The 65,167-nt window shown below is 42.1% G+C and overlaps 2 protein-coding genes across 4 annotated transcripts in view; both read right to left on the bottom strand.

Annotated features, from left to right (window-relative positions):
* PRPH (peripherin) overlaps window positions 1–2,882 on the bottom strand; it is a 3,893-nt gene extending 1,011 nt beyond the window's left edge. Inside the window, exons 1-6 of one of the 2 annotated variants that reach the window (XM_079140584.1) lie at window positions 1,856–2,882; window positions 1,432–1,492; window positions 1,155–1,250; window positions 602–769; window positions 355–480; window positions 42–262 (exon numbers count right to left, since the gene is read on the bottom strand). In XM_079140584.1, the coding sequence (XP_078996710.1) occupies window positions 42–262; window positions 355–480; window positions 602–769; window positions 1,155–1,250; window positions 1,432–1,492; window positions 1,856–2,391 (1,208 nt within the window). In that variant the 5' untranslated portion in view covers window positions 2,392–2,882. The remainder of the gene's footprint in view (window positions 1–41; window positions 263–354; window positions 481–601; window positions 770–1,154; window positions 1,251–1,431; window positions 1,493–1,855) is intronic. The other variant, XM_079140583.1, reaches the window with a different exon arrangement.
* Window positions 2,883–15,328: 12,446 nt separating this feature from the next.
* On the bottom strand, window positions 15,329–48,171 carry LOC306660898 (tubulin alpha-1C chain). Of its 2 annotated transcripts, none has more exons than XM_079139621.1 (4): window positions 48,032–48,171; window positions 18,973–19,195; window positions 18,711–18,859; window positions 15,329–16,404 (listed from the first exon to the last, which is right to left on the bottom strand). In XM_079139621.1, exons 2-4 carry the CDS (start codon window positions 19,091–19,093, stop codon window positions 15,430–15,432), a joined length of 1,245 nt encoding a protein of 414 aa, XP_078995747.1. In that variant the 5' UTR covers window positions 19,094–19,195; window positions 48,032–48,171; the 3' UTR covers window positions 15,329–15,429. The 2 variants fall into 2 exon arrangements, with proteins under 2 accessions (XP_078995747.1, XP_078995746.1); XM_079139620.1 differs by lacking the exon at window positions 48,032–48,171 and adding an exon at window positions 22,798–22,935.
* Between the last annotated feature and the right edge of the window lie 16,996 nt (window positions 48,172–65,167).

Below are 65,167 nucleotides of genomic sequence, written 5' to 3'. Positions count from 1 at the left end.
TCTACCAGCCAAGTGGACCACTCCTTTGCCCCACCCCTCACCGGCTTTCTTCGCCCTCCAGCAACTTTCGGTAGGTTGCTATCTCGATGTCCAGGGCCATCTTGACGTTCAGAAGCTCCTGGTACTCACGCAGATGCCGGGCCATCTCTTCCTTTAACTGTCTCAGCTCCTCCTCGAGCCTCGCGGCCCCGGCCTGATATCCACCTGCCTCCAGGGCAAACTGCTCCTCCAGCTCCCGCAGCTGTCTGAGCAGCGCCTCATTCTGGAGTAGTGGAGGAGAAAGGGGCAGCCAGGGAACCCTTCATCCTCTGTTCCCTGCTCCCCTTTGGCCTGGGAGTGCAGCTTTGTTCTCACCGTTCCACGCAGCCCGTCCACTTCGCATGTCAGACTCTGGATCTGGCGTCGAGACTCGTTCATCTCCTGCTTGGCCTGGCGCAGGGCCTCGTGGTTCCGGTTGGCAGCGTCCGACAGGTCTGCATACTGCGGGGTGAGAGGGTAACCCGGGTTGGAGTGGGCCGGGACAAGTAATATTCCCCAGCATCTCCCCTCCCTAGGCCGTTTCCTCCCCCTTCCCCACTTCACATTCCTGGGGCTCTCCCACCTTGGATTTGTACCACTCCTCAGCTTCCTGCAGATTCTTCGCTGCGATGTTCTCATACTGTGCGCGGATGTCCCTCAGCGCCGCAGTCAGCTCTGGCTTCACCGTGGCCTCCACCTCCACCTGCTGCACTTGCTGACTCTCCATGCTCACCTGCAGGTCTCGCAGTTCCTATCGCCCAGGGTTGACAAAGAATGAGCCTACAGCGCAAATCCCAGCGGGACCGCGCAGTTCGCACCTAAATAAGAGAGGAAACACTTGAACAAACGGAATGGAGCGCCAGGAAGTGCAGCGCGCACAGGACTGCGCAACCTGAGCCCAGGCTGGGGCTAAACCTGCTGTCAAGTTCTGGGTGCAGTTCCAATACCTGCCAACAGGTGGCGCAGGGGTGGGAATCCAAACCACCTGTAGAGCGAGTGAAGAGTGGCGGCATCCACCAGCAAATCTCACTTCTAATCTCCAGGGCGATTCCTTAATCCCACCCGCTAGTCTCTATAGCTCCGTTTCCGCAGCTCCAACAAAGCCACGCCCAAACCTCCCCTGGCACCCAGGTCACCTCCTCGTGCAGCTTCTTGAGGAACTCAATTTCATCCATCAGGGACTCAATCTTGCGCTCCAGTTCCAGGCGGGACAGGGTGGCATCGTCCACATCCTTTGTGGGGTGGGAATGGGGGTTCAAGAGAAGGGAGGGACTGCTCAGGACAAGGAAGGGCCGGGCCTTCCCTGTCTCCGGAGGCCGCTGGTTGCCTTCTCACGCCCACCGATGCTACCCTCGACAAACAAGACAGCGACAGGAGTAGGGAAGGGGAACTCGACGTGAAGCCGAGGCTCACCTTGCGGAAGAAAACGAGGTTGTGCTCCGCTTCCTCTCTTTTTCGCGTCTCCTCCTCCAACCTGAGGTGTAGATTGGTTAGAGCCTGAGCTGCAGGCACTTAGCCCAGTCCTCTCCCCAGACCGCGCCCTACAGGATCCCTGTTATTACTGCCCAGGAATTATAGGAAAGAGCTTCAGGCTGCCTGGTAGAATTGCCCCGACTTTATCTTAAAAGCTCTGGGAGCTGAGAAGGGGCCCCCTTAACTCGCAAGGAAGGCATAGATGTCCCCCCCACCACCCAGACCCTTAGAACAGCGGCGAGGTTGCTGCCCGCACACACTTGGGTTGACCCAGGGAGCCACGCCCTTGGGCTGCTGAAGAAGGGAAAGAAGTACAGCCGCCTCGACGGCCGTCGGTCGCGTAGCTCCAACCTTGCCCCCTGACCTCTGCTTGAGTGCCGCCAGGTCCTCTGCAAGCCCGTCTCGTTCCACCTGCACCCGGTCGCGCTCACGGCCCAGCAGCTCTAGCTCGCGCCGCAGCTCCCGCAGCTCCTGCTGGCACAGCTGGTCCGCGCGCGCCGGCTCCTGGCCCCGGGCCTGGCTCAGCTCGCCTCGCAGGGCCGCGTTCTGCTGCTCCAGAAAACGCACCTTCTCAATGAAGTTCGCGAAGCGGTCATTAAGCTCCTGTAGCTCTTGTTTCTCGTTGCTGCGAGTGGCCAGGAACTCCTGGTTGAGGGCCTCCGCCATGGAGAAGTCGAGGCGCTCTGAGGGCAGGCGCAGGGCTCCCGCCCGAGGGGCACGGAAGCTGCCCAGACGCACGGAGGAACTCGGGGACGCCGAGCCCAGCAGGCGGCTGCTTGAGAAGCGAGAGCTGGACGAGTAGGAGAAGGCCCCGGGGGACAGTGAGGGTGGTGGCCCGAAGGTGCGGCGGTATGAGGTGGAGCTGATGCTGGCCCGGAGGCCCGACGGATGGTGGCTCATGACTGCTGGTGATCACCGCTCTCAGAGTTAGGACCGGGCGGGAAGGAGCCGCAGACCGCTGCGGGGCGGCTTTATAGCCCTGTGGTCTCCGGGAGGGGGCACGAGCAGCTCCTCCCACTGGCCTGACGGCCCGCTACAGCTGGGCTGTGTGGGGAGGGGGATGCCCCACCCTGCGGAACTTACAGTGGCGCCGCTCCCTCCCTCGCCTGGGTGCTGGCGCCCAGTCTACTTGATCCCCCTGTTGCTGGAGTTGAAGCGGGGATGTGACTACAGACAGGGGTGGTGGGAATGGGGAAGAGTGAGGGTCAGCGCCTTCCATCAAGCATTCAAGCTGGAGCCTAGGATGGGAAGTCTTGACTTGAGTTGGGGTCCCAAGAGCTGATGAAAATTATGGAATAGGAGGACCTGAGGTTAAAGGGCAAGCCTCTGGCTCTTCATGAATAGTGAGGTTAGGTGGAGGGAGAGCTGGCCTGGCTTAGGCCCCAGAGCGTGTGCTTCCACTTGTCCTGAGGAGACGGAGGCCATCCTTTCACCTGCTGTCTGCTGCTGCCTCCTTCACCATACCCAGAAGAAATAGGGGACAGGAGGGCAGAAGCAGAGGGGGCTGGGGAAGGGCTGATCTCTCCCTAATCCCCAGGGCCCTGTGGAGGGCTAGTGATTGGCGCCAGCTCTGCCGCTAATGGACTGACCAACTCCCCTCCCCCTCCCCTTATCCTTGCAGAGGTTGCCTACTGCTGTTTCCACCTTAAAGACACAGCCCCAAAACCTGAACCTAACCCAGGCTGCAACAGGGCTGGTACTTCACAGGAGGCTAAGGAGGGCTAGGCCCAGCTCTGGATCCCACTCGGAGGATGTGTGCCAGTCAAAGCCTGAGCTATGTAGGCCTATGATATGCTGTCTGCCTTTACTGGATTCTCCCTCTCCCCCTCCCTACCAACTGATGCTCAGTCACTGGCTTTACGGGAACCAGGGCAATTCCTAAGGTAGCAAGGGGAGGGGGCTGAGGGGCAGCAGCTACTGCCAAGTCTGGACAGACTGGCAGGAACCGGTTTCCAGTATTGAGGAGTTACAGGTACCTAGGGGTGGGCTGAGCTGGTGGGGATGGAGGAGACCCCCACCCCCTGCCCCCCACCATCTTAAAGAGGAGATAAAAGGCCCTGGACAGATCCATAAACAGATACATATGCATAGCCCTTATACATGTATACACACATATTATACACATAAACATGCAGCCATACATCCTTTCACACACACACACACACACACACCCCAAGTTGTGGGAGGCTTATGTCTGGCCTTTGCAAGTCACACAGCTTCCAGAATGCAGGAACAGGCTGCCCGAAAGTGGCCAGAGGCAGCTCCGATGGGATGGTCTGCTCTGCGGGAGTCTGGGTGCTGAGGCCTGCTGGCTTGCCAGGAGCCAAGGGACGGCTGCTGCTGGGGACTCCCAGGCTTTCCAGCAGAACAGGTCCACCTCAGATTGGCCCTGAAGATGAGAGTTGGGTGTCTTGGGAAGCAGGTTTGGGGTTCTAGGCTGCATCCCTGTCTGCCCAGCTCCTCCATACTGCAGGACAGAGAACTCTCCACTCCCTTTGTGTCTTCTGAGATGGGCCAGAGCCAACGCCCTGCTTACTAGCTCACATCCCTACAGCCTCCCTCTGCTCTCCAGGCCCCTCCTTCCTTCCGGGCTATTAGTCTCTCCCTGCACAGCTGCCAGGTCTTTCTCCTTGATCTGGTTTGGTTGCCAGGGGAATGGGAAGAAGGAGGATGGGAGAAAGGGGACAGATGGATAAACCATCCTAACTCCTAACTCAGGGTTATCCCTGTGGTCTCAGGGGAAGTCCTAACTCCTGGGAGTGAGGGGGAGCCTGGCAGGTATGAGGAGGAGGCTGGGAAAACTTTGGTGCTTTCTGCCGCAGCCCTGGGCTCTGAGCCCCAGCTGCCATTGGTGAGAAGCCTCATCCACCCCATATTGAGCCCCACCCTCCAGGAACAAACTGGGAGCCAGCACTGCACCCTGCACTGAAGGGCAGGCAAGGTCTGAGGAAGACCAGCTCAAGCCCTGTCTTTATAGGGAGCTGGTGGTAGACCTGGGTCTCTGAGAGTAGAGGGGGCTCAGGTAGGGGAGTCCCAGATGAGTTCCTGTCCTCTTTCTTGCTCAAGCTCCACCACCCTCAGATGCCTCAGAGGAGAGGAGGCCAGAGGGCCCTTCAGCAGGGTTCTGCCAGTTATGAAATCAGGAAGACCAGACCTGATGTGGAAACTGCAAGGCTGAGGTCGTTCCTCTGATTACTGGAAAGGAGCCAGGCCTGGGAGATCTTGGGGCAGGAAGACAGGTGGGAAGAGTCATAGGTAAGAACCAATCCAACTGCCACACTTCCCCAGGTCCCCCTATTCTCTATTTTATGAATGTTGCTATGTCCCTCACATCTTTTTGTACTGGGGATTGAACTCAGGGGTGCTTAACTACTGAGCTATATTCCCAGTCCTTTTTAAAATTTTATTTATTTATATGTGGTGCTGAGAATTGAACCAGTGCCTCATGCATGCTAGGCAAGTGCTGTACCACTGAGCCCACAAAGTTTCTGAGGCTGGCTTTGAACACTCTATTTCTTTGCCTCGGTCTCCCAAGCCGCTTGGACTATAGGCATGCACCACCACTTTCAACTTGTTCCTCCATCTCAACAAAATACAGATAACCATAGTTTCTATCCCTTAGTGTTGGGAGGATTAAATGAATAAATATATGGATATGCTTAGGACACACATCATAAAGGCTGCAAAAATAAGTTAGTTTTTTTTATTATTTTATTATTATTAATCTCCCAAGTGATACTGTCAGCCCCTAAGTGCAGTGAGGTTCTGGGCTTCTGTTGGATTGTCTTGGCTAGTGTCCAAAAGCAGTGCTGAACCTGAGATGGAAGGAGCCTAGTGATGCCTGGCTGATGGCTGGAGGACAGGGGTGGCCTCATCCTTCCTCAGTGTCCCAGAACTCTGAACATGGCTGCCCAATTTGAGGAGTTGTGTGCTTTGGGCTTTCCTGAGTAGTTTAACCTCTATTCATCCCATTTTCTTTGTCCATAAATGGAGATAATAATAGTAGTACAAACATCATAGAGCTGGGAGGATTCCATGAGTAATAATATGTGAAGTTCTTCGTACTTGGCCCACAGTGTGTGCTGTATAAGCGTCAGCCAGTATTATTACTACCTCTCCTTCTCCTGCCTTTGTTGGCTGCTCTGTTGAAGGCTCAGAGAGAAATAACCATTGAATGCGCACAGATTTTCAAGAAAGATGAACAAGAAAGTTTAGGTTACTGTCAAGAGTACTACTAAATGATAGACCATGAACCCAAAGCTAAGTAGGAGAGCAGTATGGTAGGGGAGGTGGGAGGCTAAGTAAGCATAGTCACCAGCTGGACTCCCTTGCAAGGCCAAAACAATTGAAGGAGCCGGGTGAGAGGGGAGGATGTTGTATTCCAACAGTAGAATGCATGGATTTATGATTTTGGAGCAGGAGTATATATGGATAAGGCTTCCAGGGTGTTTCTAAGGTTGTGGACTACTGAGGCTCAGATGGAATGCAGGGAAAGGTCCTGGGACAAGAGATCAGGTCACTAGTCTGGGTACTTTCCAGCTGTGTGACCCTGAGTGGGTTACTTTTCCTCTCTGGGGCTATATTTTTTTTTTTTTTTTTTGGGTGCTGGGGATCGAACCCAGGGCCTTGTGCTTATAAGCAAGCACTCTACCAACTGAGCTATCTCCCCAACCCCCTCCTTTTTTTAATATATATATTTAGAATAATGCCCTCCTAGCAGTATGCTCCCATAAGTCTCATAGTAGGTGATCAACAATGTTGATTGCCTTCTTCCCCTCCCATGTGACAGAAAGAAAACAGACACAGAGGAGTAATGACATATCCCTAATTGCTTATAACTGAGTGTCAGCTGGGGTCTTGCTCCTTAGGTCGAGGATTGGCTCACACCTCCACTCCACATCCCAGGGAAATGTTCTCCCCAAGACTCCTTTGCCAGCCAGGCCCTGTGTTACATACCTGTAGTCCCTGCTACTCTGAAGGCTAGAGCAGGAGGATCACAAGCTCAAGGCCGTCTGGGCAATTTAGCAAGAACCTGTCTCAACATAAAAAATAAAAAGTGCTGGGGTTGTGGCTCAGTGGTAGCATGCCATTGGGTACAATCCTTGGCAGTGTGTGTGTGTGTGTGTGTGTGTGTGTGTGTGTGTGTGTATGTCCCAGATGAGGATTTCAGCCCTGTCCCTTGATTCCCATGGTCACTTTTCCCCACCACTTAGGTAGGACCTGAGGCTCAGAGGAATGAAGGCGCTTATCTGGAGTTGCACAGTGTTCATTTCTAGGAGATCAAGCTCTGGACAGCCCTGCCGGGCCCTGGGAGCCAAGTGGAACCTCGGCCGGAAAGGATCCAGCTCCCCACTTTTCAGCATGGATCCTCCAGCCTAGTCAGGTGCAGGGTCCACACTGACAGAGTAGCTTCACCCAAGTGGAATCCTTTCCATTTTGGGGCATTACCCCTCCCAGTTAGGGAGCACCCTGGGCACTTTTTCCATTTCATCCCTTCTCTTATTGAATAATTTAGTAACAACTAAGCTTCCTAGATGCCAAATACCATGATAAGCATTTAACACATTTATTACTTCCAATCCTCACAATACCTCTATCATATAGATACTATTGCTAGTCCCATTTTACAGAATAAAATGGGAAGAAACTGAGGCACAGGAAGGTTAAGTAACTTGCTCAAAATCACACAACTAGTGAACTAGTTATTGATTTATACGTCTGACTTCCCATTCCATAACAATATGATCTCTGAGGGCAGCGACCAGGTCTTACTTGCTTCTTGTGTTGCGGTGCAAATGTGAACCGCTTGAAATCTCTCTTGGTGGTGGTGAGCAAGATAAAGAGATGTGTTGCTGCCACCTGCTGGTCAGAAGCCAGAACAACGTGTCTGTCATCTGAACGCATCTATCCTAGTGGAGTGCAAGACTAAAGGATGCTAGAACGTTTTTAATTTGGGGATTGCCTTACAGTTATTTATTGCATTACCCTTTTTACAGATGAGAAATATCCAAGGAGGCATAAAAAGGAGTCATAGCAGTACTAGTATTAGAGGTTCGGAAGTGTAATTGCATTCTTCCCCTGGGCTCTAGGAGCCTCCTGTGTTCCCTCAGAAGGCAAAGTCAGGGCAGGAGGGCAAAAACTGTCCTGGACCTCAGCCCCTCATCTGCTATGCCCACAACTTCCAGTCCTGTCCTTAACATGAAACCACATCTCCACTGCCTGCCTGACCTTTCTAGCCAGAGACTCCTCTGCTGGAGAAGAGAAGGGACTACATTCCACTGCAGAATGCTAAGCAACCGTTCTTTAAGAATGGCGTGGGACCTGACTCAGAATCCCTGGGAACTGTTAAAAATCAGGTTCCAGATCTTCTGAATCTCTATAATGTGCATTTCAAAAAAGCCCTTTGATTTCTAATGCTGACGATTTGAGTATTTCTGGATTATAATTTTTATTTAAATTTTCATGAAACCCAGAGAAAAGTTGAAGGAATACTGCCACAAACCCCAATAAGCCCTTCTCTCAGATTTGCCAATTGTCAAATTTTGCCCCAATTCCTTTGAAAATGTCAGACAGCATGACATAATCACAATATTATTAGCCCATTTAAGATATTTAACATCAATGTAAGTGTCAGCTAATAAATAGGCCACATTCAAATTCCTCCAATTGTCCCAATAACAGTTTTCACAGCTATTTTCTCCAATCTAGGATTCAAAGATCACAAATTGTATTGGTTATCACCTGGGCAAAGAGATGAATCAAGAGCACAGGATGAGGCTGGGCTGTGCTTGGCAAGTCTAGGAAGTAGAGGAATGTCAGCGAGACCTGAGAGGGTGATGGCAGACAGTGGGCAAGGTTGGAGGGGTGGGGTGGGAAGGAGTTAGGGGTCAGAGCTTGAAGCCTTGATGAATCAAGGTAATGACTTTTTTTTTTTTTTTTTTTTTTTTCAGGGACAGGATATCATTATGTTACTCATGCTGGCCCTAAACTCCTAAGCTTAAGGGATACTCCTGCCCCAACCTCTGGAGCCTTTGGGATTACCAGTGTGTGCCACTGTGCTAGGTGGTTTCCTGGCATTGTCATAACAAATTACCACAAATATGGTGACTTAAAACTGCCAGCTGGGTGCAGTGGTACACACCTGTAATCCCAGTGGCTTGAGAGGCTGAGGCAGGAGGATGACAAGTTCAAAGCCAGCCTCAGCAACCTGGTAAGGCCCTCAGCAACTTAGAGAGACCCTATCTAAAAAAAAAAAAAAAAAAAAAAAAAAAAAAAAAAAAAAAAAAAAAAAAAAAAAGGGCTGGGAATGTGGTTTAGTGGTTAAGTACCCTTGGGTTCAATCCCAGGTACCAAAACAAAACAAAAAACAGACAATTTTATTTTATCACAGTTGTGAAATCCAGAAGTCCAAAATCAAGGTATGGCAGAGCCATGGTCCTGAAAGCTACAAGGGAGAAGAATCTGTCCTTGCCTCTCTCAGTTACTGGGAGCTCATGGCATTCCTTGGCTTGTGGCCCACTCTGATCTCTGCCTCTGACTTCATGTGGTCTTCTGCTTCTATGTCTTCTCTTTTGCCTCTTATAAAGACAAGGATCATGGATTTAGGGCCTACCCAGGTAATCCAGGATGACTTCACCTCAAGATCTTTAACCTGTTTATGTCACTGCCCTTTGTCTACAAGGGCAGCTCAATAATCCTTAGTCTAAAATAATGTGGGAGTTGCCAGAAGATGTGGGAGGCCCTAGGGTCAGACTCACTTTTGGAGTCAGGCTTTGGAGTGGGGGTGATGATTCTGAGCCAGTCTCCTTGCTCTTCTATACCTCCATGAATAAACCAAGCCCCCATTCATAGTTTTCTATAAAAAGGAAGACAGTGGCATATATTTTGCAAATCTTCTTTTGATTTCTGGTTTAAATTTGACCAGAACTCCTGGAAAGACTAAAAGGAAGACAGTTAAAATGGAATCTTTACTCTTTCAAGGCAATGTTTGCTCTGGAAAAGGAGTTACACACATTTTAAGGAGCCTTAAATCTAAGTACGGTGGCTCACAACTGTAATTGCAGCTACTGGGGAGGCTGAGGCAGGAGGATTCAAGTTTAAGGCCAGCCTCAGCAACTTAACAATACCCTATTCAAAATAAAATTAAAAAGGAGGGGAACTGTAGCTCAGTGGTGAGTGCTCATCCAGCATGCAGGAGGCCCTTGGTTCAATCTCCAGTACTATGAAAAAAAATTATTTAAATTAAATTAAAGGGCCATCAGCCAGGTGCCTGGTGCACAGCCCTATCCCAGGGAGTCTGAGGTGAAAGGATCCCTTTGAGCCCAAAGATTTGAGAGACCAGCCTGGCTAAAGTAAAACCTTATTTCAAAGTAAAAGGAATTTAGTCTTTTTATTATTATTTTACTAAAATTTCCTATGAACGATTGCATAAAACCTTTATGTTAGTTAGAATATTTTTGGCAGTAAACAATAGAAGAGCCAACTCAAGTGCTAGAGATGTAGCTCAGAGCACTTGCCTAGCATACACAAATCCCTGAGTACCTCTAGTACCAAAAAGAACAAAAGAAAAAAGGGGTTGGGGGAAGGCCAACTCACTCACAGATTTCTAATCTCCTAAAAAAAAAAAAAAAAAATCCAGAGTCAAAGCAATCTCAGGACTATTTAATTCAAGGACTCAGCACCCTATCATGGACCCAGGTTCATCTTTCTGCTGTGCCATGCTCAAGTTGTTAGCTTTTGTTCTCATATTTGTTCCCTTGTAGTTACAAGATGGCTGCACTGCAGCAACTTGATGCATCCTGTACCAGCATCATATACTCCCACAATAATGTAAAGATGGTTGCAAGAGAGAAAAGCCTTTCTCTGCATTCCTTTTTAAGAGCAAGGAAAATTTTCCAAGAATACCTTCCTTCTAGTCCTCAACCAGCAGACATTACCTCACCTTTCATTTCCATAATTACATCACTCATCACTTGCTGGTTCCTTAACCAATCCCTGGCGGGAGGCTTAGAATTGCGTTGGTTAGTTTGGACATAGATTCACTCTGGTGGTGGGGAGGCCAAGCCCCCTCTGATTCACTGAGTGCCTAACACCTGAAGAGAACCCAGTCATTTTGGCAGGTGCAACAATGAGCCTGAAGGAATGGTTTTGGGGTAGCTATGCAATAGTGGTTGCTGCATGTGACAGTCTCTTCTGTGACATGTGGCATATATTGTCTTGAATTAGGTTTGTGCATGTGTAATCTGTGCAATCTAAGGGGGACAAAAAGATTGACTTGCACCAAATAAGTGCTTCAACAACATTGAATGAATGAATGAATGAATGAATGAATGTAAGAACTGGAAATGATTGTTAGAATGGTAAAATTTGACATTTGTGAGCCCAATGAGATATTTGATAAGAACAGATGAGCATAGGGAGGGGGGCCCAGGGTGACAGCAGTGAGATTATATTTGTACCCACTCCCCCTCCATGACTCAAATTGATTTGTGAATGTAGACAAAGCTTTTGTGTAATTAGGAAACCTTTATATTCTCTTCATGGTCTGTCCTTAATTTATTTATTTACTATTATTACTTGATATGGGGATTGAACCCAGGGTACTTTACTATTGAGACATATCTCCAGCCCTTTTAATTTTGAGACAGGGTCTCACTAAGTTGCTGAGGTTAGCCTGGGACTTATAATCCTCTTGTCTTAGCCTCTCGAGTTACTGGGATTATAGGCATGGGCCACAGTGTCTGGCCTGTCCTAATTTTAAAAAGAGAAAAAGAAGCCATTGAGGTGGCACATGCCTGTAATCCCAGTGGCTCTGGAGGCTGAGGCAGGAGGATCTTAAGTTCAAAGCCAGCTTCAGCAACCTAGTGAGAGTTTGTCTGTCTCTAAATAAAATACAAAATAGGGTTGGGGAGTGTGACTCAGTGGTTGAGTGCCCCTGAGTTCAATCCCCAGTACCCCCACCAAAAAAAGAAAAAAGGAAATCTTTTGGGGCTGTGGGTGTGGCTCAGTAGTAGTGCTCTTGCCTACCATGTGTGAGGACTTAAGTTGGATCTCAGCAGCAAAATACCACCACAACGAAAAATTTCTGGTGAGACAAATATTTAAAAAATGCATATTCTCTATTATGACAGACATGTCCAATTCTGTTTGTTGATTCTGAATATTTCCTTTTGGCTGCAGACTTAGGAAGTGTTAGAGGAAGACATTTTCTCAAAACCTGCATAGGGTTGATAAACTCAGAGACACTAGGCTCTTAGAATGAATGGGGGCAGTAACAGGATAATAAGATGTCAATAAAAGAGAACTTCTCAGGCTGGGGTTGTGGCTCAGTGGTAGAGCGCTTACCTAGCATGTGTGAGGCACTGGGTTCGATCCTCAGCACCACATAAAAATAAATGAATAAAATAAAGGTCTATCAACATCTAAAAAATAAAAATTAAATTAAAAAAGAGAACTTCTCCAGGGGTTGAAAGCCAATTTCCACTCCCACCACCCTGACACATAGGGTTGTCTTCCCTTCAGCTTCTGCTGCCATGTCCCCTGGACAGCTACCCAGGAGACCTCTGCCTGGGTCATCTTTGCCAGCTTCATATTGTGGCCTCAAATGACAGGTACTGGTCATCCTGGCCCCAGGGCTTCAGGGAGCAACACTGCAGGTGTGAGCTGTCTTGCTGCTTGTTGCCTGGAATCTTGTCAGCAGGAGTCCAGGTAAGTGGCAGCAGCTAGGACATGGTATCACCCATGATCTGAGAATTGATGCACAGAGAATTAGGAAACCTGAACAAAATGGCTTCACGAGGGAAGCTTTAGGCTGGACAGTGGGAACCAGCTGGCTTTGCCACTTTGATCTGCCTGCTGCCATCTAGGACTCCTGGGAGGTGTCCTGACAATAATAACATAATGAGATCTCCTTTTGGTGTGTGACTCCATCCAGTGCTCCAGGTGGGGGCTTGGCCTCTGTGGGCCTCATGCCCACGGCCTGGAAAGGCTGCCAAATGTGGAGATGACTTCCCCTGCTGCTACCCAGAGTCTGATTTGGAGTCAGAATTCTGTGGTCAAATTCTACTCACTCTGTAGCCTTAGGTTAGATATTTAATCTGTCTGAGCTTTGGCAAAAGGTATAATAACATCACCTCCCTGGGTGAAGAGCACTGTGATTATAAAACACTAAAGTTGGCCAGGGACAGTGGTGCACACCTGAAATCCCAGAGATTTAGGAGGGTGAGTCAGGAGGATCTGAGGCAGCCTCGGCAATTCAGCAAGGCCCTGTCTCAAAATAAATAAAAAGGGTTGGGGATGTAGCTCAACTGGGTTCAATCCCCAGTACTGCAAAAACAAAAACATTGAAGCTATAAATGTACCCCTCCTCCCCACAACCCCACTCAGGTCAGCCACACAACCTTCTAGAAGTTGGAGGACTAAAGACAGAACTCTCTTCCAGCTAAATTTTAACTTTCTTTTTTGCAGTACTGAGGATTGAATCCAGAGCTTCACTCATGTCAGGCAAATGCTCTACCACTGAGCTAAATTCCCAGCCCTTTAGTTTGAGGGTCTTAGTCACTGAGGTTACCTTGAACTTGGGATCCTCTTGCCTCAGCTTCCCAAGTCACTGGGACTACAGATGTGTGCCACTACAGGCTGCACTTTTAACTCTACTGCACCAAAGCAGTTCTCTGGCCTGAAGGCTTTTGCTGGTGCACAGGCATTTGCCACCTGTGTTTGCTTCTCAAACACTGCAGACCATAGGCAGGCATTCCAGTCCCTCGAAGTCATTCTGTTCCTCCCCAGCCTAGGGCAGAGCAACTCCACCCAGGTCCACTTGCCCCTCAAGTGACTGGCAGCTGCCATGTGGTGGAAGCAACTCGCTCCTCTGGTAGGTCAGGTAAGGGCAGTCTACGCCCTCTGTCTGGATAGCCAGAATCTGGGGCCACAGCCAACCTCAAGAGCCTGTACCCTCTTAGGCTGTGTCCATTTATTCCCATCAGGCATCAGCATCGCTGCAGTTTTGAGTCCAGACTTTCATTTGTGCTCAAGGGCAGACCAGATGATTGTCAGCCACAAAGCAGTGACCTAGACCTTGGGGTATATCTGTTCTTGCTGCAGGCTAACTTCTATTCACTCTTCCACCCACACAGGAAAGGCGAAATCATCATTACAAGGACAGATCCCTCCCCAACCATGGCACTTTGCTCTTCCAATTCCCCAGGCTCTGTTCTGTAACATTTTTTTCTCATCTAAACTCTTCTCTCACCTTCTTTCACCTTATGCTGCTGTGGCTGTTGAAAGCTTTCCAACTCTTCACATCTTGGCACATGTATAAAACAATTCACCTATAAGGCTTACTGAGGTAATCAGAGGGGGTTGCTCCTGGTCAGAGGGCTCCTAGCACTCCAGGCTCCATCATGTCATTCTGAAGGCTGAAGGGATCATATGTAGGCACCCCTTAATTCCATCCTCAGGGCACACTGCTTGGGAAACACTGGTTCAGAGAATGGATCTCTGAGATATGGTGGGGTGTCATGCTGGTTGAAGCAATTTATCTGCTCCTTTTCTTATGTAGGTGCCACTTCCTACAGTGCTGTAGCACCCAGATATGCTGGGCTGGGAGGTCTCTGGAACCCCGCTGGCCCGCCTTGCCAAGGTTTATTTTCATTCTAGCTCCTCTCTGCTCAGGCTGCAGAAGGAAATGTGGCCCATCTGATAAGTAGCAATAGGTCAATTTGTGCTTAGGAATGGGGCATAAACCCATAAATGCTCTTAAGAATGTTCTAAAACTTTCCTCAGCACACAGATTATTTGGGGCTGAAGGTGTATCATGCTATGCTCACTAGTATCACACTCATTTTTTTACTTTTTTGTACTGGAGAAATTGAATCCAGGGGCACTTAACCACTGAGCCACATCCCTGGTCGTTTTTATTATTAGGACAGGGTCTTACTAAGCTCCTGAGGCTGTCCTCAAACTCCCAAGCCACTGGGATTACAGGCATGCACCACCACACCCGGCTGATGCACAACTTTCAGACGTGCTCCTCAGAAGTGGGCTTAAGTGAGCAGTGGCTAAGGGGTACAAAACACCAGTGGTAAAGAGTTGGAAACTAGGTACCATCATAACAGGGGAAGTTATGGAGCAAAGGTGACAATGTCTGCAACTTTGTACGCTCCCATCTTCAGCCACTATTTTTAGGTATTTCCGCTCAGGAAGCACTCAAGCATTAAACTTGGCTTCTTCTGCACAAGGCCTGGCTTTTCAGTCACTGTCAGTTCAAAATTTGCAGATCATGGACTACATGAATGCCCATCTCCAAGCTCCCCAGTCACCCACATTAATGTGCTTTTACCCCCCTGACCTCAAATACCACACTGCTTCCAAAAGGTGCTTGGTAGAGGGTCCAAATTAAGGAACCCTCTTTCCTCTTCAATCTTTTCTGAGATCAGAGCCACATCAACCATCAACTTGTGACAATTGTAATTTTGTCTCAGATCTTCTTACACCAACAAATAACTCCTTTAATTCAATATGTGCTACTGCAGGTTTTGGTTAAGTATAAAACAAATTAACATGGCAAGTCCTCATAACTAATATAGTATTCTCAAGCCCCAACTCAATTCTACAGAATTTGAGTCTGTATTTTAATATCTATAGGTGATTCAAAGTCACGTTACATTCTAGTTTAAGAGGCACCAACACAATATAAAATTTTATCACCCCTCGTCAATTCAGATCTAAATTGTATACAGTAGGTACCTGCAATATTGGTCAACTCATCAGGTAAGCTTATCTGCCAGCCTCAATTGGCCTTAAGTGGGTCAAATATTCACTGAGATTCAGAGGCCAGTTTGACATTTAAAATGGAAATGCTTTTATTGATAGTTCAGGGCTAAAACACAGAAATAAGACAAATCCAAAATAACGGAGTGTGAAATTGCAGCAGCAAGGTTAATACTCTTCACCCTCATCCTCTCCCTCAGCACTATCTGCTCCAACCTCCTCATAATCTTTCTCTAGGGCAGCCATGTCCTCACGGGCCTCAGAAAACTCTCCTTCCTCCATCCCCTCACCCACGTACCAGTGAACAAAGGCACGCTTGGCATACATCAGGTCAAATTTGTGATCCAGGCGAGCCCAGGCCTCAGCAACGGCTGTGGTGTTACTCAACATGCATACAGCACGCTGAACCTTGGCCAGGTCTCCACCAGGCACCACAGTGGGAGGCTGGTAGTTAATGCCAACCTTGAAGCCAGTGGGGCACCAATCCACAAACTGGATAGTACGCTTGGTCTTGATGGTGGCAATGGCAGCATTGACATCTTTGGGGACCACATCGCCACGGTACAACAGGCAGCAAGCCATGTATTTGCCATGGCGGGGATCACATTTTACCATCTGGTTGGCTGGCTCAAAGCAAGCATTGGTGATCTCTGCTACAGTAAGCTGTTCATGGTAGGCTTTCTCAGCAGAGATGACAGGGGCATATGTGGCCAGAGGGAAGTGGATACGGGGATAGGGCACCAGGTTGGTCTGGAATTCTGTCAGGTCAACATTCAGGGCTCCATCAAATCTGAGGGAAGCAGTGATAGAAGACACAATCTGGCTAATAAGGCGGTTAAGGTTAGTGTAGGTTGGGCGCTCGATGTCAAGGTTTCTGCGACAGATGTCATAGATGGCCTCATTGTCTACCATGAAGGCACAATCAGAGTGCTCCAGGGTAGTGTGGGTGGTGAGGATGGAGTTGTAGGGCTCAACTACAGCTGTGGAAACCTGGGGGGCTGGGTAAATGGAGAACTCCAGCTTGGACTTCTTGCCATAATCAACAGAGAGCCGTTCCATCAGCAGGGAGGTGAACCCAGAACCAGTTCCCCCACCAAAGCTGTGGAAAACCAAGAAGCCCTGAAGACCTGTGCACTGGTCAGCCTGCAAAAGGAAAAACAAAGAGTTAATGTTATCATCAATAGACATCTGAACTTCTATCTTCTATGACTCTATGATTAGGCTAACAGATTTTGTTACTTTTTTGGTACTGGGGATTGAACCCTAGGGCCAACCACTTGGCCACATCCCTAGCCCTTTTTATGTTTTGAGACAGGGTCTCACTAAATTACCTAGGGCCCAAGTTGCTGAGGCTGGCTTTGAACTTGTGATCCTCTTGCCTCAGCCTCCTGAGCCATAGGATTACAGGTATGTACCATCACACCCAGCTTACTAACAAGAATTTTAAAACTGAGGGGAAAATCTGCTTAAAAGGCAGGCGGATCTCAAGTTTAAGGTCAGCCTCAGCAACTTAGCTGAGACCCTGTCTCAAAATAAAGAACTGGGATTGGGGGAATAATGCAATTTCATTTCCTAAGGAGGAATCACAAGCTTTGGAATGAACACAGGTCCAAGTGTTAGTACCAGGAGGGCAGCTCTTATGGCCACAGAGCATGGGTAACTTTTAAATTGGAGAGTCATCACAGGCCTGGGACTACCAGCCAAACATGATGATCTCTCAAAGACCTGGCAGTTGCTTTCTGAGTTGAAATACAACTGAATAGTCAAGTTCCAATGCTTTGGTGCTAGAATCAGGCTGAGTGTGGACCTGGCTTCACCAGTTCCTCACTGTGTGACCACGACCAAATTCACTGAGATCTCAGATCATTGGTGTTTTCCCACTTGTATGGGATATCCTGACTAGCAAACTGCTAATGAAAGGACAATTTTGACCTTTCAAACATATCTTTGAGCACCTTTAAGAAAGATTGTCAAAGATATGTTAACATTATTTACTGATCCCTCAGTTCACTTATCTTGTGGATCCATACTCTTGAGTAACCACATGAAATCAATGTATGGGGGGGAGATCTTAGTCTACTGATTATATCCATTAAGCATCCTATAGACATAGAATAACAAAGGACGAATGCAATTGTTCTGAAAGTAAACATCACCTCAGAACCCTAAATGGCTTTTACTAGATTTATTTGTCCCTTAAGGCAGATCATTCCTGATTTGCAGACCATGCTTATAACTGAAGCTTGACTTGCAAGCATAGGAACCATTAACCCAATTTTGCTGAGAAGCCTATGATAAACATCTGAGAAAAGTATGAAGCCATAAATGGTATAAATGGTGGTGCAAGGCCATTCTTTTTAGAGCAGAGCAGTTGTGGCTGAGTTTAATATAATGTGATTTTCCTGATAAGCTACTCTACCCAAGCTTTCAATGCTTGATTTTTGGTTAATTACTTACAAGCTGCCCATGTGCCTAAGGAGTAAGGAGTCATCTGATTGCCAGGCTCTTAATTGAAATCACCTAAACAACACACTTAACAACTTTCCTAATACAAATAAAGTGGCTTAAGACTTTCCTGCCACAGAACCAGCCGAGATCTAGGAGAAAAGCCAGGGTATTACTTTTCTGTGTTCACATCTTAAAACTTCAAAGTTTCAATGACTGATTCTTGCTTCTGTTATAAGGAAGCTCCCAACTCCACTTTTAGCTTTCTTTTGGGAGGTTTCCCTTGCTGTTTCTAGACAATGCTACACTGGCTTCTTCTATTCTGAGTTCACCAGCCTCACCCCATACCATGCCAGTGCTGAGGATTGAACCCAGACTCGCTTGCATGCCAGGAAATTGTTCTACCACTGAACTACACCCTCAATTCCTGAACTTTCATTAATATAGGGACAAGCCCAGATTTTTTTTTTGGGGGGGGGTGGGGGGGCGTGGGGTACTGGGTGGGAATTAAACTCAGGGGTGCTCTACTACTGATCTACATCCCCAGCCCTTATTAATTTTGGGACAGGGCTTAAGTTGCCAAGGCTGGCTATAAATTTGCAATCCTTCAGTCTCCCAAGTAGCTGGGATTGCAGGAACAATCAATTCATTATATGTAGGAGTCAGCCACCTACACATTGTGACTAAGATGATCTAAAAATGGGTATGTCTCAGCTTGAAGCAAGGAAGCTTAATTGTTTTGTTAGTGAAAATGTTAAGGCTCCCTGGTTCTCACCCTGACACCAGGTAAATTGTCCTTACTGCATGATCACCAACTGCCACAAATCTGCTTCATAAAACACATAGAATCTAGAGGCAAAAGATTATTTGCTCCTGCCTCCCATGACCCAGGACTATACAGTTAAGAAGCCCAGTTAACTTAGTAAGCAGACCAAATCTCATTTCAGTTGCAAAGAAACTGCAAAAGAAAACTGCCATCCATCCCACTTTAAAGCTCTATTTACCAGCTTGCGAATTCGGTCCAAGACAAGGTCAATGATCTCCTTGCCAATGGTGTAGTGGCCTCGGGCATAGTTATTGGCAGCATCTTCTTTGCCTGTAATGAGCTGCTCAGGGTGGAAGAGCTGACGGTAGGTCCCAGTGCGAACTTCATCTGGAAAAGGAAAGGAAACCAACCACCCATCATTAATAATCTGCATAAGTCTGCTAAACTCTGGTGGGAGAGAAAATGTATATGTGACCCCAAGACAGACCCAGTCAACTCACCAATGACCGTCGGTTCCAGGTCTACAAACACTGCCCTGGGCACATGCTTGCCAGCGCCTGTCTCACTGAAGAAGGTGTTGAAGGAGTCATCTCCTCCCCCAATGGTCTTGTCACTTGGCATCTGGCCATCAGGCTGGATGCCATGTTCCAGGCAGTAGAGCTCCCAGCAGGCGTTGCCTATCTGGACACCAGCCTGGCCAACGTGGATGGAGATGCACTCACGCTGTGGGAGGATGAAAGGAAAATGTCAGAATATGACACATCAGATGAGAAACTTGGGAATGGTTCACACCTAAATGACTAAATAACCTTCAAAGACATTATGGAGGCTACTCCTGCTCAGGGACGATTTCACAAGCAAAATCTTTACTGAAGATGTAATTCAGAGAAAACACATTGGAAGACCAGATAATAAACTAGATGAAACTGGACCCTTGCTTTATAGTCACTATAGATCAAGATCAGATTTAATTTTAAAATGACAGATTGCTTAATTAGCAATACAATTTTCCCCAGCTCCTGAGAAATATGTCTGATTCCTTAGAGCAATGCAAAATTCCCCCTTCCAGGGCTAATATATTCTTCGTGTGATTTAAACACAGGAGCTCATCTTAGTCCCTGTTAATCCTATTCTTTAAAAGTCAAGAACTTGTGCTGGGGAAGTAGTAGCTCAGTGGCAGAGTGCTTGCATAGCATGCGTGACGCCAAGTTCCATCCTCAGCACTGCAAAAAATAAAAGGCAAAAACTTCTGGTTAGGTCTTGTGGTACAATCCATAATCCCTGCAACCAGAGAAGCTGAGATAGGATCGCAAACTCAAGGCCAGGCCCGGCAACTTAGTGAGACCCTGTCTCAAAACAAAACAAAAAAATAAAATAAAAAGAATTGAGGATATATAGTTCAGTGGTAGAATACCCCTGGGTTAATCTTCAGTGCAAACAAAACAAAACAACAAAAAATTTTTTTTTTTCTCCTTTAAAACCAGCAAACTCCAGCCATGACTCATGGAGAAAAATGCTAGATAAGCAGCAGCTAGCTGTATTTAAAATATGTGGTCAGAGGATGCCTTTCTACCCTTTGGAAGAATCTAACTTTTAGAAAGAAAATTTTTCCTTCACCATCAGCCCATCTTGGAGAGGTGGGAGTGTTAATAAAGTCAAAAAAGGTTACAAAGACTTTTAGTGCAATGCTTTAAGAAACTGACAGTTTCCTAGCAGAATGTACATATATCTCTGGCACTGAAAAATCTGGTTTCAAGAATAGCGAGGAACCATTTGTTTTCCTTTTCTGATGAAAATGGGATATTTAGAAGTCACTAAATTCATTCCTGCTTGGTAAAATAAGGCAACGAATATAGAATCTGTACCCATAGACTTAAGAGGAAAACAAAAAAGGTGTTCATTTTACATACATATATATATTCCTCCCCCCCCCCTTCCCACCGCCCCATGGTGCTGGGGCTTGAACCCAGGGCCTTATGCTTGACAGGCAAGCACTCTACAAACTGAACTATATCCCCAGCCCTGTTCATTATATTTTCTCACAAGTCAGATTAGCTTAATTTGGATACCATCAGAGAACTTTCAAAATTTTGACACTAAATAATCTCCCATTATTTTCCATGAATAGTAAAAATCAAGTTTTTAAAAGCTGTAACTAGTAAACTAAAAAATAAAAACTCAACACCAGCCGTGTTCTCAAAGGGCCTAGTTTCATAACCCAATAAAAAAACCATTACTCACAACCCTTGATTTATCATCTACTTTCCCATAAAACAATGAAGCTCTCCTGACCACATCAGCAAGCTCTATATTACTTGTATCTACCTGCCTAGTTCTAGGAGCTATAGGGAGAATTGGGAGTTGTTTGTTCTAAAGAGATCCTGACTATTTGCTATTGCATCATGTTTATCTTCACCTGGACTTTGGAAACTCCCTAGCCCCCCAAAGCTGGAGAAAACCAGAATATCTGTCCATGATGATTCCCAAACAGAATCAAAGAAATACAGTATCTAAGAATATCCACTCATTCTAACAAAGCACTTAATTAAAACCCTGGCTCCCAATTTTTCTTTCATTGATCACCAGTTTAAGCTGCCTTTTTTTTTTTTTTTTTTTTGGTACCAGGGATTAAACCCACAGCCCAGGTACTCAACCACTGAGTCACATCCCCAGCCCTTTTGATATTTATTGAGGCAGTGTCTAAGTTGCTCACAAACCTCCTGTCTAGGCCCCCTGTATGGCTGGGATTATGGGCGTGGGCCACTGCTCCTGGTTTAAATTGCTTTCTTGAAGCTTAGCAGGCAAAGTCGGTGGCCACTGCTTGCTTTCCACTATTTCTGGGCTACTGGGGAGACTGAAGTAAGGCTGCAAGTGACCCACTTAGTTTAGCATTAACTGGGTAAACAGCCACCATCACTTGTAGAAACCATTTGTATTAATCAGTTTGCCTAAACAGGTGTGCTGTTCTGCTCTCCAGCCCTTTAAACAATTTCAATGGTTTCTGAATCACTTTTACCTGTATCTTTGTGGTCTCTCTCGGTGAAAAGCATACAAAGCAAGTTTACAGTTAGATACACTTTTGACAACCGTGGTTAGTCTCTGAAGATTCTTTGGTCAGCTACTCACTATATCCCCCCCCTCCTGCTTTTTAAAGGATACTGTTTCCAAGCATTGAATACATGGATACTTTGAATGGAACTCAAGGGCGATTTACCACCCAGCCACTCCCCAGTCCTTAGCAATTTAGTGAGCTATCAAAAAAAAAAAAAAAAAAAAAAAAAAAAAAAAAAAAAAAAAGATGAAACATAAACCTGGGGATGTAGCTCTGTGGTAAAGCGCCTTTGGGTACAATTCCCAGTACCAAGAAAACCAAAAAAACAGGCAGCTTTTTGATACCGTCAACAGGTGTTCTTAGTTTTTTCAAATACTTCCGAGAAGTTATTTAGAAAATGCTCAAGTTGTGTTCAATTTCATGTTTCTTTTTCCTTCCCCGTCCGGTGTTGGGGATCGAACTCAGGGTGTCATGAAAGCGTTATTTCAGTGATCTACACCCACAGCCCCAGTTTCATGTGTGTGTTTTCACATTACTGGGGATTGAACCCAGATTCTTAAGAATGCTAGGCAAATTTCTACCTCTGAGCAGCAGCCCAGCCCTACTCTCTAGTTTTCTAAGAAAACATCCTTTTACGGACTTGTTTCTGAAAGCAGGTTTAAGTAGAAAGCTTCAGCTGTAAACATTTCACTAAATTAACACTAGGAAGGCAGGATTAGGCAACGCGACAGTTAATTATTCCCTTCAAGGGAGGAGTTCTTCTCCAGGTGGATTGGTGCAGCTGGAAGTACTCTCCAAAGCCGGCCACAGGTGACTCAGCAGCGAGTCACAGGGCGTGGAGGGAGCGCCCGGAAGTGCTGGCACAGTCTGCGCCCGAACGCTCCCGAGTCTGATGTCTAAGGCAGTGTGAAGGTGAGGTCATTTGGGGAAATGTGGGGATAAATCTGGTGTCTCCAAGTCCTTGGGGACCAACGTGAAAGCGCCCTGCCCTTCCCTGAGTGATGGCAGGGCCCGGTGAACAAGCCCTTTTACAAGGATCGAGGGCTTCCTATTTCCACCAAGGATAGCCTTCGGGACGCATCTTCGAGCCCGAAGCGGTGTCAGAATGGTGAACTCGGCTTTTCCAGGCCGGCTGGTGGAAGCCAATTTGACGCGAGGCGGCCGAAGCCGTCGGCAGCCCTCGCAGGGGCAGTTCCACGTGCAGCCCGCGGGTCCAGTTGTCGCTTCCGACGCTAACTCTTCCCCGCCCCATTGCCAGGTGGCCCCCACTCACCATGACGGGTTGCTGTAGGACTGCGCGGCGCGGGAGGTGGCGAGGAGACGACGACCAGGAGCTCCCACTAACAGACTACCAAGGAGTCCGGGGGAGAAGTACTAAGAGGTGGACTTGCGGGGATGGGCCATATATATCCCTCCTCTGATCACGTGTCGGGAGAGCAGGTTCTGGACCCCGCCCCGGCCTCTGCGGCCCCGCCTCGGAGCCCGGCCGCCCCGGCCAGCGGAAAGAGGAGAAGCGCGCAGCGCTGATTGGTGGGTTCAAAAGTTCAAACCAAACTCTACGTAAGGATCCAGGAAGGAGAGAAGATATCCAAAGCCAGAGAATTGGCTAGGTGGAACCGGGAAGGGGATGGGACGGCGATTGGCAGGTAGAGGAAGGCGAGGTGTCTGCGCTACCTTTAGAAAGTGCGGGGATGTCAGGCGCACAGAGTCCTAGAGAGGTGAAGAGCCAGGTAAAAGGGGGTGGCGGCCGCGCCCTGGAGGGAAGTCCTTCCCGCCACCCGCTCCGCCCCATCCCCGCGCTCTGGACTCGCTATCAGTCTTCGTCGTCCAGCTTCCTACATGGCCTGGTCTGGCCTGCCCTCGGGGGAGGCGCATACTCCAGCCAGTTCTACCTCGCAGAGTCCCTCCCTTCCCGACCGACGCTCTGTCCTGGCTGCCGGTACCCCATTCTCCGCAGCTGAAGGATCTCCAGAGAAGGCCTTATTTCCTATTCTAGATCTTAATGCTCACCAACGGGTCTTAAACCTTTACTTTCACCTTTGTGTTTGACTTTCTTTACTCATTTTCTTACCTACCCTTTAAATAAACCTGTTGGGGTTGGTTTGTTTTTTGGTACTGGGGCTTGAACCCAGGGGTGCTTTATCACAGAGCTACGTATCCCCAGCTCTTTTTATTTTTTAATTTTTTATGTTATTGTATTTTCTGTACCTTTCTTTTCTTTTTATGTGGTGCTGAGGGTCGAACCCAGTCCCTCACACATGCTAGGCAAGCACTCTTACCACTAGAGCTACAACTTGAGCGCCTCTTTTTATCTTTTGAGACAGGATCTCACGAAATTGCCCAGGGAAGTAAGAAAGGCAAAGTGAAGGCAAAATTGGGTTTTGGATACACAGCAGACAGAACTCAAGGTATATGCCAGCTCACAACAAATGGCACCTATGGAAATACCTGTGGAGCTTTCTTTCAAATTACAATACACTTATCAAATGCTTATTCATCATACTGTGTACTAGAATATTCTGAATTTGGAATAACTAGTGTCTTAATCTGTTATTAAATATTTCATTCTTAAATTAGTAGTTTTTCAATTAAGATAAGTTCCATAAGTATGTCTAGCACATTATCTAGATGCTTAGGGAATATATATGTGAACAAAACCAACTGGAGATTATATTCTAGAGGGCCTTCTGGTGAAAGGATAGTTTTTGTTTTTGTTTTTGTTTTTTTCCAGTACTGTGAACTAAACCCAGTGCCACTCTATCACTGAACTACAATCCCAGCCCATTTTTATTTTTTGAGACAGGATCTCCATAAGTTGCCCAATGCTGGTCTCCAACTTATGATCCTTCTGCCTTAGTCTCCTAAGTAGCTGGGATTACAGGTATGCATCACTGGATCTGGCCAAACAATTGTTAAATAAAAATTATTGGAGGCCATTGTTTTGAACTAAGCTGCTGCACTAGATCCCAGAAGACCAGTACAAAAGTAAACATGGAGCAGGGTGCCATAGTGCATGATTGTCATCAGGAGGCTGAGGCAGAATCATGAGTTTCAGGCCAGCCTGGGCAACTTAGTGAGACAGTCTCAAAATAAAAAATGAAAAAGTTGGAGATGTACTTCAGTGATAGAGCACTCCTGTGTTCAATCTCTAATACCACACACATGCACATAGTCCCTCCAAAAAAGTAAAAAAAAAAAAAAAAAAGAAAAGAAAAAAAAAAGAAAATCAAAACGGAGTCACTTATTCTAAAGTTACACCTTACCAAACCAAAACTAATGTGTTATCTGGTCTTCTGAGATACCAGGACAGAGATAACAGCCAAACTGACCAGTTTCAATGGGCATGAGGGCTGGGGATATAGTTCAGTGGTATAGTACTTGCCTATCATATGCCAAGCCCTGGGTTCAAATCTCCAGTACTGTAAAAAGCAAGCAAACAAATAAATAAAACCAATCAATGGGCATGCTAATGAAGTTCCAGATGCTTTAGGTTCTTACAAAAAGGAACCTAGCAGTCTGCAGTGGTGCATACCTGTAATCCCAGTACTCAGGAGGCTGAGGCAGGAGGAATGGGGATTCAAAGCCAGCCTCAGCAATTTAGTGAGGCCCTGAGCAACTTAACAAGACCCTCTCTCAAAATAAAAAATAAAAAGGGCTGAGGATATAGCTAGTGGTAGAACATCCCTGAGTTCAATCTCTGGTACAAAAAAACAAAACAAAAAATAAATAAAAAAAACCTGAACCTCATATTAACCAATCCAGTCCACCCCACCCACCACAACCCTTTTCTATTTTCACACAAGGTCTCTCTAAAATTGTTTAGACTGACCTTGAATTTTTGATCCTCCTGCTTCAGACTCCAGAGTAGTTCTGATTACAGGTGTAGGCCAAAATGTCTGGCTTATTTTTCTATTCTGTCTTTACAATGAAAATAACTAAAATGACCAACACACATTTTTGTTTTTGCTTTCTTTAGCCCTTTTCTGTGGATAAAACCAATATCCTCTTCTCAGCTCATCAGCACACTTTACTTTATAGTATAGTATGTTGCCTAATTGTAGAATTACAAAATCCAATTAATCACAAAATCACAAATCAATTAAGATCATTAAACTAAATTTGTTGTAATTATTTTGACACAGTGAACTCAATACATAAATTATATAATTCGTTAAAAAGTGAGAATGCTATAGAAAACATAGAATAAAGCAAAGGAGAATGAGTATGCTAGGTAGGGATGGAGTGGGAAGGTATAACAAGGTATATGCAGGGTTAGTTTTAATGTGTGAGATTTGAATTTGAGATCCTCTTGCCTCAGTCTCCTGAGCCCCTGGGACTACAGGCATGCGCCACCACACCTGGCTAATGTGTGAGATTTGAACCAAGACTTGGAAGTCATGAATATTTAACCTGTCTTTACAAGTTAAATATTCCCAGAATAGTCAGCAGTTGGAACAAAGGCCCCCAGGCAAGAGTGAGCTTTTTTCCTTCCAGTACTGGGAATTGAACCCAGGGCTTTATACCACTGAGCTACTCCCCCTGCCATTTTTACTTTTTATCTTAAGACAGGGTCTCACTAACTTACAGAAGCTGTTCTTGATAGGACCTAAATTCAAGAACAGCTGCCTCAGTCTCCTGAGTTGCTGGGATTATACGTGTTCCTCATGATGCCCTTCTTGTTTTTTATTTTGAGACAGTGTCTCAGTAAATTGCCCAGGCTGACCTAGAACTTATGATCTTCCTGCCTCAGCCTCCCTAGTAGCCAGCCTCTGTGTTTTAAAGTCATCTTAAGTGCTGGAATTCATATTTAGGTTTGCTGCCCTCTGCTGGGATTTATTGGAGGGAAAACATTCCTAGATAGACAGTTAAAACTTTAACCTTTATTTAAAGAGATCTATATGAGTCTAAACATTACAGAGTGAGGAGAGGCAGAAACTGATTTTACATTCTAATTGGAAATTTCCAGAATTCACTAAAACACTTTGAATTATTAACAAAGAGACAGAAGACCTAATCCTGTGCTCTGCCATTTTTAGCTTTATAACTTTGGATGGACATTTCTCCTCCTCAGGCTCCAAGTTGCACATGTGAAATATGGGGAGATTGGACAGGATGATCTATAAAGCCTCTTCCAACTTAACATCCTTTGAAGCTGAGACTCAGTTTCTGCAGTCCATGTGAGGTATACAAAATGAGCAAAGGTGAAAACATGCTTCATTCAATCAAGAGCTTCTAAGAGTCACCAATACATTATAGAAATAGTTGTAGATTGGAATTTTGCTGGAGTGTTACAATGCTTTAAGGACTTGAACTGGTGTATGTGTGTGTGGAGGGGGGTGCCAGGGATTGAACCCAGCGTTGTACTACCACTGAGCTATATATCTCCAGTCCTCTTTATTTTTCCTTTTGCAACCAAGATAGGTTGCCCAGACTGGCTTAGAACTTGTGATCCTCCTGCTTCATCCTCCCAAGTGGTTGGGATTATAGGTATGTGTCACCATTTCCATTGAGAACATGGTTTATAAATTGCTGTCATATAGCATGTCCACAAAACATTAGTAAAAAGAAAACTCCAGGTGTAATCCCAGCTACTTGGGAGACTGAGGCAGGAGGATTGCAAGTTTGAGGACATCCTGGATAACAGTGAGACCCTGTCTCAAAAAAATTAATTTTTAAAAAACAATTTAGATGAGATTAAATCTCATTTTTCCTCAGTCAAAACTGTTTTCTGTGCTAAAATACTAGTAATACTAATACTAAAGAATTTGTGTTCAGTTATAAATTACATGTTACAAATAAATAAGGTATAAGAATATTTTGTACTCATAGCAATTTATAACAAAATATTTTCTACTCCAATAATGCCTTGGTGGAATCTTAAGTGAAGTTTTCCTTTTGTTCTGTTTTATGTGTGTGTGCTGCTAGGGATGGAACTGAGTGTCTCAAGCAAGCTAGGCAAGTGCTGTACTACTGATCTGTACTCCCAGCCCTCAAACATAAGCTATTAAGAAAGATATTGGAACAAGAGGCAGTGGCATATGCCTGTAATCCCAGCTACTGGGGAGGCTGAGGCAGGAACTTCTGGATCAGAAGTTCCAGACTAACCTGGGCAACTTACCAAGATTCTATCTCAAAATAAAAATAAAAAGGTCTGGAGGCTGAGTAATCTCAGTGGTAGGGAACACCTGGATTCAATTCCCAATACACATCCAACCCCCTCCCAAAAGAAAGGTATTGGAGTCTGGGGATATAGCACAGTTGTAGAGTACTTGCCTAGCATGCATGCAGCCCTGAGTTCAATCCCCAGGACTGAAGGGGAAAAAAAAAAAAAGTTTATTTCAATTTTAAAACAATTTTTTAAAAAATTTATAGTTGTAGATGAACACAATACCTTTATTTAATTAATTAATTTATTTATATGTGGTGCTGAGGATTAAAACCAGTGCCTCACACATGCAAGGCAAGCACTCTACCACTGAGCCACAACCCCATTCCTTATTTCACTTGTGAGACAGGGTCTCTCTATGTTTCCCAGACTTTTATCAAACTTGTGAACTCCAGTGATTCCCCTGCTTCAGCTTCCCTAGATGCTGGGACTATAGGCAAGGACCACCATGCTAGGTTGTTGGGAGAAATCCTAGTTCTTGGCCCACAGCAATTAATGTCTCAAGTGTGTAAACTTGCAGAGAGGAGCATTCCACTCTGACCACCTAGGAATGTAAACAACTGCCCAAATTTACCTAGTGTTACCAAGGGAATCCGTTTAGGGGCCTGGTGGTCTGATCCCCTGTGGCACATTGTGATTGGGTTAAAAGTCTATAAAATGTATTATCAAACTTGTGAACTCCAGTGATTCCCCTGCTTCAGCTTCCCTAGATGCTGGGACTATAGGCAAGCACCACCACGCTAGGCCAAGAAAGTTATTTATTATTGAACTGTGGGAAATAAGGTCCTGAGATTTGAAATAATTTACCTCCAACTTTAAGAGGCAGAATTCGGAATAAATGCCTAAAATAACAGTTGTGCTCAGTGAGGTGGTGCATACCTGTGAACCCAGTGATTTGGGAGGCTGAGGCAAGTGGATGACAAGTTTGAGGTTGCTAAGTTTGATCCTGTCTCAAAAAGTTAAAAGGGTTGAGGGTATAGCTCAGTGGTAAAGCATCTCTGGGTTCAATCCCCAGTACTGCAAAATAAATAAATAGAAAGAAAGAAAGAAAGAAAGAAAGAAAGAAAGAAAGAAAGAAAGAAAGAAAGAAAGAAAGAAAGAAAGAAAGAAAGAAAGAAAGAAAGAAAAGTTCTTTTTTTATTCTAGGCTGTCTTCCTAAGCCTGTTACTGTTACTGTAGTTCACAGGGACAGGAAGTCCTAGAAAAGACATTATTGAATTTGTTGTCTTAAGGCAAGGCTACTACTCAGATAATAAGAAATTTAAAAAGGGAATTTGTCCTACTTTTAAGACCTCCAAAAGATAGCCAGGACTCTTCAGTTAAGCTCAACAACTTTCTTTAAAATAAACATTTTTTTCTTTTGCAATGCTGGGAATTGAACCCTGGGCCGAGGGCATGGTAGGCAAGTGCTCTACCACTGAGTTATGCCCCTAGTCCTTATAATAAAAGCATTTTAAAATCTATGCATTAAAAGGCAGTTTTGTTTTTTCCTTTTTATCCCTAGTAAGTCTAGGTAATCCATTCTTTTTTTGGTGACTGAACCCAAGTGCTCATGCTTGCTAGGCAAGTGTTCTACCACATGTCTGCCACCCTCCCTCCCCATACCTCCACACCCCGCCACCCTTTTTTTTTTTTTTTTTTGGTGCTGGGGATTTGAGCCCAGGGCCTTGTGCTTGTGAGACAAGCACTTTACCAACTGAGCTACATCCCCAGCCCCCCAAAAGGTGTTTCTTCTTCTTCTTTTTTTTTTTTTTTTGTGGTACTGGGGATCGAACTCAGGGCCTTGTGCTTGCAAGGCAAGCACTCTACCAACTGAGCTATATCCCCAGCCCACCACTTTTTAAATTTTATTTTGAGATAGGGTCTAAGTTGCCTAGGTTGGCCTGGAACTTGTGATCCTTCTGCCTTAGCCTCCTGAGTAGTTGGGATTATAGGTATGGATCTCTGAGCACAGCTTTACAAATTCTTTCAAGTTCTTACTGATCTGAGCAGCATTTTGACCACTTACCTTTTATAAGGACCTTGCTGATGCCATGCTAACTCCACTCTGGGATGTTACCATATACGATTGGCTAGCTTCTCTGAAATTTCACATTTTCTTTCCAATGAGGTCTCATTTGGCTTGTTCAGTGGTTTGGAATCATTTGCTCATAGTGACTGATATAATTGAGTAGGTTGTATTTGCCCTGTATTTCCACCCTGTATCACTATATCCAAGCCTTCTTTTGTAAGTTCTAATCTTTCTTATAATTAATAACCAGTCCCTTAAACATCTCCTCATTCCTTTAGGCCACACAGGTAAATTTTTCTTGCAGAAAATTAAAAAGTTTAATTTTCTGGGTGTGGTGGTACACACCTATAATCCCAGTGGCTTGAGAGGCTGAGGGTGGATCACAAATTCCAGGCCAGCCTCAGCAACTTAGCAAGGCTTGAAGCAACTTAGTGAGACCCTGTCTCAAAATAAAAAATAACTTTAAAAAAAGGGCTGGGGATGTGACTCAGTACCAAAAAAAAAAAAAAAAAAAAAAAAAAAAGAACCACTCACAGTATTCATATCTCCATTATTCTCATAAGTGGACCATATATTGGAGTCTGGAAACCTTCTTTATTTATAGCAATGTTTATTTAATAATCTTATTTATTCCTATGCCTAAAAAGCACTCAAGGAGCCCAAGTGGAAGGTCCCTAAGGGTTTTCTTTATGATTATAACTTCTGATATGATTATAACTTCTTTATGATTATAACTAGCTGAGCCAGTGAGGGTTTTCTTAGAGTTTCTGAATCTCAGGAAAATCTTTCCCCTTTTACTTTTCTGGTTCTCCTTCTACCTGCCCCCTCCTCAAGTGCCCAGGACACAGAGTAACTATTTTCAAGTACACTAAATATTTGGTTTTTCCTACAAAATTAGGAAAATAGAGCCTCAATATAACATCAGTGCAAAATTATACAGTTAGGAAGCTTAAGAGGCAAAAAATAGTCTCCTGTTAGTCTGATAGTTAAATTTGGCTAAAAGCATCCAGCTTCTTCCAGTGCCTAGCCAAGTCTCCCCACCCACTAATCTCACCCCCTTATAATTCTTTTGTACTAATCCCCCACTCATTGGTATGCTGGAGTCTGCTAGAACCCATTGTTGAATTTTAAGGAATTACATGAACCAGCTAGACATCACCTGGGTAGCTTTAAGTCAGCAATATTTATTTTCCAATGGTGGGGATCAAATCCAGGACCTCAAGCATGCTAAAAATGTGTTCTACCACTGAGATACATTCTCAGCCTAGCTGTGGTACATGTATTTACACCAGGGAAATTAGCGAATGGTACAAATGAGGCTTCCACACCTCACTCCCAGCTGGTTGTTTAACATTTACTGTGAGGGAGATTAAAACACCTCACCCTGAATCTATTTCTTGTACACATTTCAAGTTGTTTTTTCAGAGAAACTAGACTTCAGCAGACACAGAAATGATTCCAAAAAGCTGTCCTTTTGCAAAAAGAAATCTACCGCTGTAAACAGCAATGCAGGCAGAGGCTCTCTGTGTGTGTGTATGTGTGTGTGGTAATGGAGACGAAACCTAAAGCCTCATGCATGCTAGGAAAGCATTAGTAGTTCAGTTCATCCCAACTCTTACATGCATGGAATTCAATTTCAGTCAATAGGCTAGGCTCGTATTTGCAATTCTCCTGCCTCAGTCTGTGGTATCCGGGATTATAGGCATGTGTCTCCTCACTCTGTAGGCAGAAGCTTTTCTGATAGCCCCCTTCTCCTAGGAAAGATCTTTTCCATAGGAAGAAGAGACTAGGGGTCTGACAATTGACCCAGATGGAATGGGTGGCTGTTGCCTGGGGGACTTCATCTGCATAAAAAGGTATCCCTTACCCACTGGGTACCTTCTCCTTGAAACCTTCCATAGTCTGTCACCTTACTTCCCTCTAGAATCCCTACATAAGGCTTAGCTCTATATAAAGTTCAGTTATATTGCCCTTGAGTCTCATATTCTATATATGGTTTCTGTGCTTATGCTCATTAATAAATTTGTGTACCTTTAGTATATTGTCAGTTAATTTCAAAGACCAAAATTCTGGAAATTTCAGAGGGAAAAGAAAACTTTCCTACAACCAGAACGTCATTATCCCTACCTTCACACTTGTCCATGTCAGGTCATTTCTCTTAGTTTTTTTTTTGGTCCTTGCACAAAAAGGTCTTTTTGTTCTCAGAGCCTAGTTCATTCCCTGGCTTCAAGTTGAACCCTCTCTCACAGTCAACTAACACCCAAGGCCTAGCCTGGCTCCTCTCGATTCAGTTTTTTAATCCAAATTAACTCATTCATGGCATTTTCTACTGTAGTTTTTTTGTTTGTTTGTTTGTTTTGCTTTGTTTTGGTACTGGGGATTGAACCTAGGGGTGCTTTACTACTGAGTCACATTCCCAGGTCTTTTAATTTTTAAATTTTCTTGCTAAGTTGCTTAGGACCTCACTAAATTACTGACACTAGTCTTCGACTTGTGATCCTCCTGCCTCAGCCTCTGGAGTCTTTGGTATTACAGGGCACTGCCATAGCACCTGGAATGGTGTTTTCTTTGTTTTTTGGTGCTGGGGATGGAACCAAGGGCCTCTTGCATGCTAAGCACATGCTCTGCCACTGAACTATACTCACAGTCCTTATGGTTCTTTCCTAGTCTTTTATCTCCTGGGTTCTAAATGCCCTCTGACTTCTTTACTGTCTCACCCCTTATCTAGCTCAGTGTCTCTACCATTAGCACAGGTATCATCACACATGGCTTTCATCCTTAGACTGAGGGATTTACAAGCCTTAACTTATTTATTCTTCATGATACTCCTAGGAGGTAGAAGCTGTTGTCACCTCCATTTTACAGAGGAGGAAAGTGAGGCTCATGAGATTAAATAACCCATCTAAGGTTGTACACTGGCCCATGCTGCCTTCAGCCCAGCCTTCTCTGGAAATACCTCCCTTTTCCTGCAGGAGATTGGCTTCAAAGCTAGCATTTCTGAACCACTGTCTCCTCTCCAAAAACATTAGAATAGAACCACTTTTATATCTACATCTTTAATTACATGTTTATTTCCCCAAATCATCCAAATCTGGAACGGTCCCCAAAGTCCTCAGTTAGGAGATGTAGTTCAGTGCTCCAACAGATGTGAGTCTGTTCTCACAGGGCTTTATTTTTATAGCACTTTGCTATTTTGATCCTTTAGACCTTGTATTTTTTCCTTACCCTCTGGAATATTTTGTTCCACTAGAGTCAGGAATATAAGTCATTTAGAAACCCTGAAAAGTCTTCACATGTTTCTGATAGATCAAGATTTCCTTGTTTTAAATTACATAGTTCTCTGTTTTGGTAAGCTGTAGTCCCCACTGACCTTGTAAATGGATGATGTGGAACAGCCTGTAACTACAAAAATCAACTTACCATGTTCCCTCAGCAGCTCCATTTATTTGTACAGAGCCCAAGGGACAGAGTCCAGCTCATATAGTGTGGAGAAAAAAAAATCGTTTGTGTTCAAAACAAAGAAACAATTTTTAAATTCAGGCTGCTTTTCCTCTTTATTCTGACTGAAATCACTTATAGTAAACCAAAGTTGTTCGAGAGAGGAAAATAAAATTAACCTGGAATAGAGGTCACCTAACAAGCTATGCAAACTGTTTCCTTGGTTCTGGTTTGCTCCATTGCACTGAGGGCTTCATGGTTTCTAGGCCCAGATGGCCTGGCCCCAAGCTCATTGTTATGGGAGACTCAGATGAGAAGTTTAGCTGATTGGGAAGGTAGTAGTTACTTTCTTAACAAGCAACAGAATAATTTTGACTCTAAAGGACAGGGTAAAACATAAATGGAAAAATACTATGGGATAGGGAAAATAAAAATTCAAATAATAAAATATTTATTGACTCCTCAGCAATAAGAGTGAAACCTCTCAGGGCCATTACAACAGCTAGGAACTGAGAAGTCTGACTTCTAGTGTGATTAGATAGTGTGGCCTCTGCCAGTGTCCCTACACTATTTTGGCTGAATTTCCCCATCTTCAGATTAATACTTGTTCTGAAACAGCTTGGGTCACTGGATTGAGATGGCGAAACCTGGATTTTAGCTCTAGTACAACTGATTGAGTGAATCTTGGTCTCATCATTTATAAAATGAAGTATAATTTATTCATATAGCACATAAAGATTTTCTAGAAATGCTATTATGTTATTTATTTGGCACCTAGCATGTGGTAGGCACTAACAATAATAGGAATTGAGGACAAGACAAAATCTGCTAAAGAGCATATATTGCATTTGGGAAAGAGATACTATGTATGAAGAAAAAATAAAGACAAGTAAGAAGGACAGAGAGTACTAAGGAGTGCTATAGTTGGTATGAGGTTTGTCTATGAAAGGTTTGTGTGTTGGAGGCTTGATCCTCAGTTTAAAGGTGTAGAGGTGGTGGTAATTCTAAGAGGTGAAGCCTAGTGGAAGTTCTTAGGTTATTGAGGGTGCTGTCCTCATAAGGTAGTTCTTGTGGGACCTGTGAGTTAGGTATCATGAGAGCAAGCTATTATAAAAGACCAAGCCTGAATCATTCTCTTTCTGTTTGGTAATATGTTCTCCCTGTCTTGTTCACACTCAGGCCATGATGCCACCTGCCTTTAGCTTTCACTGGAGACCAAGCAAGTGGAGCCAGCCCATCGTGGACTTCCAGTTTCCCAAACTGTGAGCTAAATAAATCTCTCTTTATAATGTTACCCAGCCACAGGTATTTTGTTATAGTAACAGAAGATTAAGACTGAGGGTATCTCTGATTTGAAGGAAGAAGTGAATCATTTAGATGTCAGGAGAAGAGCATTCTAGACAGAGGAAATGTATGGAACAGTATGTGGGAAGAAAAAAATAATTAGAAGGCAAGGCCAGAGTAAAAATAGGGTCCACCATAAGAATTTTGGCATTTTGTCTGAAACTGGAAACCACTGGAAGGGTCCAAGAAAACTTATGACAAGATTAGACTTTTGTTTTAACAGGGTTACTCTGGTTTCTGTACTTAGAGTATAGAGAAGCAAGGAAGAAACAGCTAAGCAACTACTACAATACTTTGAGCAGGATCTCAGAGTGTAAGCAATGGAGATAATTAGTGGCCAGATTCTGGATAGAATTTTCTGACAGACTGGATGGGGGTTGTGAAAAAAAGAAGAGTCAAAAATGGCAATGGGGTTCTGGGGCTGAGGCTCAGTGGTAGAGTGCTTGCCTCGAATATGTGAGGCACTGGGTTTGATTCTCAGCACCACATAAAAATAAATAAATAAGGATATGTCTATCTACAACTAAAAAATATTAACAAAAAAAAAAAAATGACAATAGGGGCTGGGTGGTCGAGTGGTAGAGTGCTTACCTAGCACATGTGAGGCACTGGGTTTGATCCTCAGTACCCAAAATAAATAAATAAATAAATAAATAAATAAATAAATAAATAAATTTTTAAAATGAATGACAATGGTTTGATTCTGAGCAACTGGAATCATTAAGCTGATATTGAATTAAATGAGGAACACTTTAGGAAAAATAGTATTAAGGGTAGTAAGGAGCAAGCAGGATTTGTTTTGTTCATATTAAGTTTGAGATACCTCTTAGACCTTCAAGTAGAGGTCTGAAGCAGGAAATTAATCAATATTCATAAGGATGGGAAGGGAACTGCATTTCCAACCCAGATCTTTAAGCTTCTATATTAGAAAATCAGTCAGGGCAGGACAAGACAATAGTCCAATAGCAAAAAAAAAAAAAAAAAAAAAAAAAAAAAGGTAACTCAAAATAAAGTCATTCTGAGGAAAGGAAAAATCTAGATTGGTGATACAGTTTAAAATAAGGCCCCAAGGGCTGGGAATATAGCTCAGTTGGTAGAGTGCTTGGGTCAATCCCCAGCACTGAAGAAGGAAAAAAAAAAAAAAAGTCCCCAAGTACTTCCCTGGAACTACAAATTATATTCTTTTTTTTTTTTTTTTTTTTTTTGTGGTGCTGGGGATTGAACCCAGGGCCTTGTGCATGCAAGGCAAGCACTCTACCAACTGAGCTATATCCCCAGCCCCAGATTATATTCTTGCAACTGAAGATGGAAGTCCATCAGAACCTAAACATTCAAGTATGTGTACAAGTTTGACCTTGAAAGTTCTCTGTGACATACTAAGAAATAAAGCAAGGCACAGTTTTGCACATGCCTGTAATCCCAGCAACTGGGAGGCTGAGGCAGGAGGATGACAAGTTTGAAGCCTGCCTCAACAACTTTGGGAAACCTTGTCTCAAAAAAAAAAAAAAAAAAAAAAAAAAAAAAAAAAAAAATAAAAGGGCTTGGGATGTAGCTCAGTGCTGAAGTATGGGGCTTCACAGTCTCAACACCAAGCTTAAAGCACCTCACAATTTTCTGGGTGATAGAAGCAGTTTTCATTCTAATGAGGTGACTTTTGGTGGGAAACTATCCTGGATAGTTTCAGGAAAGAGGCTTGTCATCAGAAAGATCAGTTCATGATTAGAGACTTGGAAATTTTAAACCCATTCCCCATCACCCAAGGAGGGAGAGGGCCCAGAGATTGAGTTAATAGTTGATCATACCTACATGATGAAATCTCTATGAAAATTCCTTAAGAGCTCCAGGGTGGTACACAAGAACACATTCCCTTAACAGGAGGGTAGCATAGCTCAACTCCATGGGAATAGGGAAGTTCTTGCACTCAAGACCCTTCTACACCTTGCCCTATGTATCTCTTCATTTGACTATTCATTTGTATCCTTTAAAATAAACACAAGTGTTTCTCTGAGTTCTGTGAACCATTATAGCAGATTTCTAAACTTGAAGAGGAAGCTGGTAGACCCCTTGCCTAGCATGTGTGAGGCCCTGGATTCAATCCCTAGCACTGTGCACACTATATGCAAACCAAACCTGAGGAGGGGATCATGGAAGCCTCCAATTTGTAACCAAATCAGACAGAAGTATAGATGCCCAATACATGTGACAGGTGTCTGAAGTTGGGGGCAGTTTTATGGGCCTGAGCCCTTACCTACAGGGTCTATGCTAACTTTGGTGATTAGTGTCAAAACTGAATTAAATTAGACATTTGGGTTTGTGATTGCAGAGAATTGAAAATTGGCTGGTGCTGGGGGGTGGGAAACCCATATATTTAGTGTCAGAACTGTAGTGAGTTGGGAAAGCAGTTTTCTGCTGTATGCTTTGGGGTTGGAAAACAACCAATTTGCCTCACTCCACATCCCAATTTTGAATGTGTAAACTCCCTCTAAACTTTTGGACAGTCTGTAGGCAATCCTAATAGAGAAGAGGAACAAACTTTGAGAGGGATTCATTGTGTAGAAATTTGTACCTCATTGGATTAAGAGAGTGTTTTAATGGAAGCTGCATTATGTAGGAATGGTTAATTAAATCATTGCCTCTCCAGATACAGTGGTGCACATCTGTGATCCCAGCAGCTCTGGAGCCTGAGGCAGGAGGATGCCACGTTCCAGGCTGGCTTCAACAAATTAGCATGATCATGTCTCCTGTCTCAAATAAAACGAAAAAGACAGGATATTGATCAGTAGTAGAGCACCCCTCTGTTCAATCCCTAGTACCACACACAAACACATCACTTTGGAGATTATATATTTCACAATATCCTAAGACCTCTCTTTCTTATTTAATTCTTTTCTGATGTTTCCCTCTAAGCACTTTCAGCTACTTCCCATAAATTTTTTAAAAATTTTTTTTAGTTATCAATGGATCTTTATTTTTTTAAATTTATATGTGGTGCTGAGAATCGAATCTGTGCCTCACACATGCTAGGTAAGCGGTCTACCACAGAGCTACAACCCCAGCCCTACTTCCCATAAATTTTGATATGATATATTTTCATTTTCATTCAGTTAAAAATAATTAAAAATTTCCCTTCTGATATCTTTTTTGACCCACTGGCTATTTTGAAGTCTTCCTAATTTCCAAATACTTAGGGATTTCTCGGATTTCTGTTATTGATTTCTAACCTTATTCCATGTGTCAGAGAATATAGTTTATTGATTTCAATTCTTTTAATATTAAGCATTATTTTATGTACTAATATATGGTGTACTTTAGAGAATATACTATGTACTCACTTGCAAACAATAAATTCTGAAGTCATGAGTCAGAGTACCCTACATATATTTAGGTCAAATTTGTTGGTAATGTTGCTCTAACCTTCCAGACCTCTGCTGATTTTCTAAATGTTCTGTCTAATACTGAGTGGAGTATTTAAGTTCCAGTTATTACCATTGACTTGTCTATTTCTCCCCAAAATTCTGTCAGTTTTTGTTTCATGTATTTTAGAGATCCTACATATTTGTATAGTTATATTTTCCTGATGAACTGATCCTTTTATTTTTATTAAATGTCCCTCTTTGTCTCTGGTACTCTTTTTTTAGGTGATGAAGAGTCTTAAGTTTATTTTGTCTGATATTACTATGGCCACTACAGCTCTATCATGGTTGCTATTTCTATGACATACCTTATTCTATTTCTTTGCTATTAACTTATTTGTAGCATTAAACCTAAAATGTATCTGTGGATATCTTCCTTTTTCATTCAGTCTGACAGTTTCTTTATTTAGGGTGTTTAGGTCATTCATAATTAATGTAATTCTTGATGTGAATGGATTTACATTTTCCATTTTTGAATTTGTTTTTCTATAAGTTCTCTGTCTTTTTTGTTCCTCTCTTCCTCCTCTACTGTATCCTTTTATGTTAAATATTCTTTTGTTGTTTTGAAACAAGGTCTCCCTATGATGCCTGGACTGGCCTCAAACTTTCAATCCTACTGCCTCAGCCTCCTGAGTTGTTGGGATTATAGGTGTGTGCCACTGCTCCCAGCTCTGCTTAGTATTTCTTACTGTGCCATTAATTCTTATTTTGTTAGGTTTTGTTTTGTTGTTTTGTTTTGTTTTGTTTTGTTTTGTTTAAGACAGGGTCTATGTTGCCCAGGCTGGCCTTAAACTCCTGGGTTCAAGAGAGTTTCCTGCCTCAGCCTCCAGACTGACTACAGGCGCATGCCGTTGTGCCTATCTTTCTTTGTTTCTTTTCTTTTGTCTGGGGAGTGAATCCTGTGGTCCTTTACTACTGAGCTACATTCTCAATCAGGTAAAGATACACACACACACTCTTCCTCACTAGGGCTTTAACCCAGGGGGTGCTTTATCACTGAGTCATATCCCCAGCTCTTTTTATTTTTTATTTTGAGACAGGGTCTCACTAAATTGCCCAGGCTGGCTTGGAACTAACTTACTTTCTCTCTCTCTCTCTCTCTCTCTCTCTCTCAATCCCCTGGGGATTGAACCCAGGGGTACTTTACCACTGAGCTACATCACCAGCCATTTTTTTCTTTACATTTTTTAAGATGTTGATAGACCTTTATTTTATTCATTTATTTTTATGTGGTGCTGAGAATCAAGCCCAGTACCTCACACATGCTAGGCAAGCACTCTACCACTGAGCCACAACCCCAGTCCCCCATCCCCAGCCTTTTAATTTTTGTTTTGAGACAGGGTCTCACTAAGTTGCTGAGGCTGCCCTCAAACCTGGTGATCCTCTGGCCTCAGCCTTCCGAGTTGCTGGGATTATTGGAGTGTGCAACCTTGCCTATCTTTGATTCTTTAAATGTGACTTTAGTTTTTTTTATCATAATTATAGTTGCCTTTTTTTTTTTTTTTTTTTTTTTTTTTTGCGGTGCTGGGGATTGAATATAGTTGCCTCTTTAATGCCTTTGCTTGGTAAATCCAACTTTGGATACTCAATTTCTGTTGATTGTTGCTTTTCCTGAGAATGGATCATATTTTCCTATCTCTTTGCATATTTTATTGAAAATTGGATGTTTTAGATAATGTATTGTAGCAATTCTGTACTGATTTTTCTCTCTCAAGAGTGTGCTTTGGGGTTTGGGGATATTGCTCAGTTGGTAGAGTGTTTGCCTTGCATGCACAAAGCCCTGGGTTTAATCCCCAGCACAAAAAGAATGTGCTTTAGTTAATGAGTTTCTTTGTTTAGTAACTTGCCTGAGCTAAAGCTATGAAATCTGTCTCCTCTGAAGTGTGTGGCTGGTGATTATCTCTGTTCAGTTTCCTTTCTTCTTTCTCTTAAAAAAGTCTGAATTCCAGCCAGATGTGGTGGTATATGCCTGTAATCTCAGCTACTCCAGAGGCTGAGGCAGGAAGATCTCAAGTTTGGGGACAGTCTCAGCAATTTAGCAAGATTGTGTCTTAAAATAAAAAGGACTGGGGATATAGCTCAGTGGTATGGCACCCCTGGATTCAATCCCTATTGCTGCAAAATAAATGTATTAAAAAATATTTTTAAAAAATAATTTAAAAATTATTTTCCTAGGGGTAACCTCTGCCTGAGTAGACTAGTAGTCAACTGATGGGATAAAAATTGTGCTGAAACACTGTTATAGTCTGGATCCCCAAAAGTTGAAAATATGGTACCTAGTGCAGCAGTATTCAGGGGTAGAGCCTTTGGGATTGGATCGAGAGGGTTCTTACCTCATCAATGGATTAATCCATTGATGGATTCATAGCTATTGGGAAGTGGTGGAAATCTGAGGTGGGGCCTAGTTGAAGGAAGTAGTTCTTTGGGGGTATGAAGACTTCTTTGCATAGGCATGGTTAAAACATGGACAACCATATCAAAATATGATTGGACATAAAAGGCATAATCTAATCTAATAGACTGGGTGGGGAAACCCAGCAAGACATGTCTGCTTCAGCATATTCTTGGCCTCTCTGTGTAGCATTCCTTTTTCCAGGGCATGGGGCAGGATTCCCTTGAAGGGCGTATTTTGTCCCTAGACTCTCTCTCTGCTTCCAGTTGCCAAGAGGTGAGCAGTTTGCCCCAACCTTGCTTCTAACCATCAGGCTCTGCCTTATCACAGACCCAGAAACAACACAGCCAAGTGACCATGGACTAAAACCATGAGCCAAAATAAATACTTACTCCTTTAATTTCCTCCTCTGATTTCTCTCACAGTGACAGAAAACTAACACAAATACCTCAAGCCAGTAGGGCTTTCATCCTGTGATTATGAATTTTTGTGTAGGATGGGGAGCCATAGTTCAAAGTTTAGGCCATCTTCAATTCTGTCTGGGCTTACTGTTACTTTCTGTTGGACCCTTTCACATCTGCTCTGTGCAGGCAGCCCCCAAGTCAGCTGGAAGTGTGTGGAAATCTCACATTTTCTGTTCTCCACTGTACATGTACATAACCATACCCAGGAATTTGCTTTTCCAGCCACAAGTGGGGTTAGAAGAACTCCAAATCAACTAAGCCATTTTGGATGGTAGCTGCAAAGCTGGTCTTCACAGAATTCCTGCCCTGTCCCCTTACCCCCAGGATAAATCTCTTATGCTGAGGGGGAGGTTGGCAATAGGAGCATCCTCAGGCAAGAATGCCACAGATTCCCACTATTATGATATTCAGCAATTATTCAGGCAAAAATACATTTAAGATTATTATATGCCTTTATTTCTACAGTGCTAGAAATGGTTGTGTTTGTCCATTTTATCCAGCATTTCAGGGAGATGTCCACCTCCTCACTCTACCATAGTTGGAAGTCACACCCTCCCCAATAAATATTTGATGAATAAGTAGACTAACCACTTGGAATTTGTCTTCTGCCTCTACCACTCTACTGAAACTCTCCTATCAAAAATTACTAGTTACCACGTTGGCACTAAAACAAGCTACAAGACAGGCCTGAACTGAACTCTGTCAGCAACTGTGTATTTGGCAAGGATCTTCTCCAAGTCTTGGTTCTTCTCTTCTGTTAAATGACAAAATAATACCTATGGTGTTATTGTGATGTAATGATATGTTTTGTTTTGGTTGTCATCCATGGTTCCTGGCTCATAACTCCCTCCCAAAGCAGGCCACAGAAACTAGAATTTCTTTCCCAAGGCAGGTCCTTTCTCAAGAACTCTTATCTCCCTCTCCACTACACTTTTCAGCCTTGGAATTAGCTCTAAGGAAATTCTGATTTACCTTGGTTAACAGTAGGTTATAAGACTCTCCTCATTCCAGAGGGATCCTGCCCCATGCCTGGAAAGAAGAATGCTACGCAAAGAGATCAAGAAAAATGCTGAGGCATTTGTCTTGCTGGTTTTCCCCACCTAGTCAATTAGCATTAGATCATGCCCTTTATGTCCAATCATATTTTGACATGGTTGTCCATGCTTTCACCATGCCTATGCAAAGTTGTCTCCATAAAACTCCAAAAGGACCGGGCTCAAGAGAAGCTTCCTAATAGTGAACACATGAACATTCTTGGAGGAATGCATTTCTTCATCTGTATCCTTTGTAATATCCTTTATAATAAACCAGTAAATTAAAGTGTTTCTCTGAGTTCTGTGAGCCACTCAAGCAAGTTCATTGAATCTAAGAAGGTTATGGGAATCCTGCTTTGTAGTGGATCAGTCACAAGCACAGGTTAAACAACCTGGGGCTGTGACTGGCATCTACAGTAGGGTTGGGGGGATGTGGGGGAGTCTCTGGGAGCACACCTTTAACATGAGAGACTGGATACTAACTTCAGGTAGATAGTGTCAGAACTAAATTAGATTACAGGACACCCAGCTGATGTCACTGCAAAACTGACAGCTTGCTTCCTCATGGGGAGAAACCCCTCACCTCTTGCGGTTATGGAAGTCTTCTATGTTGTTGGGCTGTAACAGCACAGGGGGAAAAAGACTTCTCTTCCTCCTCCTCCTCTTTTTTTGTACTGGGAACTGAACCCAGAGGTGCTTTACCACTGAGCTATATCTTCAGCCCTTTTTATTTATTTATTTATTTTAATTTTGAGACAGGGCCTCACTAAATTACATAGGACCTCACTAAGTTGCTAAAGCTGGCTTTGAACTTGCAATCTTCTTGCCTCAGCTTCTAGAGTGGCTAGCATGCACCATTACACCCTGTTACTTTGTTTTTTCTCATGGCACAGTTATTGTAAGCCAGGATCAGTGGCACACACCTGTAATCTCAGCAACTCAGAAGGCTGAGGCAAGAGGATTGCAAGTTTCAGGCTAACTTGGATAACTTAGTAAGACCTGTCTCAAAAGAAAAAAAAAATTAAAGGGCTGAGGGGTATAGCGCAGGGGTAAAGCATCCCTGGGTTCAGTCCCCAGTACCAAGAAAAAAAGAAAAGAAAGAAAGGTAGGTGGCTTGGTTGGTTTAAGTAAGTATCTGGTTGGAGGCTTCATGGTTCTTTTCCAACCTAGTATTTGTCAGGAGGATGGAGTTCCTACTCATACTGAATCTGGGACACCTCTCTTATCTTTACACACAGCAGAGACATAATTGGTGGATGAGGGATAAGATCATGAGAACCTTTTAAGATTTGATCTGTTATACAGAACTTAAGGTATTATTATGTCTTATTATGGTGTTCTTTGGGAACTTTTTAAAAAAATCCCCTTCTCTGGGAAATTTTGGTCATAACCAAATTTCTAAAAATAGTGAAGATACTCAAGTAAGTCCCGCCAACTTCTTTTTTTCCCCTGGATATTTTAACTATTACAAGGTGGATTCTTCTGAAAGATCAGAACCACTGATGTAAATTCTTTTTAATCACAAAATTTCACATTTTTAAGTATTTCTTCTAAGAAATGAAGTTCATGATCCTCCAAATCAGAAGCTAAACATCAATTTGGTGGAGAAGACAGATCATAACCAAACAGAATGTGCGGAATTCAAAATGAAAACAGTGTGGTGAAGCCATTTGGGGCCCCATTTAGGGCCTTGCTAAAAATTCAATTATTTTTGTAAGCAATGCATGTTTAAAAGCAAAATTTTAAAAATTACTTTTTATGTTTTTTTAAATTCCTTCCTCATCGTCCTTCCTTTAATTATTCATGAACCATTTATTACTCACTATTTTTACTTGTTCTTCCACATGTCTAACTGCCAACTATTTAAAGACAGATGTGGTACCTCTATGTATCACCCCCCTTTTTTGGAGGGGTACCAGGGATTGAACTCAGGGGCACTTGACCACTGAGCCATATCTACAGTCCTATTTTGTATTTTATTTAGAGGCAGGGTCTCAATGAGTTGCTGAGCACCTTTTTTACTGAGGTTTGCTTTGAACTTCTGATCCTCCTGCCTCAGCCTCCCGAGCTGCTGGGATTACAGGCATGCGCCACCATGCCCAGTATATATATCTCTCTTGATGCCTGGTACTGTTCCTTGCCATCAGCTCTAGTCAACAAGTATGTCCTTTCCAATCCCTTACTCAGAAGCCTTCAATATTTCTCTACTGTCCCTAAAAATGAGTGATGTCCATATTTTGTCTGACTGCATGTGCTTAGTAATATACAACTTCTCTCATATATAAAATGGTTGACATATATGCATATATTTATATATGTATAATTTATTTAAAATTGCGTATCATTATACTTATATTTTATATAAAGTATTGTTATTTTTATTTATGTGTGATGCTAGGATTTGAACCTGGGCCTTCCACATGGTAGGTAAGTTATATACCACTGAGCCTACTTTATATAAAGTATAAATATTTATCAAAATAGAAAGTTTAAGAGAATGACCTAATAATATATAAGTGGAATTTGTAATAACTTTTTTCTCTGTTCTTCCTGAACATCCCACTCTGGAGACCACTGGTCCAGGTTCTGTGAAGACATAGTCTTCAAACTGGGGTCTAGGTCTCCTAAGGGTACGTAGTATAGACAGTGTAAAAGTGCTCAATTTCCAGATTTTTGAATTACCAAATGTTCCCTCTCTGGAAAACCATGTACCTGAGAATGGCTTGCACTAGGCTGGTTTCTCTTTTCCACCCTCCCCTTCTCCATTGTCCTTATTCTTCACAACAGAAAGGTATTCCCCAGCCATCCTGAATTGTGTATGTGCTCTGTTCCCAAGCAAAGGGATCATGAGTCATTTGAGAATGTATCATGCCTGAGGGAGAATCCCTTGAGAGCAAAGAGAAACAATGACAGGACAGTGCCTTATTTCATCCATTTGACAAATTCATAGCAAGCCTCTGTGCCTGTCACAGCTGTCTCTTAGAATTAGAAGTCACAGGAGAGAAAGTGAAGGGCCTTACAGTTTATCTATATACATATGTATTTTTTAACTGAAAAAAATAAAGCTAAACTTTTTATGACAGAAAAGTATTATTTGACTAATTGGTTTGGCCATGGGGACTGGTTTTGCCAATTAAATTATTTTCTACAAATGGTATAAGCTAGACCTGTGACTCTAAGCATTTAATGCAAATATATGTAAAGCACTTATCTAATAATATAATATGCCAGAAATTTCATCATTTGCAGCTATCTCAAGTTATGATGACCACTGCCTTCAACTAACATTCAGGAGGTCATAACCTAGACTCTTGACCATCTTATCTCCTTTCAGTCCCATCAGGCTTCAGTCAAATCACTCTCATGCTCCTTGGTAATCTTCCAGGCCTATACTTTTGTATGTGTTCATATCAGTTCCTCCATTGTAAGTACCCTTCCCTCCCATCTCAGTGTGTTGAAATCCTACCTAATATCTACTTGGTCTAAGGCACTAATTAGGCACTGAGGATGCAAAATGAACATAATAGCCTTGGTTCCTTTTGCACAGAATTTAAGAGTCTAGTATGAGAAATAGATAAACAGTGATTATATGGTATTGTAAGAGCTTGTGATGGGGAACCATGAGGTGCTGCCCACTCATAGCAGACATACCCTCCATACACTTGAGGGGTCAAACACGTCTTCTCAGAGAAAGTCTTGGCCAGAAGACCAAGACCCTTTGAGAAACCTGACTTTTTTTTTGAGGGAGGAGAAAGAAGTGGACTGATCTATAATGAGAAAAAAAAAATGAGTTGAATTGATGGGACTCGGGTTGTGGCTCAGTGGTAGAGTACTTGCCTAAGCATGTGTGAGGCACTGGGTTCAAGTCTCAACACTGCATATAAATAAGTAAATAAAATAAAGATCCATCAACAATTAATAAAATATTTTTTTAAAAAATGAGTTGAATTGACATTGTTAGGGCACTTTTTCTGTGGAGTCAGGTGGGTTTTTTGTTTGTTTTTTAAGATATGAGATCTAGCTATGCTGCTCAGGCAGTCCTCAAACTCTTGGGCCCAGCCTCCCAAGTAGCTGGGAGTACCCGTGTGTGTCACTGTGTCAAGCTTTGAAGTCAGTATTTCAACCATGAGGGACACTAACATCATTATCATCATCATTATTATTATCATTATTTTGCAGTGCTGTGGATTGTACACTAACTTAAATCTAGGCCCAGATAGAAACTTTTCCCACATACAATCTGTTTCAGGCTTTTTTGAGAATAGTCATATACTCTTAAAAGTCCAATTATAAAATAAATTGAAAGTCAAGGGAGAGGTCATCTCTAAAAATATTTCCCCATGCTTTTTGCCAAACACAAATATTTGAGCTCAACTGCTGAAAGCATGGATATCCTTTTTATATTGGGCTCACCAGAAATAGTGCTCCCATGAACGTTCTTGGGATGTCTGTGAACGAAGTGACAGGTAGTTTGTCTTATGGCTCTGCTCTGAGGGTGAGGCACTTTTTAAAAAGTTAATGAAATAAAGAGAACCAGACAGGAGAAAATATTCTGTATAAAGGAACTTCTTTGTGCCACATAAGAGGAGGAGACTGGGAGGGCTCAACGTACTCTCACTGCTCCACCTTTATTCCCAGCACTGTCCTGGGCCAAAGGTCCTAAAAGTGCCTTGGTTGAGAGATGCTCAAGTTCTCTACTTTATGCCAACATGTGCTAATTTGTTATCAAGAAATTTATTTCAGTGAAAGGCTCCCTACAAATACATTAGAAGTGAGGTATGTGGCATCAGCCATTAAATATTTTCTCTGCTGGGCACAATTTGGGAGCCAATATCTCTTTGTTCATTCAAAATAGGGGGAAAAAATGGAAATCCTACTACTCATGAGGTTGAGGCAAGAAGATTGAAAGTTCAAAGCCAGCCTGGGCAACTTAGTGAGAACCTGTCTCAAAAATAAAAAAGACTGGGAATTTAGCTCAGTGGTAGAGCACTCCTGGGTTCAATGTCCAGTAGTGGAAACAAACAAACAAACAAAACCCTGCAGTCTTCTAGTTCTCTGATATAATCTACCCATTCATTGCCACAGTAGATTTCCATCCTGATTTCTTAGTTGTCTGAACATCTTCAAGTACCCCTATAATGGGTTAATGTTTTATCTATGATCCCTACGGAAACAGAATCAGACAGGTCTCATCCAAACAGGCTGTTATCGAAGTACCAAAGGTATTGTATAAGTACCTTATGAAACACTGCCTCTATAAGGAAGTCAAATGACATGAACCCCAAGGACTACACAATCAGTGAGGTTGGCTACATTGTTGATAAATACACTTCATCTCTTAAGAAAACCAGTGCAAACTCATCCCAGCACACAAAAATTCAGTTTTGCTAGAAAGTAACCATTATGCTCTGTATGAGCAGAACTAAATTTGATAAATATGTTTCCATTACAAATGCTTCTATCAGTGATGCCATATTTTCCCAGATGGGCGGGCCAACTCTAATCTACTCTAAAATTCTGCTTTCTTTTTGTTGGTTTTTTTTTTTTTTTGGTGATGCTGGGGAGTTGAACCCAGAGCCTTGTGCTTGTGAGGGAAGCACTCTACCAACTGAGCTATATCCCCAGCCCTAAAATTCTGCTTTCTATTATTTCTAAGAATTTTCTGATTATGGTCTTTAAAAAAATTGCAACAATGGTGAATGCAGGCTTATGTTGGAAGTATGTTTATAAATGTGTTTGCAAATGGATTTAAGACCTTTGTGTGGAAAAGGGTCTGCAGTCTCCTAAATGAAAAATTTTCAAGTAAATTACAACTGACTTAAAAGTTTGACAAATGGGAGCCGGGCGTAGTAATCTTATATAAAACACCACCAAGGTCACATTTCAACACTTCCAACTCCCAGATTAATTTTATTTCCGTCACCCTCTTCACCTTTGAAATTTCTTCCATTTTGCAAAATCAGTTCCATTCAGGAGAACAAGTACGCCATGACTTCTGTCCCTGGTACTCCCCTGTGCAAAGACAGACTACATAGTTTTCAGTTTTGTGCCTGAGAGACAGGTGGGTGTAAAGAAATGAATTATGCCTCTTGGCCTCCCAAAGCCCCAGGCTTTCCTAAAAGACCATCAGTATAAAAAAATGCCGGTTCATGTAGTCTCGAGGGCTCCTCAATACGGAGACTAAGTCATTTTCTAGTGTCAGTTTACTCTCTTTTTAGATAAAGAGGAATGCATGTGAATACTACCTGGGTGCCAGAGCCTTTCCTGGGCAAAAAGCCTGGGTTTCAACCGCAACCCCATCTTCTTCGCCGCAGGTACCTGCAGTGTCGCAGTATGTCCAGCAGATGGCGCTGCAGCTGAATTTTCGCGAGTTATTTTCTAAGCCCGCAGAAAAGTCTGGAAAAAACAACAAAAAAATTTTAAGCATTCTAATTTTCGGCATATATTGTCTTGTTTATCGTTTCTAGGGCCCCTTTTATTCTCATTAGTCGAACTGCATTTGGGGTCTTTTTAAAAAAACATCACTGATTGTGCAATCTTAAATACATGTGTGCAGGGGTTTTGTTGTTTTTAATGTTTGTACTCTTTCAAAAGCCCTGAGCTACGTTTTCAAGTATCACTAATTGTCACAAGGGCAATGTTCTGTAACCTTAGCAAAAAGCAGTGGGTGAAGAAAGGCAGTTTCTAAACAGACCAGCAAGACTAGAACAGGCTCGCGGAACTACGGCGGAAATGGCCTTTGTGGCTGGCTGGGCGGTGGCCGCAGATTCCCCGAGACAGCGCCGCCTGCTGGGGAAAAGGGACAAAGAGCTCACAGCTCGCCAGAAGCTGCCGGCGGCTTCAGGAGGGTGTGGACCTTGCACTTTCCCTGTAGCTCCGGCATTCAGGAGGTTGCGTGTTACGCCCCTACCCAAGGAAGCGGAGAGTAATGGGATAGCCAGAGCTGCCTTTCTGTGGAGAGGAAAAAGCTTGAGGCCCACTATGGTTTGGGCAGGCAATGTTTCAGAAAGCTTTAATGGTTTTTAATGCTCCTTAAAGCTACAAAGGATGGGTTTTATTTTTAGGATAATGTTATTTTAAACAATCCTAGAGGAGAATGAAAAATAGAATCTGATAGGGGCCTGCTTTTATTTATTTTAGCCTGCTTTCATGGTATTTACAAAGTATTAAAAGAGGTCATGAGGCAAAATTGGAAAATGAGCAGGGGTTGAGTTTCAAGGTGGATATGCTTATCTTTTCTGCCCCTCATTTTTATTCCAGGATCGTTGCAGTGCCATTTCTGGAGTCCCTCCTCCTCTCCCCACTTCCTTTTTCTTTTCGCTCATTTGACAGGAGTCTCTGCACTCATCTGCTTAGAACACGTCATCGTCATCTACTGGGAGAGAATTGTGGTACCACCTTTTCCCCCCTATGGCTGAAGCCTGCAGAATGATGATGCGTTGCGCTTCGGCTCTTGAGCTGCCTGGTTGCCAGGAACTATAACCCATAAGATGATGCCGAAGTACAGCTTCCCTCTTTTTATATTGCCCTTCATTAAGCAGGTGCTTTCTCCTACAGAGGCCTGTCCTCCACATTGTGCAAATGATTCAGTAATAATCTTCTAGTCCTTTCCCCTTGCAGCAATTCAATGCTTTAAATGTAAGAATCCCACATCTTCATTTTTCCTATGGAAGAGTGAAGACCCATAGATGGAAAATTCATAGATGAACACTGTGGCTAGAAGTCATGCTGTTTACCAGGCCCCTATTTAACATGAAGATTTCCATCTTCCACCACAGCATAGCTGTAGGCATTAGTTATAGACTCTGGTTCAAAGCAGGGCCCTGTCTTCCTTCCAGTGGCACCAAAACCACCAAAATTAGGAGCCCAACTGGAAGATAAGGAGGGTTGTGCCCCAAGTCTTTTAAGTGATCACTTGGGCTGTAGCCCTTACAATCTGGATCCAACCAGATGAGCACCAAGAGCTCAGTGTTTGGAGGACAAAAAAGAGGGTGGATATATAGTAACTTTTAGTGAATAAGGGGCCAATCAAGGAAGAAGCCTGACATTTACTTATTTGCAAAGAAACAAAAGTAAAGGAGAGGAATGTCTCCTGGAGTGTTACTGTATGACACAAGCGTCCTTCAGAGAGAGGATACAGTGAATACGCAGCAGATAACATTAACACCATGCAGGCATACACCCCACCACATCCCCCTGGACTGCTGAACCGAGGGTTACTAAACTAATCTCAGGGACACAGCTCTGAGCCTCCCCTGCTGCAGTCCCCAGAGGGAGCAGCACCAGTTCACAGCACAAAGCAAAGCGGCTTCCCTGAGGGGGGAGGGGCGCTCGCTTTGTCTTTGTTCTTCCTTGGAAAATGGGCTCTCTCTCAAGTCTCACACACCAGCTGCTTTCACCTCTTGGAGGAGGTGGCAGCAGGAACTGTTTAGGGGGGACATGTAAATTAATTGCTAATACTGATTTGACAACATACTTTTGGAGCCATGAACTCTGACTGAAATGCAAGGTCTAACTCTTTTTAGGATTCTAACATACTGTAATTTTTTTTTCCTTTGGTGCCAGGGATGGAACCCAGGATTTTGCACACTTTAAGCAAGAGCTCCGCCCCCAGCCTTTTAAGTGTTTATTTTGGGTTTCTAGGCAAAAAATTTAGAAATGTGCCCCTCCTCATTAAAACGAAATTAAAAGATCACCTTCAGAAAGAAGTGGTGCAGACATGATGTTTTGAATTGTACTTAACCCAATAATTACATCATACTCTTACATTTAAAACTCTATACTAACACATTTAGTGAGAGGATTTCTTTGCTAAGGAATCTGTTCAGAAGTAAAAGAGAGGGCTCTCTGAGAAATCTCATCCTTTTTACATTAGGAGTGATATTTTTTCATAAGAATGATTTAATATAGTCCCTTTATAAGAAAAAAATCAGAATTGCCTATCCCTGATTTCAGTGTGGAATTATGACAAAAGGTGCTTGGCTCCTGTCTTAGGAATAGGCTTGCCACTCCCCAAGCACTCAGAGCATCTACTGCCTGGACTGATTCTTAAACCAAAATCCACACATGGCTTCTGCTCTTGACAGCTGAACTGGCATTTTATGTCTAGCTGGAATTTCAGTTTGGGCCAGCTGGAACAAGTTTATACACAAACAGAAAATGGATTCTGTGGGTCAGAGAAATCTTACTGGGCTGAGGACTAGGCAGATGTTTTGGAAACAGAAATTTATTCCCTAGGAGTTTACCCAAAAAACAAGGTAATTTCAGCCTTTATGCAAGACGTCATCCGCAGGCTCCTTAAGAGAGTTTCTATTCTATTTCGGGGTTTCATGGACCCACTAAGTATCCACTCATGCTGTGTTCAGAACAACAGAATATCTGCATTGCTGTGAAAGCAAACTTTAGGCTATTAGGAGTACAGCTGCTCTCAGCCAGCCTTTAGCCTCATTCTTTCCTGATCTCAAGAGGAAGTGAGAGCAACCCCCAGCCAGGACCCAGTCCAGCATTAACGCCAAGGGAGAGATGATCTAATGGCTCTAGTTTTTGTTTTTGCATTGGGGATTGAACCCAGGAGTGCTTCACCACTGAGCTATATCCTCAGTCCTTTTTTTTGTTTGTTTGTTTTTTTGAGACGTGGTCTTACCAAGTTGCTGAGTGCCTCACTAAGTTGCGGAGGCTGGCCTCACATTCGTGATCCTTCTGCCTCAGCCTCCCAAGTCACTGGAATTACGGCTTATGTATTGCATCATATATATATATATATATATATATATATATATGTATAACAATTCCAGTTTTATGGATGAGACCCAAACAAACTTCTAAAGTAATTTTGCAACTTGATATGAGCAAAAAATGAGCAGATGTTCCTTATATATTAAGGAACTTTAATTTAAAATTCATGACCACTTTGAGGGCAAGAACTCTGTTTTATACTTTCTATACGTATTTTACAAATACTCAGTAGAGTATTAGATGTGTAGAAGGCATTCAGGAATACTTGCTTTAAAAATAAATGCAGAAGGAACAATGAATAGCTGTAGTCAAACCTGGAGATTCAGGGCTTGGGCGGAGGCTCCATGGTAAATTGTTGATCTACCACATGTGAGGCCCTGGGTTCATCCCCCAGTACTACAAAAGAAAAGAAGAAAAAGATAATCTGGAGATTTGGCTTGGTCTCTTTTGTTTTGTTTTGTTCTGTTAATTGTGATTGAACCCAGGGTTACTTAACCACTGAGCCACATCCCCAGCCTTTTTTTTTTTTTTTTTTTATTATTATTATTTTTAGACAGGGTCTCACTAAGTTGCTTAGGCCCTCATAAATTGCTGAGGCTGGTTTTAAACTTACAATTCTCCTGCCTTAGCTTCCCAAGCCACAGGAATTAAAGATATGGGCCACTGCACCAGGCTGTCTTCATTTTTATTTTTTATTTATTTTTATTTAATATTTTTAGTTGTAATGGACACAATACCTTTATTTTATTTATTTAGTTTTTAAATATGGTACAGGGGATCAAATCCAGGGCCTCACACGTACTAAGCAAGTGCTCTACCACTATACCACAACTCCGGCCCCTTATTTTTTGAGACTGGGTCTCACTAAGTTGCTGAGGTTAGTCTCCAATTTGTGATCCTCATGCCTCAGCTTCCCAAATCACTAGGATTATAGGCATGTACCACCCTGCTCAGCTTGGCTTGGTCTTTATTGTCATTTCTGAGGAAAGTGACAATAGAATATAGAAGTGGGGATAGTGTAACTTCATTAAATGATAGAGTAACTGATATTCTTATATACCAGAAATATACTAAATACATATATTATCTCATTTAAACTTCATTCAACCCTACAGGCTGAGTTTTACTATTATTACTACCTTAACTTTACCTATGACAAAACATTACACAGTCACACAACTCTAATCAGTAGTCACTTCAGGTCTAATACAGCTATCAGTCAGTCACTAATGCTTTCAGGCATAATCCTGCACCATAATATCTACTAATGACATTCATTACTCTATTTATTAACTATCCTTTTTTGAGCCTCACGGTGGGAAGGGGAGAGAGGGAAAGGGGAAAGTGCAAGCATGATTCATTACTTACATGGCTAAATATACCTGGTTTGCTGCTCTTTCCTATATGTTACCTCATTTAATCCTCATCCTGTGAAATATGTCATTATAATCTCTTATATATGTGAACAGAAGGGTTAAAACATGCTAAAATTTGGGGAGGCAGAAAAATAACAAATCTGATAACACTTCTGCTTGCCCTGGGCCTCTTATCTGGGTTCACAGTGTTGGTACAGGCCCTTGCTCCTTTCTCTTCCATTCTTATATGTTGTTAGCAACACTCCAATCAGCCATAAAGCTTGTGCCTGTCTCTACCTGCCCGTGAATACAAATATAATTAAATATTGACTTGTTATGCCATGAAGCCATTTCAAAACCACAGGCAAGGTAGAAAACAGCGAAAGTGACAATGAATGCAATGTTATGTAACAATTTGCAGAATTAATTAGATTTGAACCTATTGCCATGAAAAGACCTTCATAAGACACGGGTTTTGTTTTTTTGGTTTTTTTTTTTTTTGGTTTTTTTGGTTTTTTTTTGTAGTCATAGATGGACACATTTTATTTATTCATTTTTATGTGGTGCTGTGGATCAAACCCAGTGCCTCACACATGCTAGGCAAGCGCTGTACCACTGAGCTCCAGCTGCAGCCCATAAGGTATGGTTTTAAAAAAGAGAAGTTGAGAACAAAAGTGTAGCAATTGCTGAGCACAGTGGAGCATGTCTGTAATTCCAGCAACTTGTTTTAAGGCCAACCTCTGCAATTTAATGAAGCCCTAAGCAATTTACCAAAATAAAAAAATGAAAAGAGCTGGGGATGTAGCTCAGTGGTAAAGCACCCCTGAGGTTGATCCCCAGTACAAAAAAAAAAGTATAATGTGGCATCATTTATGTTTTTTTGTTTGTTTGTTTGTATGTGTCGAGGAGGTTTGGTGATATTGGGGATTTGAACCTAGGGGCACTTTACCACCCAGCTACCCAGTTTTTTTTCTTTTTTTTTTTAATTAGAGCATTATAGATTCATTTTGACAAAATTATATATAGATGGAATTTGATTTTCTCCATTTCAGTTCCCATTCCCCTCACCCCAGTCCTTTTTATTTTTTTATTTTGAGACAGGGTCTTGCTAAGTTGCCTAGGCTGGGCTCTAACTTGCAACTGTCCTGCCTCAGCATCCCAAATTGCTGGGATTAAGTGCACCACCTCACTCAACCATTTATGTTTTCAAAAGCCACACAAAGCAATATGATGCACACACACACATCTATACAAACACAGATAGAAAAATTGATGACAGTGATTTCTCTGGGGAGAGGACAGGTTTTGGGGTGAAACTGTAGTAATGGCAGACTATCTTTTTACAAGATCAATTTATACATATAGTGAGTATGTAAAAGAAAATAAATAAAGAGTGGAAAAGGAATCAGTTATGCATTAGAAAATAAAGTTTAACAACATTCAGTAACATAATATAAGTGGTACAAATAATACCAAGCCACCTTATTCACGTCCATACAAGGCCAATAAATTAGAGTCCTTGTGTTGACAGTATTATGAATTTAATGATTTTTTAAAAAATTAATGCTTATCTCTAACAGATAAATGGTCCTGTAAAGATCACTAGGCTTAGAACCAGACAATCTGGGCTCAAGGCCTGGCTATGTATTTCTTTGTATCCTTGGGCTAATTTCCTTATCTGCAGAGTGGAGAGAATAGTTACACACTTCACAGAAGGATTAAAGGAGAAAACAAATAGAAAATAATATCAAATCCAGACAGACTGAGACATATAAATTATGAGTTATGTTTATGCTTACTTTTTTCCTATTCTCTTCCTCCCACTTCACAGAATTATTTTTTTCCTCACATTTTAAAGATGTCTTAGTGTCCCACACTAGGCAGAGTTAAATTAATAAACCATCAGTCTTCAGTACAATATTTACTGATGACAGCCTTCCTTATTTGAGATTTTAGATTATGAAAATGCATGGTTTTTAAACTTCAATAACCTGTGTTCATATATTTATATTAAGGAACATACTTATTTAATTGAATTTATAAAATATACCCCTTTCCTGTGAAATGTACTTTTGATGAAAAATCTAAAACATCGAAATCTAAGAGTACTTTAAAGTATAAGCCAAAAATATAATTATTGTTTTTTGTTTCTTAAAAGGTTTGTGGTCTTACCAAAATTTTAGACTGTTCTAAAATTTCAAGAATCCAACTATAAGCCTTATAATAAAAATGATTGCAAAAATAATACAAGAAATATTAATGCCAACAATATAAATTAAAACATGAACTAATTTATAAATATCAGTTGCATGCACATAGCATTGAGTCCAAGCCACACATGAGGTAACTATTTTCATTAGTCTCACCTTTGAAACAGAGCCAGGTTCTCCTCTGCATTTGCTGGAGGTGCGTGAGTTAAAAAATGCAGGGACCTGCAGAGTTCTGGTGAAGTAAATAAGAATCCAGTTACAGATGTTTCCCAGTTTGAGTTCAGAAAGGATTCATTTGAAGGAACCATTTCCAAGCACACAAAGCACACATCCCTCCCAAGCTCCTCCACCCCATTATACTGGGCTGTCATTTTAGAGCTGGGTGCCCATTGTTCACTTTCTTCTACTCTAATTAGATTTGACAGATTGCTCTTTCTGGTGAGACTGGCCGTTGCCAAGAACAGAGAGAAGAGATGAGGCTGACCTTGTCATCATACCCTTGGGATCAGTGCCCCCTTCTATCTTAGCCCATAGATCATAGAAATGTATCCTCAGCAGCTTCCAATCTGTTCCCTTTCTTCAGTCTTTTTCTTACTGCCCGTGGTAGTCTGAGTGCCTCTGAATTCTCTTACTTTCAATACTGTGAGATTCAAAGCCTAGGAAAGGCTGTGAGAGCGGAATAAATGGTGCTCTAATATTTTTCATAATAATACTCTGACTTTTTTTTTTTCTGCAGGCAGAGTGGCAGGTGTGGTTGGGGGCACATTTGCAGACTAGTTTTCTAAAGAGAAAGATACTGCACTCCTGCCTGGGAGTCAGGAAATATTGATTGCTTAATGAAATAGATCTCAGGAAGGACTCTACATGTCTGAAGCAAATCCTTGACTTAACTCAGTTTTCATATCTGTAAAATATTGTTAATAATTCTCAATCCTTTACCATATCAAACACATGGTTCCGATATTGTGTAAGAATTAGATAGTAAAATGATACAACTGTAAGTGATCTTAGAGATCATCTAGTCTAATACCTTTGGGAGATTTAAACACATAAAAGAGGGAAGTGACATGCACAGCATCATGATATTAAACAGACTTTACCTGACTCTGAACAAAACAGCCTATTAATTGACTTTGACACTAACCTGCCTTTCCCAACTTTATCCTGTTCTTGATAATAAACCGTAATGGTCAGGAAAGCAACTTTCTTTCTCCGAGAAAGGAATTCTCCTCAACCAAGAACTGTATTTTCAGAAATGCTTGCCTTTGTTGAGACCTCAGTGGTCTTGTAATAGAGTCTGAGTCACCAAATACCACGGAACTTTCACAGGGACACGGGATAGAACTCAACAGGCAGGAGGTCAGGGCCCTGATCTCAAATAGGATAGGGCCGCCCTGACCTAGTCCTGGCTCTATCCTTAGCCTTAAGAATTGTAAGCAGGAATGACTATTAGGAAGTTCTTAGAACAAATTTATTGTTTATGAGGTTATAACTAAACCCATTCATTTGTTGTTCATACACCTACTATAAGCATTTATTAAAAGCCCACTATTTGATAAGCCCCTGGGAACTGACAAAATAACAATGAATAGGATTCAAGGAGCCTCAGGAGCTAGCAGCGTCCACACTTCTGTGTGGGGAAGCACTGCAGAGGCCATGATGAAAGGAGAAAGTCGCCAGTTTTCCTTGGTTGAGGTTCAAGGAAAGCAGAGAAATATTATACAGGAGCTGATACTTAAGCTGAACTTTGGGAACTAAAGGTTATTTTCAGGGGGATGTAGTACATGGCATTCCGATGGAGAATGAGTCTGGTGTTTGGGGTAAAAAACAATTTAATAACATAAGGAATAATATAAGGAATTCCTGAATAATATAAGGAAATGACCACCAAAGACGAGACTAAAAATTTAGGTAGAGATCATTGGAAACATTATATGAAAATGGAAGAAGTTTGGATTTTATCTTGGTAATTCGTAAGAACTGTTGAACAATTTCAAGCAGGAAAGTAACATGATCCAAACAGCATTTCAGAAAGATGACTGATAGCAGTGCTAAAGATGGTTTAGGGGATGGGTGGGAAGGAGCAGGACTCAAGGCAGACAGACTAAGAGACCACTGCAAACATTTATTTATTTATTGAGACAGGGTCTTGCTATGTTGCCCAGGCTGACTTCAAATTCCTGGGCTCAGGCAATCCTCCTGCCTCAGCCTGCTGAGTAGCTGGATGTAAGCCATGGTACCTAGCTTGCTGCTAACATTTAGATGAGACAAAATAGCTCATCTAGTCACTTAACAAATTAATGAAAAGGATAAAAGGGAGGGGATTGTTTAAGTTTCTAAAAGGCAAACAACTACATGCAATGTATGGACCTTGTTTGGATCCTGATTGAAACAGATAAATTGTAAAGAGAAACTTTGGAAGACAGAGTATTAGCTGATAGTAAGGAAATTGTGTTACTTTTTTTTTTTTAGCTGTGATAATGCTATTGTGGTAGTGTAAAAAAGCAACATACTGAAGTGTTGATAGGTAGGATCATTAATGTCTCTTGGGCTGGGGAGATAGCTCACTCACTAGAGTGCTTGCCTTGCAAGCATGTAGGCCCTGGGTTAAAAAACTCTTAAAATAGAGCAAAATAATCTTTTAAAATAGAGCAAAAAAAATGGGTGAAGTAACTATGGCAAAAGTTAATAATATTAAATCCAGAGCCTTCATTATCCTCTGTGTATACTTAAGAGTTTTCAAATAAAAATTTAGTATTTTAGGCAAAGGATAATAAAATCCTATATTAAAGAAGTTATATGGAGGGACTGGGGCTGTAGTTCAGTGGCAGAGCACTTGACTCACATGTGTGAGGCACTGGGTTCAATCCTCAGCACCACATATAAATAAACAAAGGCATGCTGTCCATCTACAACTACAAAAAAATTTTAAGTTATATGGAGGGTTAGGGATGTAGTTTAGTGGTAGAGCACTTTAGTGGTAGAGCACTTGCCTAGCACACAGAGGGCCCTGGGTTCTATTCCCAGCATTGGGGAGAAAAAAAAAAAAAGTAGAGGAGACAGTTATGAGAGATAATAAAAGGCAGAATTAACAACACTCAGTGGCTGATTATTTTAGTCAGCTTTTTCACTGCTGTGACTAAATGAGCCAACCAGCACAACTGTAGAGGAAGAAGAGTTTATTTGAGGGCTCACGGTTTCAGAGTCATTCCACAGAAGGCCGGCTCCATTCCTTAGGTCTCAAGGTGAGGATGAACATCATGGCCAAAGAGTTTGACGGAGGGAAGCAGCTTACATCGTCATCAGGAGGTCCAGCAAGACCGTCCACTCACTACGTACAAATGTATGCCCAAAGCCATGTCCCAATTCCCACTTCCTCCAACCACACCCTACCATTTCAGTTACCACACAGTTAATCCTTATCAAGGGATTAAGTCCCTGATTGGGTTAAGACTCTCACAACCCAATCATTTCTCTGAAATTTCTTACACTGTCTCACCCATGAGCTTTTGGGGGATACCTCACGCCCAAACCATTATACTGATTAAATGTAGTTACTAAAATAGGAAAGCCGAAGGTTTTTGGTTGAGTTTGTAGGTAGATGGTAAATGGTTTACACTTTGGAGCATGTAGAATTGGAATTCCAGTTAAACACTGAGTTAGTGCTGAGAACTCTGCTTTTGGTGGTAGGGATTTGTTAGACATTAACTCACCAACACACAGGTGGTCATCCAAGCCATTGGAAGAACTTGATAGGTAAAAAAGGAAGATGGAACTTTGCATTTGAGAAAAAAGGAGAGGAAGAGTCAGGGAAAGATACCGAGAAGAATGGCTAGAGGGGGAGAAGGAGATAATTTCTGAAGAATCTGTCAAGAAGAAACAATGGGTCAGTTGCTCCAGGGTTAAAATGTGAAATCCATTGGATTTAGAATCTAAGTGGTGATAGCCAAAGAAGTCTCAAAGAGAGTTTGCAACGTGCTGAAAAGTGAATGAGAGGCAAGTGAGGATGGGGCAGAGCTGGACTACATGGTCATCACAGAGTAAGGACAAGGGAGGTGGCAAGAAATGGTTTGCAAATAGAGAAGCCCTGGTCTTACAGTGAGATCAATAAGCTCTGCTCAAGCAGACTCAGTAGAAGTACATTCCTAAGAAACAAAACAAGATTAAGGCAAGGGGGAAGAGGGTGCATTCTGAACAGAGATTAAGAATATTGGAAAGTTTGTGAAGGATTCAAGTGTTCAGAAGGAACAACGGAGAGAGTTTTGAAGAGTTGGGCAGGCAGAAAAAGATCATTTTTTTTCTTTAGTATTGGGGATTGAACCCAGGAGCTAGACCACTTAGTTATATCCCAGTCTTTTTTTTTTTTTTTTTTTTTTCTTATTTTAAGGCAGGATCTGGCTAAGTCTATGACCAAATGGCAATCCTCCTGCCTCAGCCTTCAGAGTAGCTGGGATTACAGGTGTGTGCCACCATGCCTGGCTTTAGAAAGAGATTCTCATAATTCTCTCCACTCCATGCCATCTTGCAGGTACCAAATCCAGAAAATGTTTACAAAGTATGACCTCTATCATACCAAACTGCTGCTCTGAATTGTTCATTAGCTCCTAATACTGTACCTGCTGAATTAGGTATAATATAGGTAAGTATTCAAAGCCCTTTGATAATCTGATCTAAATCTGCTGTCTGCAGTCTGATCCTTTTGGTATTTTTGTATTGTTTATTTGCTTGCTTTTATTTGTTAGATTTTATTTATTTATGGCACTGGGATTGAAACCTAGTACACTACCACTGAGCTACATCTCCTGCCCCACCTTTTATTGAGACAGAGTCTTACTAAATTTCCAAGGCTGGTCTCAAACTTGTGATCCTCCTGCCTCAGCCTCCTGAGTTGCCAGGATTACAGGTGTGCACCACCAGACCAGGTGCAAAAATAATATTTATTTATCCAGTACATTGCTTTACACATGAAACTATTCAGTAAATATCTGTTTAAAGAAAAATGAGTAATGTGAGGAACAGCAATTGTTTATTTATTTTTTTAAATATTTTTAGTTGTGGATGAACACAATACCTTTATTTTTATGTGGTGCTGAGGATCAAACCCTATACCTCACACATGCTGGGCAAACACTTTACTTCTAAAGCCATAACTCCAGCTCACAATTGTTTATTTCTGTAGGACAATTTGGCAATATATATCTACAGCCTTAAAAAAAGGTCGTACTGGTGGTGAACATCTGTAATCACAGTGGTTCAGGAGGCTGAGGCAATAGGATCATGAGTTCAAAGCCAACCTCAGCAACTTAGTGAGGCTCTAAGGAACTTAGAGAGACCCTGTCTATAAATAAAATTTTAAAAAGGGCTGGGGATGTGACTCAGTGGCTCAGTGGTTAAGCACCTCTGGATTCAATCCCTGGTACCAAAAAAAAAAAAAAAAAAATCATCCTCTGGAAATGTATGGTGGTGATGGCACACATGGAAGTGAACATACTTAATGCCACTTAACTGGTTCACTAAAAAATGATTAAATGGTCCAATTTTATGTATATTTTATCATGATAAAAACAATGAATAAAATTTTTAAAAATCACAATTAAATCAGAAATAAAAGCTTAGAGCCCATATACCACATGAAAACATAGGGGCAGGAAAGCTTGTGGCACAGTTCCAATAATACTTGTATTTGTTATTTGGTTTTAGAAATATATCCTAGGTAAAAAGTAGGTAAGTATACAAAATATCCTTATATGAACATTTTTTATAATATCAATATGGGTTAGCTAGTAAAATTTCAATAAATTCAAATAATGAAATATATAGTCATTAAATGAGAAAATAGATTTATATGCCACCTCTTATGAAAGAATGTAACAGAGTACTAGAAATATTGGGGTTGTTGTTTTTATTACTTCTTCAGTGCTGGAGATTGAACCTAGGGCCTTGTTCATGCTAAGCATGTACTCTACCACTGAGCTGTACCTCCAGCCTCAAGATTTCTTTTTCTTCTTCTTCTTCTTTTTTTTTTTTTTTTCCTGAAGTGGTGGTGTTAATGTTTACCAGACAAGTACTCTACCACTAAGTTACAACCCAAGCCCCCAAGATCTCTTCCTATAAGGCTATGAATTGAAGCCAATGAGTCAAAAAGATCAATCATTCTGGTAGAAGATAAATTCTTCACTCAGAGAGATCTTATTATATTTCATTAAATTTTAGATGTAGGATAAAGATATAAATTTTCAGGTTCCAAAGTGCTTCCTGATTTTATTGATATTAAAGTGTGAAAAAATGTTTATGCTAGACTCAACCAAATACAATACATTTAGGGGCAGAAAATTGTGTATGAAGAGGAATGGGATGGTGGAAATAGGACCATGACGATCATGAGATAAACTCTAGAGAAAAAGTGTTTTATAATTTATAGAATAAAATTATTTTACACCTAGTAAAAAGGAGCTAGTGAAAGGCTTTGAGGAGGCATACAACATGGCCACAAAACATGCACTAAAGATTCATTTAGTAACTAAAAGAAGCAAGCAGCTCTCCCTGCTAAATTGGACACTGTATATTTGGTAACAGTAAGTAAGTGTTAGTTCATTTACACATGTGAGCTTTCTTCCCTATTTTTTCACAAGTAGAGACTGGGCTTGTCATTCCCCCCCCCCCCTTTTCCCTGTTTTAAGATGTTTGAGAGAGAGAGAAATATATAGGAGTAATGGGTTATTAGTAATCGAGACTAAGGATAAAAAAGTCTGCATTTTCCATGTAAGCATGGAGGAGTCTCCTAAAGAATATTCTGTATCTCTTCCCATCTTGTTTAAAGCTTACAGAAATCATTATTCTGCTATATGAAATTCAACCACTTCTAGCCAAGAAGTCTCAGTCTCACAAGTTAGGAATTTAACCAGCTGTTCATGGGGAAGTAGGCTGAAAAATGTTAAGCATTGCAATTCTCTGTCTGTCTCTCTCTCTGTCTCTCTCTCTCTCTCTCTCTCTGTCATACACATACAAGCACATTCATAGATTTCAGTGCTTAGCAATACACCACATATGCACTATTTATTCATAATGTTATTTTCCTCTGTATTCTCTAAAACAGAAAGCATTACAGAAGACAGTTATTCTTCATCATTATGCTAAGTGAGGCAGAGGACCACTATCACCAGCAATTGCTTTGTCCAAAATGTCATCATAAGGTCCACCCATTTGATATAATTATTGATCACAGACAGGGGATTGATCAAAAGCCACAGGTATGACTCTAGGCAAAATACATTGGTAATCTAGACATGGTGGCATCTGCCTATAATTCCAACTATTTGGGAGGCTGAGGCAGGAGAATCACAAGTTCAAGGCCAGCCTGTCTAAAAATAAAATTAAAAAGGCTGGGGATGTAGCTCAGTGGTAGAACACTTGCTTAGTTAATGAGAGGTTCTGGTACAATTTTTAGTACCCCTCCCTCCAAATTAAAAAAAAAAGAAAAAGAAAGAGAGAAAGAAAGAAAGAGCCATCACTGGTAAGTAAATTTACCTCATAGGATGTCAACTCTAGAAAGAAACCTAAAGAACATCTAAGCCCTGAAATTCCTAACCTTCGCTAAACAACAAACTCACCTTAGGAGCTCTTTGAAATATCCCTGGGGTTGGGGGTAGGGCTATATATAGCTCAGGGGCATAGCATTTATCTAGCATTTACCTAGCAAGTTCCATCCTTAGCATCACATAAAAATAAACAAATAAAATAAAGACATTCTGTCCATCTACATCTACGAAAAAAAAAAAAAAATCTCTGGAGTGAGCACCCAGGGATGTACTATAAAAATAAAAGGAAAAATCATGATGAAAGCAACTTTGAAAGAGGTTTGGCCGGGTGGCAAGGGCTTAAGCAATTTAATGAAACCCTGTATCCAAATAAAATATTTCAAAAAGGGAAGGGGCTATGGCTCAGTAGTTAAGTGCCCCTGTACTGCCCCCACTGAAAAAAAAAAAAAAAAAAAAAAAAAAGAAGAAGAAGAAGAGAAGAAGGAGGAGGAGGAGGAGGAAAGAAAAGAGCTTTTCAGAGTGGGAAGGCTATGAGGTAAGCAAGAATTATTCATGATTTAAACTGCTGCCTAGAAAGGTGAACTTTGGTACTTTTACCCTTTGACTGCAGGTACCTGGAACAGAGACCCAAGATGCATATCAGGAGTTTATCAGATTCTTGGTTTACGGATATTTTAACTTAGTATATACATTCTTTTCTTTATCTTCTATCAGTCACATAGTCCCTGTCACACAGCCCCATTCTCAACTCCAACTGGTTTGCCCCCCAAATAATTTTTACTGCTTTGTAATTTAACATTGTTTGTTCATATAAGCTACCATCTTCCCTACCTTCTCAAAACACTATTTTGAGCTATCTGGATATGTGTTTCCTAAATTGCCATTCCTAAAGCCTGAAATAAAGTCCTTCTTCATTTGCAGTTTCTGAATTTAGAATGGTTAACAGTGTATTTTTCAGAAAACTTCACAGGAGTTTCTACTAAAATTAAAGCCTGAGAATTACTGTTCTAATCCTTTATTTTATAGATGAAATCTGTAGCCCAGAGAGACTGCTGGCTTGCCCAAGACCACACACCTACTTAAAAGCAGAATCAAGATCAGAACTCAAACCTCCTTATTCTTGATTCAGTGCATTTATTCTTATACTACTTTCTGCCTTGCTGTTTTCCAAATATTTACTATAATTTCATCCTAATACATTAAAAATACATAGTTTGGCCATTAATCATTTAATAATAAAATCATGAAGTTGCAGAATCTAAGCTTTATGAAAGAAGTCAGTCACCAAAGACCATATGTATGATTCCATTTATATGATTTGTTCAGAACAGGCAACTCCACAGTGATAAAAGCCTCTTAGTGATTGCCAGGAGCTGCGGGGAGGGATGGAAATGGTTGCATGGTTTCTTCTTGGGGCGATGAGAATGTTCTAAAATTAATTGTGGTGATGGTCACACAACTTTGTGTACATAATGAAAACATTAAATTGCATACTTTCAAAAGATGATTGTACTATATGAATTTTATCTCAATAAAGCTGTTTAAAAATATAGCACTAACTCTACTAGATTTTAAAAGCTAATTTAAAAATTTCACAGTTGCATATGGTGGCACATAACCATCATCCCAGCTATTTGGGAAGCTGAGTTATGAGGATGCAAGTTAAAGACCAACTTAAGCAATTTAGGAAGAACTTATCTCAGAAAATAAAAAAGGCTGAGCCTGTATAATGGTGTATGGCCTGTAATCCCAGCAACTTGGGAGGCTGAGGCAGGAGAATTGCAAATTCGAGGCCAGCTTGAGCAATTTAGTGAGACCCTCAGCAACTTATATTTACTCAAAATATAAGTAAATAAATCAATAGGACTGGGGATGTAGCTTAGTGGTAAAGTGCCCCTGTGTTCAGTTCTCAGTACTGCAAATAAATAAATAAATAAGTAAATACACACACTTAAAAATTTCACTAACTTAATTTTTCATGATTTCTCTAACATATGTAGGCAGTCTCCAGCTGGATCTTCTCCATAAATTTAGTTCTCCTTATTTGTGTCCATTCCCCTGATCCCTGAGCCCCATATATAGATTAATCTTCTCAGAGCTCACGTTAGCATTTGTAATTCTCCCTTACACCAGACTCTGTGCCTTTGCCAAGATAGTTACCTCCACTGAGAAGGCTCATGTGTCACCTCTTTAAAGCCTTTCCTTCCAGGTTATGAGGTGACATTTTGACCCAACAAAACAAGGGTCATGACCCTTCCAGCCTGAAGCTTTGGGTCCTCACCACTCAGAAGTGACCCCTTTCACTAAGATAATACCATATTAATTTTCTTTATCATAGCATCCAAGGTCTACCACTAAATTCCACATTCATTATTTTGAATGTTTGGTTTTTACTCTCTTCTGCCCATTAAGCTATCTGTCCTCTTCCCTTTTCCCCATATCTTCACTTCCATTTCCCCTCTCACCTCTTCGCTTCATAATTGGCTAACCCTTGCTAATATTCAGGATTCTGGATAAATGTTGTCTCTGTCAGGAAGGCTTCT

Source organism: Sciurus vulgaris (assembly GCF_902686455.1).
Source record: "Sciurus vulgaris genome assembly, chromosome: 5".
NCBI classification, from domain to species: domain Eukaryota; kingdom Metazoa; phylum Chordata; class Mammalia; order Rodentia; family Sciuridae; genus Sciurus; species Sciurus vulgaris.
Note: the sequence above shows the minus strand (reverse complement) of the source record. Positions and strands in the feature narration are given on the sequence as shown.

Excerpts from the sequence above, each read along its gene's own strand:
- LOC306660898 (XM_079139620.1), bottom strand. Across the intron at positions 18,860-18,972 it reads CCTGGAACCGACGGTCATTG|ATGAAGTTCGCACTGGGACC; the intron begins GTGAGTTGACTG and ends TTCCTTTTCCAG. Across the intron at positions 16,405-18,710 it reads TGGACCGAATTCGCAAGCTG|GCTGACCAGTGCACAGGTCT; the intron begins GTAAATAGAGCT and ends TTCCTTTTGCAG.